This window comes from Hypanus sabinus, chromosome 12, assembly GCF_030144855.1.
Source record: "Hypanus sabinus isolate sHypSab1 chromosome 12, sHypSab1.hap1, whole genome shotgun sequence".
Taxonomy (NCBI): Eukaryota; Metazoa; Chordata; class Chondrichthyes; order Myliobatiformes; family Dasyatidae; genus Hypanus; species Hypanus sabinus.
In genome coordinates this window covers 4,462,052-4,534,140 of record NC_082717.1, presented here as the reverse complement: position 1 = coordinate 4,534,140, position 72,089 = coordinate 4,462,052, and the positions used below count along the sequence as shown (strand labels likewise).

The following is a 72,089-nucleotide window of genomic DNA, read 5'->3' as shown; positions in this document are numbered from 1 at the left end:
CCATTCACGGCCCTCAGGGGGGGACCCGGTGCCCTGCTGCGGGTGTCGTAACTCGTCGGAGGTAAAACGCTGATCTCAGCCCCAGTATCGACCAAAAACCGGCGTCCCGACCTTCTATCCCACACATACAGGAGGCTATCCCGATGGCCAGCTGCCGTAGCCATCAGCGGCGGCTGGCCCTGGCGTTTCCCGGGAACTTGCAGGGCGGGCGGCAACGGCGGGCTTCTGCGCCCCACCGCTGGTGGTAGAAGCACCAGTGGTCATTGGGCCGGGGGTTAGTGGGCTCTGCGGCCGGGCCTGGACTGGTTTGCTGCCGGGAGCGTGGCTGGGAGATCTGTGCGATGGACGCCCCGCTCACCTTTTTGGCGTTCCACAGCAAGTCCGCCCGGGCTGCCACCTTCCGGGGGTCACTGAAATCCGCGTCGGACAGCAGCAGGCGTATGTCCTCGGGCAGCTGCTCCAGGAATGCCTGCTCAAACATGAGGCCTGTGTGTCCCTCGGCCAGAGACAACATCTCATTCATTAAAGCCGATGGAGGTCTGTCGCCCAAGCCATCCAGGTGCAGTAAACGGGCAGCCCGCTCGCGCCGTGAGAGTCCGAAAGTCCTGAGGAGCAGGGCTTTGAATTCCGTGTACTTGCCGTCTGCCGGGGGTGACTGTACGAACTCCGCGACCTGGGCCGCTGTGTCCTGTAGTAGTAGCGGGTGTCTTCTGAGGTGATCCGGCGAACGTGGAATTGGGCTTCGGCTTGCTGGAACCATAGGTCCGGGCGCTGTGTCCAGAAACCCGGCAGTTTCAACGAAACCGCATGAACAGAGGCGGCGTCGGTCATTTCTGGTCCAAAAATCGTTTGGACCGTCGGGGTCACCAATTGTAGCGGTGTGCTACAAGCAGCGCTAAAATTACGACACGGAGTCGGTAACTGCAGTCGAAGGAAAAACTTTATTCGAAAACTTCAGCCTCACTTTTAAGCCTCTGTCAACCGGCCCCCCATGGCGAAGAGGCTCCAAAGCTCTGTGCTCGCAAACCCCCGTAGGCTATCTAATTGTGAGTCGGTTCGGATACGCTAGGAAATGAGGCGCTACAATAGAATGTGATCACTATCTCTAAAATGTTCTCCCACTGAGAGCTCTGACACCTGACCCGATTCATTTCCCAATACCAAATCAAGTACAGCCTCTCCTCTTGTAGGCTTATCTAGATATTGTGTCAAGAAACCTTCCTGAACATACCTATGAAACTGCACACCATCTAAACAACTTGCTCTGGGGAGATGCCAATCAATATTTGGGAAATTAAAATCTCCCATCATGCCAACCCTGTTATTATACCTTTCCAGAATCTGTCTCCCTATCTGCTCCTCGATGTCCCTGTTACTATTGGGTGGTCTATGAAAAACACCCAGTAGAGTTATTGACTCTTCCTGTTCCCAATCTCCACCAACAGAGACTCATTAGACAACCCCTCAATGACTTATATCTTTGGTGTAGCCGTGACACTATCGCGGATCAACAGTGCCACACCCCCACCTCTTTTGCCTCCCTCCCTATCCTTCCTGAAACATATAAAGCCTGGCACTTGAAGTAGCCATTCCTGCCCCTGCACCATCCAAGTCTCTGTAATGGCCACAACATCATAGCTCCAATTACTAATCCATGCTCTAAGCTCATCCGCTTTTTTCATAATACTCCTTGCAGTGAAATCGACATATCTCAAACCATCTGACTGAATACGTCCCTTCTCCATCACCTGCCTATCTTCCCTCTTGCACTTTCTACAAGTTTTCTCTATTTGTGAGCCAACCGCCTCTTCCTCCATTTTTTCTATTTGGTTCCCACCCCCCAGCAATTCCAGTTTAAACCCTCCCCAACAGCTTTTGCAAACTTCTCCATCACAATATTGGTCCCCCTGGGATGCAAGTGCAACCCGTCCTTTTTTTACAGTTCACGCCTGCCCCAAAAGAGGTCCCAATGATTCAGAAATCTCAATCCCTGCCCCCTGCTCCAATCCCTCAGCCATGCATTTATCCTCCACTTTATTCTACTCCTATACTCACTGTCATGTGGAACAGGCAGTAATCCTGAGATTACTACCTTTGTGGTCCTGCTTCTCAGGATCTCCTCCCTTTTCCTACCTATGTCATTGGTACCAATATATATCACAACCACTTGTTTTCCTTCCCACTGCAGGATATCGTAGATGCAACCTGAAACATACCGCATCCTGGCACCTGGGAGGCAAACTACCATCCTAATTTCTTTCTTGTTTCCACAGAATCACCTGTCTGACTCCCTGTCTATGGAGTGCCCTATCACTGCTGCCATCCTCTTCCTTTCCCTACCCTTCTGAGCCACAGGGCCAAACTCTGTGCCAGATGCATGGCCAATGTTGCTTCCCGCAGGTAGGCCATTCCCCCCCCCCCCCCACCAACATTACTCAAACCAAATTGATTATTGTTCAGGCTGGACAGCCACAGGTTTACTCTCAAGTATCTGAGTCTTGCCCTTCCCTCTCCTGACTGTTACCCACTTATCTGTCTCCCGAGGCCTTGGTGTGACTACTTGCTATACTATCCATCTATCAGTTCCTTTCAGTTTACCAAGAACCTTCTCTATAGTTTTAGTAACTTCACACATTCCATGCCCCCAATTTCTGGAATTTCTACCATACTGTTAGTGTCTTACACCGTGAAGACTGATGCAAAATATTTATTCAGTTCATCCTCTATTACATTGTTCCCCATTACTACCTCTCCAGCATTGTTTTCCAGTGGTCCAATATCCACTCTCATCTCTCTTTCACACCTTATGAGTAAGAATATGATACTAGTTCCAACACTCTGACATTTGATGGGAACCATTTAGCGAGGTATTAGGTCAAACAGAAGGACATTTGGACAGCTACATGGATGGGAACTGTTTACACCATAAGACCATAGGATATATGAGCAGACGTAGGGCATTCTGCCCATTGAGGCCTCTCTGCCATTCAATCGGGCTGATCTAATTCTTCCAGTCATCCCCACTCCCCACACCCCGTACCCTTTGAAGCCCTGGCTAATCAAGAACCTCTCTGTCTCTGCCTTAACTATATCCAATGACCTGGCCTCCACAGCCGCTCATGGCAACAAATTCTACAGATTTACCACTTTCTGAATGAAGTAACTTCTCCGCATCTCAGTTCTAAAAGGAAGTCTTTCAATCTTGAGGTCATGCTCTCTTGTCTTGGAGTCACCTACCATGTGAAATAACTGCTTTATCTAAACTGTTCAGGCCTTTGGATGTTCAGAATTTTCCATTAGATCCCCCCTCATTCTCCTGAACTCCAGGAAATACAGCTCAAAAGCTGCCAGATGTTCCTCAAACATGAACCCTTTCATTACTGGAATCATAACCATGAATCTTCTCTGAACCCTCTCCAATGTCATTATATCCTTTCTAAAATAAGGAGCCCAAAACTGCGCACAATACTCCAAGTGTGGTCTCACAAGTGCCTTATAGAGCCTCAACATCATGTCCATGCTCTTTTGTTCTATACCTCTAGAAATGAATGTCAATATTGCATTTGCCTTCTTCTCAACTGACTCAACCTGGAGGTTAACATTTCAGGTATCTTGCACACGGATTCCCAAGTCCCTTTACACCTCTGCATGTTGAATGCTCCACCCATCTGTATAACAGTCTGACTGTGTATTTCTTCCACCAAAGTGCATGACTATATACTTTCCAACATTGTATTTCAACATTAGTTTAGTGAGATATTAGGTCAAACACAAGGACATTTGGACAGGTGCATGGACAGGAATGGTTTTAGTGAGATATTACATCAAACACAAGGACATTTGGACAGGAAGGGTTTAATGAGATATTAGTTCAAATACAAGGACATTTGGACAGGTACTCGGACAGGAACAGTTCCATACAGTATTACGAGATTAGAAAGAATTTGTTTTGCCAGAGAGTGGTGAATCTGTGGAATTCATTGTCACAGGCAGCTGAGAAAGCCAAGTTGTTGTATTTATTTGAGGTGGAAGTTGATTAGTTCTTCATTAGTCAGGGTGTGAAAGTTTATTGGGGAGCAGACTGCTATGTAAAAGAAAAAAAGAGTCCACCTAATGAACCTCGCAAGGATTCCATTTGTTAAGGTTACCTCTTTTTCCACAAAGCCCAAGTGCATCATCCCAATTCAAGGCAGAATAGTAGCATGACGTTATTTCATTTTGGGGTGTTCTGGAGCTCGGAGTTCAATTACTGTACCATTCCATAAGGAGTTTGTAGGTTCTTCCACTGACAGTTATGGTCTCCTCCAGGTGCTCTGGTTTCATCATACATTCCAAAGAGGTACTGGTTAGAATGTTAGTTGATTATTATAAATTGTACTATTATTCAACTGGGGTTAAATAGGTGGGAAGCAGATTGCTGTGTTTCATGAGCTGAAAGGGCCTATGAAAGGAAGTAGGAATGCAGGGAGCTGAGTCTCTGTACATCTTCCCCCTGAAATGCTGGGTTCTCTCAAGGTCCTCTTATTTCCTCCCACAGTCCAAAGACGTAGTGGTAGGTTAGTTGGTCAGTGTAATAGTTGTACCGTCAGTAGGATAGGGTTAAATTGGGATTGTTGCGGTTTCTGGGTGGTGTGGTCAAGTAGCCAGAAGGACCATTCTGTGTTGTTTCTTCAAATAAATAAAAAACACACACTCCCAACAGTTTAGGAAGAGCTTCTTCATCTCTGCCATCAAATTTCTGAATGGTCCAAGATCCCGTGAACACTACCTCACTAAATGGCTCTTCTTGACATTATTGATTTATTTTGTATCTGCTATTGTAACTTACAGTCTATTTTTATGTGTATTGTACTGTATGGTTGCAGCAAAACAACAAATGTCAGTGATCATCAGCCTGATCCTCACCCACTTGTCCTGACCTATTTCCAAGGAGAAGGTCAAACTTACCTTCTGTCCAGTAAAAGGCCACGATATATTGGCTGAGGAAACATTGTTGAACAGAGTCTACCCAAACTAAGCCTTGAGCACTATGGCAATCCCAGTCTCAGTTAGGAAAGTTAAAAGCTCCACCATCACAAGCCAATACTTCTTGCAATCTCCCTGCTCTAGTTTCTGTTGGTAATTGGGGGCTTGCAGTACAGCCCCAAAAAGGTGATCATCAGATAGCTAAAGAACACTACAGCACAGGAACAGACCATTTGGCCCATATAGTTTATAATGTGACATGAGAAGAAGACACATCATACCAGACCATAATGAGAGTCTCTGAATCAGTACTGCACTTGCCCCAGTCTGTTTTATCCCTCCTGAGGCCTAAAGGCCTTGATAGAGTGGATGTGGAGAGGATACTTCCTATAGTGGGGGGGCGGCCTTGGCCCAGAGGCACAGTCTCAGAATAGAGGGACATCTATTTAGAACAGGAATGAGGAGAAATTTCTTTAGCAAGAGTGTGGTGAATCTGTGGAATTACTTGCCACAGGTGGCTGAGGAAGCCAAGTCACTGAGAACATTGAGCCTCCCCTCCATGGACTCTGTCTACACTTCTCATTGCCTCAGTAAAGCAAACAACATCATCAAAGATCCTACCCACTCTGGACAGAAGATACAAAATCCTAAAAGCACATCCCAGCAGACTCAAGGACAGCTTCTATCCTATTGCTTTCAGATTCTTGAACAGTTCTCTTGTATGATATGATGAACACTTGACCTTGCAAACTACTTTGCAATGGCCATGCATTTTATCTCTTACCTGCACCGTATTGCCTCTGTAGCTTTTATACTCTATTCTGTGTGAGACTCATTGAGTCATAGATAAGTACAGCACAGAAGCAGGCTCTTTAGCCCATCTAATCCATTCCAAAACCATTTGCCTACTTGCCTGATCCTCACCCACTTGTCCTGACCTATTTCCGAGGAGATTATTATAATGGGACCATAGGCCTCCATACCCCTTCCATCTATGCACCAAACCAAACTTTGCAAATGGTTGACATTGAGCTTGCATGCATCACTTGTGCTGGTGGCTTCTTTCCAAACTCTTACAACCCTCTGAGCGAAGAAATTTCACCTCATATTCTTCTTAAATGTCTCACCTTTTCAAGCTTAACCCATGACCTCTGGTTGTAGCACGACCCAACCTCAGTACAAAAAGCCTACTTGTATATACGCAATCTATAACACTCATAGTGTAGCAAACTCCTATCAAATCTTCTTTCAATCTTCTACATCCTGAAGAATGCTGTCCTAACCCATTTAATCTTTTCTTATTATCTCAGGTCCACCAGGCGTGACAACATCCTTGTAATTTTTCTCTGTACTCTTTCAAACTTGCTTACATCTTTCCTGTAGGCACGTAGGTAACCAAAATTGCTTACAAGACTCCAGATTAGGAGTTCATTATACAAGATTATACAAGTTGAACATAGCATTCCATTTCCTGTACTCGGTACATTGATTTATGAAGGCCAATGTGCTGAAATCTTTCTTTCCAACCCTATCTACATCTGACACTACTTTCAATGAAATATGTACCTGTATTCCCTGTTCTACTACACTCTGCAGCACCCTTCTCTTCTCTCTATAAGACCTTCCCTGGTTGGTCCTACTGATCTGCAACACCTCACACTTGTCTGCATTAAATTCCACCTGACATTTTCAGCCCATTTTTCCAGCTGATCCAGATCCCTCTGCAAGCGTTGATCGACTTAGCTCACTGTCCACTGCACTCCAATCTTTACTTCATCCATAAACATGCTGATCCAGTTGATCACATTATCATCCAGACCATCGATGTAGATGACAGAGAACATTTGACCCAACACCAGTCCCTGCGGCACACCACGAGCCACTGTCCTCCATTCAGAGAGGCAACCATCTGCTACCAGTCTCTGGCTTCTCCCACAAAACCAATGTCTAATCCAATTTACTACCTCATGCTGAATGCCGAGTCAGTGAAGTTTTTTGACCAAACTCATATCCGGGACTTCGCAAATGTCTTGCTGAAGTGGATGCAGTCAACATCCAGTGCCTCATTACACTGCGTAATGATCTGATCTATATGAACATTTTGCAAGAGAAGCTTTTCACTGTATCTACGTATATGTGTCAACCAATTTCGATACACCTCTCACTTAAACTGTGCACTCACATCATCATAACAGATTCCTTTTGTCCATACCAAACAGCCCATGCAACCATATCCAGAACTTCATTCTTTGTCACTTCCACCATCATCACAAGCACACTTTTAGTTCCTCCCTCCACCCCGCTCCCTACTTTCTGTTGGGATTGCTCTCTAGATATCTCCCTTGTCCATTATCAAGTTTTCTTCCTAAAAGTTTGCTGTGAATGCAATGGACACTACAGGGTTGAAAGTGATCTTTCTTTCATTTGTCCACAGGTATGTGTTGAAGGCTGCGTTCCCAACCCCAGTCGGAAAAGGGAATATGTGTTGGAATATTTCCTCTGAGGAAGACCACTGGATGAAGAGAAGCAAAAAAAGAAGAAAAAAAAGAAGGGGAAGAGAGGAACTGAGAACGAAATAATTGATTATGACGATTAATATGAAAACAATTTTCGGCAAGATTTTCAAATGGACCAAGCATTGGGCAGGGATATAACCTTGACAAGGGGACTGAGCTTTTTGAAAGCATAGAGACCAGCCTCCTTGTGATTGGAACTTAATCATCAAGGATAGGAAGGAAGTCAACCCTTAGCACCAGTGATGGAGCTGAGTGAAAAAGCTAGCTGGGTGTAAAAGATAGGACCTGCAAATAAAGTTTTTCTTTGCAAAAGATCACAGTGTCTGCTTACCTCTGTTAGTTCATGACCTTGGTGTGAAACATGACAGCACAAGTAGTGCAGACCACTCGGCCCCTCCAATCCTACCCACATTCACAGGCCCATGAATGATCTGTACCATAAGCTTTAAGTATACCCACCCCAGTAACCTGACCTCCACAGCTGTCTGTGGCAATGAATTCCACAGATTCACCACCCTCTGGTGCAAGAATTTCCTTATGTCCCCTCAGCCAGGTCTCAACTCAACTTCTGTGCCAGTGGCTATTTTCCTCTCCTGCAAAACACAATCACTGAACAACCTATCGCCCATCCCACAGCTGGTACTCAGCAAGAATAATTACTTTCAGGCTATCTCGTATCTTTTCCCATTGTGAAATATGCTCACCGATCTGCATCCAGTGTAGTCACCGATCCAGAGAACAGGGTCGACCCATGACATGCTGATTTAAACCAGTAGTAATCAGACACCTCACTAATCAAATCCCTTCTGGCTGCACAATGGCCCTCTCCCCTCCCCCCCAATCTCTGCACACCTGTATGACTTCTCTATGATTCTGTTAAACACCACTATTGTTAATGGGCAAGTCTCTCTCTTATTTCCCACCTCCCTCCATTTAATATCTCCCATCACATTTCATCTCGTTCAGCTCTTTGTCTCTTCCACCAATCACCTCCCAGATTTTCACATCGTTCTCCTTCTCCCCTACCCCCACCTGCCAGCTCCTTTTCTCCCCTCTTCCCATACCCTTTTGTTCTGGCTTCTGTCCTCTTCTTCTCCAGTCCTGATGAAGAGTCTCAGTTTGAAACACCGACCGTTCACTTCCACCCCCTGATGCTGCTTCCCTGCTGAGTTCCTCCAGCATCGTGTGTGTGGCTTGAAAGTTCTGCAGAACCTTGTCAGTCTCTGCATAACTTACTGACCTATGAACTCAGTGCCCTGACTAAGATGATAAGAGGCATTGATCGTGTGGATAGTCAGAGGCTATTTCCCAGGGCTGAAATGGTTGCCACAAGAGGACACAGGTTTAAGGTGCTGAGGAGCACGTACAGAGGAGTAGTCAGGGGTAAGTTTTTCACTCAGAGAGTGGTGAGTGCGTGGAATGGGCTGCCAGTAACAGCGGTGGAGGCGGATACAATAGGGACTTTTCAGAGACTTTTGGATAGGTATATAGAGCTCAGAAAAATAGAGGGCTATTGGTAAGCCCTGTAATTTCTAAAGTAGGGACATGTTCTGCACAATTTTGTGGGCCAAAGGGCCTGTATTGTGCTGTAGGTTTTCTATGTTTCTAATAAATACAAGCATGCTTTACCCTTCCTAGCCACCCTAGCAACCTGTGTAAGGAGCGATGGATTTGAACTGTCAGAACCCTCTGTATGGCAACACTGTTAATGGTTCTGGCAGTAACTGTTCACTCTCCCTTTTACATTTTGTCTCAAGAAGTGCCACACCTCACACTTCAATCCATAGTCATACAGACAGAAATGGCCCTTCAACCCAACTGTTCCAGATATTTCTTTTTTGTTTTCCTCCCTTCTTAAAGAGTGGAGTGACTTTTGCTATCTTCCAGTCCTCTGGGACCATGCCAGAATCAAGTGATTCTTGAAGGATCATGACCAATGTATCCGTTATCTCTTCAGCAACCTCGCTCAGGACTCTGGGATGTTGTCCATCTAGTCCAGGTAACTTGTCCATCTTAAGACTTTTGAGTTGGCCTAGCACTTTTTCCTTTGTAATAGCAATGGCACTCACTCCTGCTTCCTGACACTCACAGACCTCCAGCACACTGCTAGTGTCTTCCACAGTGAAGTAAAGTAAAAAGTACTCATTAAGTTCATCTGCCACTTCTATGTTTCTCATTACTACCTCACCAGCATCATTTTCCTGTGGTCCAATATCAACTCTCACCTTCCTTTTACTCTTTATATAACTGAAAAAAAATCTTTTGGTATCCTTCTTTATATTATTGGCTAGTAGGCCCTTACATTTCATCTTTTCCCATCTTATAGCTTTTTAGTTGCCTTTTGTTGGATTTAACTTCCCACTCACTTTTGCTACCTTATATGCCCTTTCCTTGACTTTTCATAGTCCTTAACTTCGTCAGCCATGGTTGACTACCTTGGCCAATTTAGAATTTTTTTCCTCTATGGGACATATCTATCCTGTGCCTCGTGGACAATTCCCAAAATTTTCAGCCATCACTGCTTTGCCATCATACACATCAGTATCCTCCTCCAATGCACCTGGGCAAGCTCCTCTCTCTCTCTCATGCCTCTGTAATTCCCTTTGTTCCATTGTGATACTGATACCTTTGACTTGTGCTTCTCCCTCTCAAACTGCAGGATGAATTCACTCATGATCACTGCGTCCTTAGGATTCCTTTATGTTAAACTCTCCAATAAGATCTGGGTTATTACACAACACCATAACAAAGATACCCTTTCCCTGAGTAGACTCATGAACAAGCTGCTTTAAAAAGCCATCTCATAGGCACTCAACATATTCTCCCTCTTGCGATTTGACACCAACCTGATTTTCCCAATCCCCTTGCATATTGAAGCCCCCCATTACAATTATGTCGTTACCCTTATTACATGCCTTTTCCAGCTTCCTTTGCAAGCTCAACCCCACATTTTGGCTACTATTGGGAGGCCTGTATATGATTTCCATTATTTTTTTTACCATTGCAATTTCTTAACTCTACCCACAAAGATTCAACATTCTCAGACTGTCTGTCACCTCTTTTTAAAGATGTAATTCCATCTCTTAACAACAGAGCCACACCACCACCTATAACTTCCTGCCTGTCCTTTTGATACAAAGTATATCCTTTGATGCTAAGTTCCCAAATATGGTCTTCTTTCAGCCATGACTCAGTGATACCCATAGTGTCATACTGACCAATCCCTAATTGCACCACGAGTTTGTCCATCTTATTTCGAATACTATGCATATTTGAATACAACACCTTCAGTCCTGCATTCTTTCCCCTTTTGAATTTTGCCTCTGTGGTACAATTTAACTCTTTGCTCTGTCTGCATTTGTACCCAGTCATTGGCTTGTCCTTCCTTACATTCATGTTACATCCATCATCTACTTGTAAACTGGTTGGCTCATCCTCAGCTCTATCAGACTGGTTCCCATCTCCCTGCCATATTATATTGAACCATATTTTATTAACGTGTTGGTGTGTGACTAAGTGGTTAAACCATTGGTCTAGTGATCTGAAGATCGCTAGTTCAAGCCTCAGCTGAGGCAGCGTGCTGTGTCCTTGATCAAGGCACTTAACCAAACATTGCTCTGCAACAACACCAATGCCAGGCTATATCAGCCTAGTGCCCTTCCCTTGGACAACATTGGAGGCGTGGAGAGGGGAGACTTGCAGTATGGGCAACTGCTGGTCTTCCATACAACCTTGCCCAGGGCTTAGTCAACATCTAAATTGATGGACAGCAGAAGAAGATGTTAAACCTTTCCCAACAGCTCCAGTAAAATTTACAGCTTTACTATCCTACCTACCCGTAATACCACTTTCAAGGAATTATAGATGTATCTGCATTCCCAGATCGCCCTGTTCTACCACACTTATCAGTACTCTACCACTCCATGCAAGTCCTACCTGGTTTGTCAATGAATTTAAATTTGAATGAATTTGGGAGTGGCTCAGTGGCTCAGTCCTGTTAATGGTTGTCTGTTATACCCAGCGAGGCTGTGTTCAAAGGAATCCCACGACGGGGTACCTCACCTGAGCCGTGTGTGGTGTTTCTGGTGTCCGCCAGCCCCAAGTGGCCACGGATGGAGTATGGTGCAGAGAAGCGGGCTCGGAATACCCGGGTGGGCCCCATCAGCTGCCGCCAGCGGGTCACTGCGTCATGCTGGGCCAGGATGTACGCTCGCATGGGTCCACTGCTAAGCAGAAGGGAGGTGAGTAAGCAGGGTTCATGGCAACTCCTGTCCATGCCTGGGGAAAGGAGAGGATGTCTCACCTGGAATGGCTTTTTTAATTAACCCAAGAATAGTAAAAAAAAAAGGTGCCACAGTCATGTAGTGGTTATCACAACGTTATTATAGTTTGGGGGATCTTTGATGACAGATTTTGCCTCACTCCATACTGGGCAAGCATTGAGGAATTTTAGATGCAGCATTGGAAGTAAATTTATTATCAAAGTACATGTATGTCAACGTATACTACTCTGAGATTCATTTTCTTGAAAAAAAGAAATGATATTCATTAATAATTGAGCAATAAGATTAAGAGTCCTTGAAAGTGAGTCAGTGAGTTTTGGGACCAGGTCTGTGTTTGGACAGGTGAAGTTGAGTAAAGTTATCCCCTCTGGCTCAGAAGTCTGCTGGCTGTGGGATAATAACTGTTTCTGAACTTTGAACCTGGTAGCATGGGTGCTGAGGCTCCTGTCCTTTTTCTTGATGTCATCAGAGAGAAGAGTGGATGTCCTCAGTGGTGGGGATCCCTGATGGTGGATGCTGCTTTCCCACAACAGCATTTCATGTAGATGTGTTCAATGGTGGAGAAGGCTTTACCTGTCATGGACTGGGCTGTATCCAGTACCTTTTTTAGGATTTCTTTATTCGAGGGCATTGGTTTTTTCATACCAGCCTGTAATGACACCAATTGATATATTCTCCACTACACACCTACAGAAGTCTGTCAAAGTTTTGGATCTAATATGGAATGTTCCCAAAGTTCTAAGGAAGCAGAGATACTGCATGCTTTCATCATAACTGCCCTTGTGTGCCTGGTCCAGGGCAGATCCTCTGATATGCTAACACTGAGGAATTTCAAGTTGCTGACCCTTTCCACCTCTGATCTCCCAGTGAGGACTGGCTCATGGACCTCCGGTTTCCTCCTGAAGCTGATATCTCCAGTTTCCGCCTCCTCTCGTTGCAGGACATGGGGCTTGAAGTTACTAACACAGTCAGACTTGCTGCCTGCAACATTTCGAAGTTTCAGGGCTTTTAACTGAGATGATTCCAATGGTAACATTGATCACTTTGCACTGCAATGGAACTTTCTTGTTTGAATTGTGTTCTTTCATGAACATACTTGTACAAATGACAATAAATTCAACTTCGACATTCAGGGGCTGAGTGTCCTGTTCCTACCAGGGATTGGCCATAAATTTTAGGACAATTTTAAGTGGGGAATGAGCTGCCAGGGGTAGATTTGTAGAAGTTTGGACAAGTATGTGGATGAGAGGGGTGTGGAGGGTTAAGGTTCAAGTGCAGGTAGATGGGTCTAGGCAGAAGAACAACCTGTTTCTGTGCTGGAGTGCTCACCAAAGATTGGCTTTATTTGTCACATGTACATCAAAACACCGAAACATACTGCTTTATAAAATGGACGAATAGGAAAAGTTAGCATCAGATCGTGGAGGTATAATTGAGCTCTGACCTGCAACCTAGCCACGTTGGGATTGATTAGCAAGAGCAAGTTAAAGGAAGGCAGGGTCAAGCACATCAGCCATCATCTGAGAAGACAGTTAGAGTGGTGATCTTGAGGTTTTAGATCTTCGAGATTCAGTCAGAGAAAGCAAGAAAAGAAAAGTTCGAGGTGAAGTTTTTTTTGTCTTCCATTTTTGTATCTGCTCAGTTAGGACAGTTGAGATGCCAGGCAGAATAGTTCAATGTTTCTCTTGAGAGGTGTGGGAAGACAGGGAGACCACCCACGTCCCTGAAGGCTACAGCTGTGGGAATTGCATCCAGCTTCTGACAATCCATGTTAAGGAGCTGGAGCTGGAGCTGGAACTGGATCATTTGTGAGGCTAAGGCAGGCTGAGAGATAGGACATAGAGAGAGGTAGTGACACCCAAGGTCCAGGACACAGGAGACTGGATGAGAGTCAGGGAGAGGAAAGGGGTTAACAGCCCTGTGGCCATGCCTCTGAACAACAGGTATGTGAAGAAAAATGACAAGTAGGATAGACTAAGGAGAATTGGTTGATGTTGTGTACATGGATTTTCAGAAGGCCTTTGACAAGGTGCCACTCATGAGGCTGTTTAACAACCTATGAGCCCATGATATTATAGGAAAGATTCTAGAATGGATAAAGCAGTGGGTTATTGGCAGGAGGCAAAGAGTGGGAATAAACTCTCTATAAAGTCTCACTCTGCCTCAGCTTTACTGGTTGGCTGCCTGTGACTAGTGGTGCTCCATAGGGGTTTGTTTTGGATCCAATTCTTTTTACATTATATGTCAATGCGTTGGATGATGGAATTGATGGTTTGTTACAAAGTTTGCAGATGATATGATGATGCATGGAGGGGCACATAGACTTGAGCAAGTACAGAAGCCACAGAAGGATTTGGACAGTTAGGAGAATGGGCAAGGATGTGGCAGCTGACATATAGTGTCGGGAACTGTATGGTCATGCACTTTGGTGGAAGAATGGACAGAAAATACAAAAAACTGAGGTGCAAAGGGACTTGGGAGTCCTTGTGCAGGGTTCTCTAAGGATTAATATGCAGATTGAGTCTGTGGTGAGGAAGGCAAATGGGATGTTAGCATTCATTTCAAGACGACTAGAATATAAGAACAAGGATGTAATGATGAGACTTTATAAAGTACTGATTGAGGCCTCATTTGGATGATTGTGAGCAGTTTTTGGCCACTTATCTTATAAAGGGTGTGCTGAAACTGGAGAGTGTTCAAAGGAGGCTCACAGAAATTATTCCAGGATTGAAAAGCTTGTCATATGAAGAACGTTAGATGTCGCTTGACCTGTTTTCATAAAAAATCTGAAAAATATGGGGTAACCTAACTGAAACCTATCAAATGGTGATAGGTCTTAATAGCAAACACAAAGAAATCTGCAGATGCTGGAAATTCAAACAACAACACACACAAAATGCTTGTGGAACACAGCAGGCCAGGCAGCATCTATAGGGAGACGACGTAGGGTCTCGGCCCGAAACGTCGACAGCGATTCTCCCTATAGATGCTGCCTGGCTTGTTGTGTTCCACCAGCATTTTGTGTGTGTTGCAGGTCTTAATCGAGTGGATGATTCCAATAGTGGGAGAGTCTAAGACCAGAGGACACAGTCTCAGAATAGAGGACTGTCCTTTTAGAATGGAGATGAGGAGGAATTTCTTTAGCCAGAGAGTTGTGAATTTGTGGAATCTTTGCCACAGGCAGCAGCGCTGGCCATCTTTATGTATATTTAAGGTAGAGGGTGATAGATTCTTGACTGGTCAGGGAGTGAAGGGATACATAGATTGAGCCTGAGAGGAAAATTAGATCAGCCATGATGAAATGGCAGAGCAGTCTGGATGAGCCAAAAGGCTGAATTCTTCTCCAATATTGTATGTTCTTATGGTCTTGTATCACTTTGGATACTGTCAGGGGGAATGACCGATCAGAACAAAGTCACAGTGATCAGCATTGACTCAGAAGGGAAGGGGAAGAAGAGGCACACTGTGGTGATAGGGGATTCATTAGTAAGGGGAACAGACAGGACATTCTGTGGAAGATTCCTGGGTGGTATGTTACCTCCTGGGTGCCAGGGTCTGGAATATCTCCAATCGAGTCCTTAGCATTCTTAAGTGGAAAGGTGACAGGCTAGAAATCAAGGTTCATATAGGTACCAGTGACATGGGTCAGACAAGTGATGAGGTTCTGCACAGGCAATTCATGGAGCTAGGTGCTAAGTTAAAGGGACCTCCAGAGTTGTTCTCAGAAATGCTACCCATGACACATGCTAGTGAGGCCAGAACTAGGAAGATTATACAGTTTAATACATGGATAAGGAGTTAGTGTAGGAAGGAGGGTGTAAGATTTTTGGATCACTAAACTCTCTTCTAGGGAAGGTGGGATCTGTACAGAAAGAAGGTTTGCACCAAAACTGGAGGGGGACAAATATCCTAGTGGGATGATTTGTTGTTGCTGCATGGTGGGATTTAAACTAGAGTTTAGCAAGAGCACATTAAAGGAAGGCAGGGGCAAGCACAGCAGCCTTCACCTGAGAAGACAGAGTTAGAGTGGTGATCTTAAGGCTTTAGCTCTTTCAGGCTTCAGTCAGAGAAATCTTACAACTTAAAGCTCGAGGTAAAGTTTTTTTTTCCCTTTCTTTTTTTGTATTTGCTCAGTTAGGAAATTTGAGATGCCAGGCAGGATTGTTGACTGTTCCTCGTGCGGGAAGTGGGAAGACAGGGAGACCACCCTGTCTTCAAATGCGAGAATTTCATTCAACTGCAGCTTCTTACAATCCGTGCTTAGGAACTGGAGCTGGAACTCGATAAACTCGGGAACAATCGGGAGGCTGAGGCAGGGTGAGAGATAGGACATACAGAGAGGTAGTTACGCCCAAGGATTGTAACCCAAGCCACATGCTGGTAAGGCCAGAGCATGGAAGATTGTACAAGTTAATACGTGGCTGAGGAGTTAGTGTAGGTTGGGAGGGAATAAGATTTTTGGATCATTGGGCTCTCCTCCAGGAACCTGTAGAGAAGGAATGGTTTGCACCAAAACTGCAGTGGGACAAATCTGGATCTGGTATTAGAGAATAAGACAAGGCATGTGACAAATTTGTGTAGGGGAACTCTTTGCATCCAGTGACCACAATGCCATAAGTTTCAAAGTAAATATGCAAAATCATAGGTCTGGCCGACAGGTTGAGATTCTAAATTGGAGAAAGGTGAATTCTGAAGTGTGGATTGGAACAGACTGTCTTCTGCAAAGTGCAAAAGTTCAAAGGACATTTATCATTAAAGACTATAAATTATGCAGCCTTGAGATTTGTCTGCTTAAATGTAGCCACAAAGCAGGAAATTTGAAAGAACCCAATTAAAGAAAGACAAATACAAGATGAACACCTGATGGACAAGAGGAAAAAGCACAAAAGATGCAAACAATTGAAGTGAACCACAGCTTTCTGAACCAAATTGAATCCTCAGATCTGAACCCTAGAGAAGGCCCAAGGCCTCGCTTACAGAAGATAAGCAAAGATATACTTGTAAAATAAAGGGGGGGGGGGTTGACCTTCAAGGATGAAATTTAGAGAGTAAAATGTTTTGTTACATCTATCATCATAAAAGGTAAAGATAACAAGTGTAGGGAGCCTTGGTTTTCAAGAGATATTGAAGTCCTGATTAAGAGAGAAAAGGAGGTAGTAGGTATAGGCAACCAGAGACAATGAGGTGCTTATGGAGGACAAGAAATGCAAGGGTAAACAAGAAAGAAATCAGGAGGACTAAAAGAAGGGTTTGAGTTGTTCTGGCAGACAAGGAAAAGGAGAATTCTAAGGGAATCTACAGGTATGTTAAGAGCAAAAGGATTGCAAGGGACAAAATTGTCCTCTGGAAGACCAGAATGGTAATCCATGGGTGGAGCCAAAACAGATGGGGGAAGATCTTAAATTATTTACATCTGTGTTTACTCAGGAGAAAGATCGCAAGTCCATAGAAGTAAGGCAAAGGGGCATCAACTTCATAGGCCCTGTACAAATTACAGAGGAGAAGGTGTTTGCTACCCTGAGGCAAATCAGGGTGGATAAATCCCCAGGGCCTGAAAAGGTGTTCCCCTGAACCCTATGAGACACAAGTACAGAAATTGCCCTGCCCTGACAGAGATATTTAAAACATTCTTAGGGATGGGAGGTACCAGAGAATTGGAGGATAGCCAATGTTGTTCCGTTGTTTAAACAAGGCTCTAAATATAAATCAGGGAATTAAAAGCCAGTGAGTCTGACATCAGTTATGGGAAAGTCTTGGAAGATATTCTAAACACTGGATATATCAGTATTTGAAAAGACATGGACTGATTAGGAATAGTCAGCATAGCTTTGTGCATGGCAGGTCATATCTAACTAATCTTAGAGTTTTTCAAGGAATTTAGCAGGAAAGTTAAGGCAAGGCTGAGGATATTGTCTACATGGACTTTAGCAAGGCATTTGACAATGTCCCACATGGGAGGTTGATAAAGAAGGTTCAGTCGCTTAGCATTAAAGGTAAGGTAGTAAATTGGATTAGTCATTGGCTCTGTTGGAAAGCCAAAGGGTGGTAGAAGAGGGTTGCCTCTCTGACAGGAGCTCTGACAAATGGACTGCAGTAAGGATTGGTGCTGGGTCCTTTGCTGTTTGTCATCTATCTGAATTTTCAGGATGATAATGTGGTTAACTGGCACCAAGATTGGTGTGTAGTGGACAGTGAGGAAGGCTATCATAGCTTGCAGATGGATATGCATCAACTGGAAAAATGGGCTGAAGAATGTCAGGTGCTGTTAAGTGTTACACTAACTGCAATGACACAATGCCTCCCAATAAAAGTCTCTCTGACTCTATGACCACGTTTCTCAAGTTCAAGTTCATTCCCACCTGCCTGCACATACATACGACCAAATGAAACATCGTTCCTCTGGAACACCGTACACCATCAATACATCTATCACATACACTAACAAAGTATTGCAACAAAGAAGTTAACAAAATATAATTCAAAATGCTTGTGAAAACACACAAACAGTTAACAGCTCAGTGTCCTAGTGATGAGATTGCGATGTTTTTAAGGTATCCATTAGACTCAGCCTAAGGAAGAAGCTGTTACCTAATCTGGCCATCCCGGTCCTAATGCTTCTGGGCCTCCTTTCTGATGGTAGTGGGTCAAAGAGATCGTGAGTTTTAAGTGGTAGGGATCCTCAACAATGGTTCAGGCCCTTTGTCCAAAATGTCCCTGTTTTGCCAGTGGGGGGAAGTTTGAAGTTCTCACTCCCGTTTGCACAATTTGTTTTTTTGCGCGTTGAGGGTATGGTTAATGTTCTTCTTTTAACACCTTTGTGATGTTCTTTGTTTTGTAGCTATCTGGAGAAGACAAATCTCAGAGTTTCATACTTTCATAATATATTAACCTTGAATCTTGAAATGTCACAAATAGGAGGGAGATCACTATCTTCTGTAGGGTCCTGTGTTGTAATGTCTTGCAGCTCTGTACCACACAATTATGCGGACAGCCAGGGCACTCTCAATGTTGTTCCTCTAGGTTTGTAGAATGGGGGTGTGGGTGTTGCACACTTCAGTCTCCTCAGTAAGTGTAGATGTTGCTGTGTCTTCATAACTAATGGGGTGTTATGAATCCAGGTTAGACTGTCCATTATGTGCACACCAAGGAACTTCGTGCTCTTCACTCTCTCTACGGCAAAGCTATTGATATGCAATGGAGTGTGGTTTACCTGCATATTTCTGAAGTACACAATGATCTCTTTTGCCTTGTCCACATTGAGACTCGGGTCTGTTGTTCTTTCACCATTTGACAAACCTTTCTCCCTTCTGTCTCTATGCTGACTCATCACTGTTGCTGATGAGACTGTTGTCCCATCAGTAAACTCGATGTGTGGATTGAACGGGATCTGGCAGTGCAGTCATGAGTGTGAACAGCGAAGGGCTGAGTGTATGTCCTGGGGGGGGGGGCAGGGAGGGGTCACTAGTGCTCAGCATGATGGAGCTTGAGATGTTGCTGCCAACTCAAACTGAATGGAGTGCCAGATCCGGTTACAGATAGGGTACTGAGTCCAATCTCAATGAACCCATCTGTGGGAATGAATTCACCACCCTCTGTCTAAAGAAATTCCTCTTCATCTCTGTTCTAAAGGGACATCCTTTGATTCTGAGGCTGTGCCCTTCAGTCTTAGAATGCCCCATTATAAGAAACATCATGTCCATTCTGTCAAGGCCCATCTAGGTTTCTGGCACCACCATAGCTTGCCCGCAACAAATTAACCCTAATCCGTGCATTTTTGGAATGCGGGAGGAAACCGGAACACCCACACGGCCACGGGCAGAATGTACAAGCTCTTTCCAGGCAGAGGTGGGAATTGAGGCGTGATTGGTGTTCACCATCATGTACGACGCCACACTACTGTACTGCCCACTTTAACTGGTTCTAGATGCAGGGACATAGGTTCTGCCTGGCCTGCTGAGTTTCTCCAGTTTTATGTGTGCTACTCACACATCCAAGTAACTGATCTGCTGTTCAGGCAATGGAAAGAGGAACGAACTGTTGTATTGTTGCTGAGACACCTGACAGGCAGCCAGAGTTCCAGGCAACTGTCTAGAGATAGTGGTTCAAATCCTAGCATAGCAGCAGTAAATTTAAATTCAGGTAATTAAGCAAATCAGCAAATGGGAGAAATCCTGTCTCGATGAGAGAAACCAGGAGGTTACCGACTTTTCGATAATGGCAGCCTGGTTGACTAATGTCCTCCAAGGAAGACACATGCCTTCCATGCCCTGTATGACTGCAGAACACTAGATGTCACCTTGTTCCAAAAATTTGAATCGGGAGGAAGTTACAGCTTGTGATTCAGCTGGGATCTCAGAGAATTCGACTGTGTAGGTAGGATTTAAGCCTACCTGGTCAATACCTGTGGAGGAGGGGGAACTGCGCAGGCGCGAGTGATGTCAGCATCGAGCGCACACTTTAAAAGGCAGGACTTGTTTTCAGAACGGGCAGCGGAGTCCGTGGAAGCAGAGTCCTGGGCTTTGGCTAAGTGGGCTTCGGCGTAAGGGGACTTCGGTAAGGCTGTGTGATTGCTCGCTGAGGGGAAGAAGGTAAGGTCGCTAGGTGCTTTTTAGACTTATTCTATCAATCCAGTTCAGGTATGGGGGAGACAGTCAGAGCAGTGGTGTGCTCCGTATGCAGTATGTGGGAAGTCAGGGTCAACACAGTTGTCCCTGATGACCACACCTGCAAGAGGTGCGTCCAGCTGCAGCTCCTATCAGCCCGAGTTAGGGAGTTGGAGCAGGAGCTGGATGAACTACGGATCATTCGGGAGGCAGAGGCAGAGATAGATAGGAGTTATCAGGAGGTAGTCACACCAAAAATCCAAGAAGTAGGCAGATGGGTGACGGTCCAGAGAGGCAGGGGGAGCAGGCAGAGAGAGCAGAGCACCCCTGCGGCCATTCCCATTAACAATAAGTATACCGTACTGGATACTGTTGATGGGGATGACCTACCAGGAATGAGTTGTAGTGGTCCTGCCTCTGGCACAGAGGTTGAACCCTCAACTAGGAAGGGGAGGAGGGAAGAGAAGAGAGCGATAGTTTTAGGGGATTCTATAGTCAGGGGGGCAGATAGAAGATTTTGTAGGGCAGATCGGGAGTCTCGGATGGTATGTTGCCTCCCTGGTGCCAGGGTCTGGGACATCTCAGATCAGGTGCAGGCTATTCTTGAGAACGAGGGCATGAACCCAGATGTAGTGGTCCATGTAGGGACCAACGATGTAGGTAAGGTGAGTGAGGGGGTCCTGCTTAGAGAGTTCAGGGAGTTAGGAGTGAAGCTGAAAGGCAGGACCTCCAGGGTGACAATCTCGGGATTGCTACCTGTGCCACGTGCGAGTGAGGCGAAGAATAGAATGATTTTGCACATCAATACGAGGCTGAGGGCATGGTGCAGGAAGGAAGGGTTCAGGTTTTTGGATAATTGGTCTTTGTTCCAGGGACGTTGGGATCTGTTTCAAAGGGACAGTCTACATCTGAACCGGAGGGGTACTAACATTCTTTCAGGAATGTTTGCCAGTGCTGCTCGGGGGGGTTTAAACTAGATGTGCAGGGGGCAGGGATCCAGAATACAAGAGAAGATGATATGATGAAGGATAAGGGACAGGTGGGGAATACACGTTTCCCAAATATTAATTGTGTAAAGGAGAAAGGTGAGACAGAACATGTGTTGGAAAAGTTACATGTACAGAGGGTTGGTCAGAAGGAGCATGGGGTTAAATGTGTAGAAGGTTTGGGTGATCTTGAGAAGGTCATCAAAATTCAAGGTGCAATTAGCCTGCTGGAATTTCAAGGAGCTGGGTTAGGTACAATAGACAGTGTTTTAAGCAAAGAGAGGAGGAATGGGCTAAGAATCCTATACTTGAATGCGCGTAGTGTCAGAAATAAGACAGATGAGTTTGAAGCTCAGATGAAAATGGGGAACTACGATATTGTTGGGATAACGGAGACATGGCTGCAAGGGGATCAGGCCTGGGAATTGAGTGTACCAGGGTATACGTGCTATCGTAGAGACAGAAATATGGGAAGAGGGGGTGGGGTGGCCCTGTTGGTGAGGAATGAGATTCAGTCCTTAGCAAGGGGTGACTTAGGAACAGGGGAAGTAGAGTCTGTGTAGATTGAGCTGAGGAACAGTAAGGGTAAAAAGACCCTAATGGGTGTTGTGTACAGGCCCCCAAACAGTAGCGTGGATATTGGGTACAAATTGATTAGGGAGTTAACATTGGCATGTGCTAAAGGTAATGCAGTCGTTATGGGAGATTTCAACATGCAGGTGAACTGGGAGAATCAGGTAGGTGCTGGACCCCAGGATAGGGAGTTTGTGGAGTGTCTAAGGGATGTATTTTTGGAACAGCTTGTGCTTGAGCCAACCAGGAACGAGGCTATTTTGGACTTGGTGATGTGTAATGAACAGGAATTGATAAGTGATCTTGAAGTAAAGGAGTCATTAGGAGGTAGTGATCATAACATGATAAGTTTTTATCTACAACTTGAGAGGGATAAGGGCAGATCAGAGGTGTCAGTGTTGCAATTAAATAAAGGAGACTACGGAGCCATGAGGGAAGAGCTGGCCAAAGTTAAATGGGCGGATGTCCTGGCAGGAAAGACAGTGGATCAGCAGTGGCAGATATTCTTGGGGATAATACAAAAGATGCAAAAGCAGTTCATTCCAATGAGAAGGAAGGATTCAAAGAGGGGGAAGGGGCCACAGTGGTTGACAAAGGAAGTCAGAGATTGTATAGCATTAAAGAAAAAGAAGTATGACAGGGCTAAGATGAGTGGGAATACAGATGATTGGGAAAGTTTTAAGGAACAGCAGATCTTAACTAAAAAAGCAATATGCAGAGAAAAAAATCAGGTATGAGCTCAGTCTTGCCAGGAATATAAAAGGGGATAGCAAAAGCTTTTTTAGCTATGTGAAGAGAAAGAAGATAGTTAAGAACAATGTTGGCCCCTTGAAGAATGAATTGGGAGAAATTGTTATGGGAAACAGGGAAATGGCAACAGAATTTAATGCGTACTTTAGATCTGTCTTCACCAGGGAGGACACAAGCAATCTCCCAGATGTATGGATGGGCCAGGGTCATAAGATATCAGAGGAATTGAAACAGATTGACATTAGGAAAGAAACTGTGATGAGTAGACTGATAGGACAGAAGGCTAATAAATCCCCGGGTCCAGATGGTCTGCATCCGAGGGTTCTAAAAGAGGTGGCTCAGGAAATTGCGGATGCATTGGCAATCATTTTCCAATGTTCCTTAGATTCATGATCAGTTCCTGAAGATTGGAGAGTGGCTAATGTTATCCCACTTTTCAAGAAGGGAGGGAAGGAGAAAACAGAGAACTATCGCCCTGTTAGCCTAATGTCAGTCGTGGGGAAGATGCTTGAGTCCATTATTAAGGACGAAATAGTGGCATATCTTAATGGCTGTAATAGGATTAGGCCGAGCTAGCATGGGTTTACCAAGGGGAAATCATGCTTGACTAATCTGTTGGAGTTTTTTGAGGGTGTAACAAAGATGTTAGACGAGGGTAAGCCAGTGGATGTTGTATACCTAGATTTTCAGAAGGCATTCGATAAGGTGCCACATAGGAGATTGGTGAGTAAAATCAGAGCTCATGGCATTGGGGGCAGGGTTTCAACATGGATAGAAAACTGGTTGGCAGATAGAAAGCAAAGGGTAGCAGTGAATGGGTGTTTCTTGGACTGGCTGGAGGTGACTAGCGGGGTACCACAGGGCTCTGTATTGGGACCACAGCTCTTTACGATTTATGTCAACGATTTAGATGAGGGCATTGAAAACTATATCAGCAAGTTCGCTGACGATATTAAACTGGGTGGCAGTGTGACATGCGAAGAGGACGTTAGGAGAATACAGGGAGACTTGGATAAGCTGGGTGAGTGGGCAGATACTTGGCAGATGTCATTCAATGTGAATAAATGTGAAGTTATCCACTTTGGAAGCAGGAACAAGAGGGCAGAGTATTGTCTGAAAGGTGTAGAGTTAGGTAAGGGAGAAATGCAAAGAGACCTAGGAGTCCTAGTTCATCAGTTAATGAAGGTGAATGAGCAAGTGCAACAGGCAGTGAAGAGGGCAAATGGAATGTTGGCCTTTATTACAAGGGAAATTGAGTACAAGAGCAAGGATGTCCTTTTGCATTTGTACAGGGCCCTGGTGAGACCACACCTGGAATATTGTGTACAGTTTTGGTCTCCAGGTTTAAGGAAGGACATTCTGGCAATTGAGGAAGTGCAGCGTAGATTCACTAAGTTGATTCCTGGGATGGCAGGGCTGTCTTATACAGAGAGATTGGAGAGATTGGGCTTGTACACACTGGAATTGAGATTAAGAGGGGATCTGATTGAAACGTTTAAGATAATTAAAGGATTTGATAGGATTGAGGCAGGAAATATGTTCCAGATGTTGTTAGAGTCCAGTACCAGAGGGCATGGATTGAGAATAAGAGGTCAGTTATTTAAAACAGAGTTGAGGAAGAACTTCTTCTCCCAGAGAGTTGTGGAGGTGTGGAATGCACTGCCTCGGAAGACGGTGGAGGCCAATTCTCTGGATGCTTTCAAGAAGGAGCTGGATAGATATCTGATGGATAGGGGAATCAAGGGATATGGGGACAAGGCAGGGACTGGGTATTGATAGTGAATGATCAGCCATGATCTCAGAATGGCGGTGCAGACTCGAGGGGCTGAATGGTCTACTTCTGCACCTATTGTCTATTGTCTACTCACTTGCCTGTGACAATTGTATCCTGTGGACAAATACATTTGAAAGAAAAGCAATTGCTGCAGCAAGGAACAGGGATATTTTTGTCCCTTCAAGCCCATACTGGCTCTCTGTAGTCAGACTCTTCATCAGTCATGTTGCCTGCAGCCCTCTATGTTTTACTCTTTCATGTATCCCTCTGTCACCATAGAGTCATCGAGCACTGCAGTGCAAAAAACAGCCCCTTTGGCCCATCTAGTCTGTGTCAAACTATTATACTGCTTCATCCCTCCATAGCCCTCCATACCATTCCCATCCGTGTACCCATCGAAACTTCTCTTAACTATGGAATTCAAACTCACACCCACTATCAGCTCATTCCACACTCTGAGTGAACAATTCCCCCTCATGTTCCCTCTCAACCTCTAGTCCTAGTCTCATCCAACCTCAGTGGAAAAAGCCAGATTGTATTTACCCCGCTCATAGTTTTGTATACCTCTATCAAATCTCACCTCATTCTCCTATGCTCCGATGAATAATATTCGAACTTATTCAACCTTTCCCTGCACTCAGATCCTCACATCCCGGAATATTCTTGTAAATGTTATCTGCATGCTTTCAATTTTATTGATAATAAATGTACCTATCTTAGACTCTCTTAAATGTCCCTAATGCAACTGCTTCTATCACTACACTGGGCAGCGCATAACCCGGTCTAACCAGTCTGTCCCTATAACTAAAGTCCTGCAATCCGGGCATCATTTTTGTGTGAGGGTCTGTGAATCAGATTCCCCTGCCCTTGTACCAAACAAACGCCACTGGGTTTGGAACAGTCTGTAGCCTGACTGGTATGTCCATGGGCTCAAAAAGTTCAATATACACTGAATTCAAGAGTGAGATTCACAACCACAAAACAAAGAAACCCGATAGAACCCTTTACAAACAAGAACTGGCAAACACCCAGTGTGCAGAGAAACCAAACAAATTGTGCAAAAGTGAAAGTGAGCAAATAACATTCAGAACGGAATGTCACGAAAGTGAATCCACGGGCATGAAACTGGTCACCGCTGCAGCCGATCCAGGAACCCGTTAGTTGCAACCACACCCTCAGTTCAGCTCAGAGAGGAGGAAACCCAAGGAGCAGCAAGATGAGCACTGGCCCATCCCTCTCCACCAACCCTATGCCTGTGACACTGCTGCTGGTAGGTTTTCTATTCCACCCGTGCATACATCGATGTCAGCCCAGGACAATCAACTCGACTTTGCTCCACTGGGTTCCTGTGCGCCTAGTCTTTCCACCAACAGGAAGAGGGCCTGACAGTGCAGGCAGAGGATACCATACCCAGTTACCGATCAAAGACATCCCGAGCACCAGGTCTCCCCTGAGCATTGCAGGAATTGGTGCAACCCCAGGACTGCACGGAGACCCAGCCCCACCCACAGGATGAACAACCGGTATGAACTCCCACTGTCGTGACTAGACAACAGGACAGTGTACCTTAAAGGTTAAAGGAAGTGTAAATTTCTGCCACAGTGCTTGGGACAAGGTGGGGAATCGCCATGATCTGACATCCCAGCAGAGAAGCATCACCCATGAGCTTCCTCAGCAGCAGAAGGGTGAAGCTGTGGTGGAGGAAGGAGAAGGGTCCATGCCCAAGACTGGACAAGGACCCAGAACCTGTGTCTTGCCTCGGGCCCAGACCCCCAAACCCAGGCGAGGATGTGATGAGGCTTGGGTCGAGGCTGGGCTCTTGGAACTTGGATATCCCAAGGCTAGAGCTAGGGGCAGACTAGGAACTGTACATCAACATGGAGCCAGGACATCCTCCAACAAGCCAGGACTCATCTTTAACAGGATACTGACATGAAACAGGACAGTACACAAACTTATCCACCGACAAGCCAGGAGTCATCTATAATTCTACACCAAGGTGGGGCAGGACCATCCATCAGGTAATGGCAGAATAGCCTGACCTACCCAACAGAGGCAAAGACAAGACAGATCCCCCCCACAGGGCAACAGCAGAATGGCCTGACTTACCCCACAGAGACAAGGGCAGGAAGAGACAAACACCAAAGAACAACAGACAGTTCCATCTCTGCATCAGGGTAGCTCCGAGTAGCCGTTACAGCCAGCAGCTTTGGCTGACTACAGAAGCATCCGGATCCCTACCTGGCTCAGAGTGGCTGACAGACACCCAGCTGGCCTGGGAAACAGCTGAATCCCTACCACAATGACCACTCCGACTACTACCAGCAAGGCTCCCAGAAGCCGTGGTTCTCCCACACAGGCCCAAGGATGGCAAGAGTCTATTCTAGCCTTCCACCGGTCTTGAGAAGACAATCCCCAACCACACTCAATGCGAGGGCCACTTGTATTCCCAGTTCCAATGTGAGCCTCAGGTGTTTCTGTTTAAGACCAAACGCAGCAAGGGACCGCTGGAAAACCCGGAGTCAAGTGCCCACGGACTTCAGACTGAACCATCACAGAAATGTATGATAATGCATTTTGGTAAAAGAAACAATAGTACAGACTATTATCTAAATGGGGAGAAGTTTCAAGCATCAGAGGTGAAGAGGGAATTGGGAGTCCTCGTGCAAGACTCCCAGAAGGTTAATTTACAGGTTGAGTCTGTGGAAAAGAAAGCAAATGCCATTTGGTTCAAGGCGAATGGAATATAAATGCAAGAAGACAATGATGAGCCTTTATAAGATACTAGTCAGGCCACACTTGGAGTATTGTCAACAGTCTTGGGTCCCATATCTCAGAAGGGATGTGTTGTCATTGGAGAGAATCCAGAGGAGGTTCACGAGGATGATGCTGGGAATGAAGGAGTTAACACATGAGGAGTGTTTGTCAGCTTTGGGCCTGTACTCACTGGAATTTAGAAGAATGCATGGATATCTCATTGAAACCTACCGGATGTTGAAAGGACTAGATAGGGTGGACATGGAGAAGATGTTTCCTATGCTGTGGGGAATCCAGAACTGGAGGGCACAGCTTCAAAAGTGAGGAGTGATCTTTTTGAACAGAGTTAAGGAGAATTTTTTTAGCCAGATTGTAGTGAATCTGTGAAGTATTCTGCCCAGTTCATGTGTATGTTTAAGGTGAGAGTTGATCATTTCCTGATCGGTTAGAGTTTCAATGGATATGGCGAGAAGGCATGTGTATTGGGTTGAGTGGGATCCAGTATCAGCCAGGACGGAATAGTGGAGATATTTGATGGGCTGAATGGACTAATTCTGCTCCTCTGACTTTCTGGCTTTCAGATGAGCATCTGATGGTGGACCAGGTCAGGCCCATCATGGACGCAGCTCTCCCCACCACTGACGGCAGCTACAGCAAATGTTGCCTGAGGAGGACGGCATCTACCCGATCCGGAACATGCCCTCGTCTCACAGCTACCAACGAAGGGAGGTAACCTAACCCTGAAATCAGGATGAGTCACGATCAGGTTCTGCCAAACCATCACCCTCCCTCGGCAACCCAACACTACGGACCAACTCTTGCACGTTTGCCCCTGAATGTGCCTTTCCTTTTGCACTCCTGTCTCATTTGCGGTTTGTTCTGCAATTCTATAATTGTGCATTTTGTGTCCTAATGTACCTGTAATACCACAGCAAACAGGTTTTTCATTGGCCGTGTATCTCAGTGTGTTTGTCCACATGACAGTAAGCATGGCTGGTTTCTAACTGACTCAGACATTCCACAGCTGCCGCTCAGCAGTTACAGGAGTGAGGTTAATGGCTGCTATATGTGGTTTCTCACATTGAGTGGAATTGTCATTACTTCCTGAGAACGACCATGACTGCACAATCGTAGACACTGTGACAGAGCATAGAAATACATTTAAAGAACAAACACAATGTGTCCTTGATGTTGTGCCAGACTTTTAACCGACTCTAAGATTCATCCAACCCTTCTCTTCTACATAGTTCTCCTTTTCCGATTATTCATGGTCCTATTTAAAAGCCTCTTAAATGTACCTAATGTATCTGCCTCTGCCACCCACCTGGCAGAGCATTCCACATGCCACCACCCCATGTAAAATAACCGACCTGTACTTTCACTGACCGCCTTAAGATTCAGCTTGTTTATAGCTGCCGTTTCCACCCCGAGGAAGTCTCTGGCTCTCCACTCGATCTACAACACTTGCCATCTTGAACACCTCTATTAAGCCATCTCTCATCCTCCTTCACTCCGAAGAAAATAACGTAGTTCACTCAACATACGACATGCTCTTTAATTGAGGTAGCATCCTTGTAATGGAGCTTCAAGAACATTAGTCCATTGCCCCAGCAAATCTAGTTTAAATTCTCACCAGTAGCCTTAGTAAACCTCCCTGCCAGGATATTGGTCCCTCTCAGATTCAAGTGCAACCTGTTTTATCGCACAGGTCACGCCTGCCCCAAAAGTGGTCCCAGTGATCCAGAAATCTGAATCACAGGGACAGGAATGGTTACTTCAACTGCCAAGCTCTAGAAGTCTCAGGAAGGACAGGGAGGAAGGCAAAAGACGTGGGGTGTGGCACTGTTGATCAGAGATAGTGTCATGGTTGCAGAAAAGGAGGAAGTCATGGAGGGGTTGTCTACAGAGGCTTTGTGGGTGGAAGTTAGAAATAAGAAAGGGTCAGTAACTCTACTGGGCATTTTTTATAGACTACCCAATAGTAACAGTGACATTGAAGAACAGATAGAGAGGAAGATTCTGGAAAGCTGTAATAATTACTAGGTTGTTGTGGAGGGAGATCTTACTTTCTCAAATATTGTTTGGCATCTCCCGAGAGCGAGGGGTTTAGATGGGGTAGAGTTTGTTAGGTGTGTTCAGGGAGGTTTCTTGACACAATATGTAGATAAGCCTTCAAGAGGAGAGGCTGTACTTGATCTGGTATTGGGAAATTAACCTGATCAGGTGTCAGATCTCTCAGTGGGAGAACATTTTGGAGGTATTGATTACAGTTCTATCTCCTTTACCATAGCATTGGAGAGGGATAGAAACAGACAAGTTAGAAAAGGGTTTAATCAGAGTAAGGGGAAATATGAGGCTATCTGGAAGGAAATTGGAAACATAAATTGGGAACATAGGGGAATGTACGGAAGAAATGGGGCAAATGTTCAAGGGATGGCATGGCATTCTGCATAGCTACGTTCCAATGAGATAGGGAAAGGATGGCAGGGTCCAGGAACCATGGTGTGCAAAGGCTGTTGTAAATCTAGTCAAGAAGAAAAAAAGAACTTATGAAAGTTCAAAAAACTAGGTAATTATAGAGATCTAGAAGGTTATAAGGTTAGCAGGAAGGATCTTAAGAATTAAATTAGGAGAGCCAGAAAGGGCCATGAGAAGGCCTTGGCAAGCAGGATTAAAGAAAACACCAAGGCATTCTACAAGTATGTTAAAAGCAAGAGGATAAGATGTGAGAGAATAGGATGAATCAAATGTGACAGTGGAAAAGTGTGTATGGAACTGGAGGAGATAACTGAGGTAATTAATGAATACTTTGCTTCAGTATTCATGACGGAAAAAGATCTTGGTGATTTTTAGCAAACACAGGCAAATCGGAAATCTGCAGATGCTGGAAATTTAAGCAACACACACAAAATGCTGCCTGGCCTGCTGTGTTCCACCAGCATTTTGTGTGTGTTGCTTGGCGATTGTTGGGATGACTTACAGTGGATTGAAAAGCTTGAGCATATAGACATTAAAGAAGAGGACAGGAGGGTTTCAGCTGTTGTTCCTTTATGGAATCTTAAGGGGACATCTCTTTGTGGATCCAGAACTGGCTTGAAGACAGAAGCCAAAAATTGGTTATAGACGGGTTATATTCTGCATGGAGGTCGATGACCAGTGATGTGCCTCAGGGATATGTTCTGGGAACACCTTCTCTTCATCATCTTTATAAATGACTTGGAGGAAGAAGTGGAGGGATGAGTTAGTAAATTATCTGATAACAAAAAAGGTTGGGGTTGTTGTGAATAGTGTGGAGGGCTGTCCGGGCTAAAGTGGGACATTGATGGGATAAAAACTAAGCTGACAAGTGGCAGATGGAGTTCAACCCAGATAAGTGTGAGTTGATTCATTTTGGTAGGTCAAATATGATGGCAGAGTATCGTATTAATGGTAAGACTCTTGGCAGTGTGGAGGATCAGAGGGATCTTCGGGTCTGAGTCACTCAAAGCTACTGCGTAGGTTGACTCTGTGGTTAAGAAGGTATACAGTGCACTGGGCTTCATCAACCAAGTAGGATTAAGTTTAAGAGCCAAGAGGTACTGTTACAGCTAAATAGGACCCTGGTAAGACCTCACTTAGAATACTTTGCTCAGTTCTGGTCACCTCACTACAGGAAGGGTGTGGAAAACATAGAAAGGGTGCAGAGGAGATTTACAAGGATGTTGCCTGGATTGGAGAACATAGAACTAGAACATAGAACATAGAATAGTACAGCACATTACAGGCCCTTCAGTCCACATTTTTGTGCCGACCCTCAAACCCTGCCTCCTACATAACCCCCCACCTTAAATTCCTTCATATGCCTGTCTAGTAGTCTCTTAAACTTCACTAGTGTATCTGCCTCCACCACTGACTCAGGCAGAGCATTTCACACACCAACCACTATCTGAGTGAAACACCTTCCTCTAATATCCCCCTTGAACTTCCCTCCCCTTACCTTAAAGCCATGTCCTCTTGTACTGAGCAGTGGTGCCCTGGGGAAGAGGTGCTGGTTGTCCACTCTGTCTATTCCTCTTAATATCTTGTACATCTCTATCATGTCTCCTCTCATCCTGCTTCTCTACAAAGAGTAAAGCCCTAGCTCCCTTAATCTCTGATCATAATCCATACTCTCTAAACCAGGCAGCATCCTGGTAAATCTCCTCTGTACCCTTTCCAATGTTTCCACATCCTTCCTATACTGAGGCGACCAGAACTGGATGCTGTACTCCAAGTGTGGCCTAACCAGAGTTATGTGGCCTAACCAGAGTTATGTGGCCTAACCAGAGTTATGTGGCCTAACTAAGTGCAGCATACCATATGAGAATAGTTTGAGTTAACTTGACCTTTTCTTCTTGGAATGACAGAGGTTGAGAGGTGACCTGACAGAGGCGTATAAGATAATGAGGGGCATTGATCGCGTGGATAGTCAGAGGCTTTTTTCCAGGGCTGAAATGGTTAACATGAGAGGGCACAGTTTCAATGTGCTTGGAAGTATGTACAGAGGAGATGTCAGGGGTAAGTTTGTTTACGCAGAGAGTGGTGACTGCGTAGAATGGGCTGCCCGTGATGGTGGTGGAGGTGGATACGATAAGGTATTTTATGAGACTCCTGGAGAGGTACCTGGAGCTTCGCAAAATAGAGGGCGATGGGTAAGCCTAGTAATTTCTGAAGTAAGTACATGTTCGGCACAGCATTGTGGGCCGAAGGGCCTGTATTATTGTGGTAAACTACATATATCTGTCTGGACACACCCCTCTGCTGACTGCTCCTGCGGCTCCTCCCACAGACCCCTGTATAAAGGTGATTGGGGCACTGCTCCTCCCTCAGTCTTCAACATGGTCGTGCTCCCTTTTTGCTGTTAATAAAAACCTATCGTTCACTTCCCGTCTCCTAGAGTTATTGATGGTGCATCAATTGTGCTGCAGGTTTTTTATGTTTCTATGGTAAGTCTCCTCTACACCCTCTCTAAGGCTTCAACATCCTGCCTAAAATGAGGCACACAATTAAACACAATAATCCAAATGTGGTCTATCTAGTGCTTTACAGAGGTGCAACATTACCTAACAGATTTTTAATTCAATCACCCAACCTATGAAGGCCAACACATCAAATGCTTTCCTTGCAACCCTATAAAATTATTTGAAAACCTAATGGTCTCTCTGTTCCTCCATACTGCTGAGATTCCTGTCTGTACTGCCTTGAAACTCAGCGATAGCCAATAGGGCAAATGAAAAGCAGAGGCTTTTAGTGTAAGAGAAAGAGAGATGCTGCGGCTTCAGTGTAACAGAGTTGAAATGTAACCCTAAATGGTTTTGAGGAACCATATTAACCAAAGCAAGCAAATTATTATAAATTGCATATTTAGATGGAGACGTAACAAAAAGATTTTTACTGCTTATGTATGTGAAGGATGTAAATAATAACGTCAATTTAATTCAATTCAATCCCTCTCTGTAGGAACGCAATAGACGGCCGATGCTGGAATCCACAGCAACAGCAAACTGCTGGAGGAACTCATCAGGTCGAGCAGCACCCGTGGGAGGAAAGACAGTGTTGGCATTTCAGATCAAACCCGTGCACGAGGTCTGAAAATGGAGAAGTGAGACAGCCAAAGAGAGGAAGTGAAGTGGTGGGAAAGGAGTCTGAGGTAATTGAAGAATGGGGAGGGAGTGCTTGCAAAATGAAGTTATGCTGGTTACGGGAGGGGAGGAGGTGGTATGAATAGGAGTCTGAAGTAATCGGTGGACTGAGGAGGCATGTAAAATGGGGTTATGCTGGTTCCGGGAAGGAGAAGATGGTGATAAAGAAGTCTGAGGAGGCGTGTAAAATGGGGTTATGCTGGTTAGGGGAAGGAAGATGGTGATAAAGGAGTCTGAGGAGGCGTGTAAAATGGGGTTATGCTGGTTAGGGGAAGGAGAAGATGGTGATAAAGGAGTCTGAGGAGGTGTGTAAAATGGGGTTATGCTGGTTACGGGAAGGAGAAGATGGTGATAAAGGAGTCTGAGGAGGTGTGTAAAATCATGTTGTATATATCAGGGGAGGAGGGGTGTGGTGTACATGGAAAGAAATCACATTGAGTCTGCAGTTCCCTTCAGAACAAACTTCCTCTTTATTAGAAGCTGACGTCAACAGAGGAGTCACAACATTTTGTAAAAAGGGATGAAAAAGCAATGCTAGCATTCACTTCAAGAAGACTAAAATATAAAAGCGATGATGTAATGCTGAGGCTTTGAAGCATAAGTTAGACTGCACTTGGAATGTGGTGACCAGTTTCAGAGTCCTCATTTAAGAAAGGATGTGCTAGCATTTCTGAGGCTCCTACAGAGTTTCCAAAAAATGATCCTGGTGATGAAAAGGTTAAGGAATGAGGAGCGTTTGATGGCTCTGGGCCTGTGTTCACTGGAGTTCAGAAGAATAAGGGGATTCTCATTGAAATCTATCAGATGTTGAGAGGCTGAAATAGAGTTGTGGGTGGCAGCGTGGACATTCAACTCTACCAAAGGAGGTGTAAGGTGCATTTGCTCTTCTGCAGGTCACCTGTTTAATACCCCCCACCCAGCGCTGTGTTGTTCTTAGTCCTATCCTAAATGACATTGAAGGGAATGGAGGGATATGGACATTGTGTGGGCAGAAATGATTAGTTTCATTGGGCATTTGATTTGGAATTTTAATTTTTTGACACATCAAGTCCAAACTGTCTGCTTCAGTGCAGTATTGTTCTGTGTCCGATGTTCAAAATGGCATTAAGGGAACGGAGGGATAGGGATGATGCACAGGAGGAGGATATTTAGTACAAATTGTCACCAAGAACAGCACAACATTGTGGGCCGAATGGCCAGACTGGAGATGTACTGTTCTATGTTCTAACAAACATGCTCCAATCACATTTCACTGCCTCCTTCCTGACATCCAACCGGGGTTGGTTTCCCCTGAAAGAAACATCCCAAATGTTGTCTCTGGTAAAATTCTTGTCTCACACGTCGAATGAGTAGAATGTCTGGGCCTTAAACTTTTCCACGTCTGATGAGTGTGTCTGTGCAGAAATCCATCCGGGGTTCCTCCCCTCCAGGTAAGGCCACACAGATGATTCCCACTGTGGTTCAGCTGGTAGACGGTGGTTTATTGTCAGCTGTAACAAAAACAAGTTGTGTGAGGTGAGCCGGTGAAGAACAGGAGAATTAAACTCAATGGCAGATACTGCCTGAGTGGTTTTCCCGAGTATCTGACCCATGGAGGGCTTGTGTCTCAGGGTTAGTTGAACTCTGCTGGTCTGACTCATAGAGATCTGGGTCACAGGGCCGAGTCGCCTCTGCTGACCCTGAGCACAGACCTGTGGCCAGAGATAATGAACTGTCCACCATGTCGGGCTCCTGCTGGATGCAGTGTGCTGAAGGCTGAAGCACCCATAGGTGGGAGTCTCTATCAGTATCACAACACTAATGTCTTGATGCTGGACCCATTCCTGGGGTCATGAACGGTCTGCACAAAGGGGAGACAGATCACTCGGCCCCTCCACTCCATTCTGTCACTTGATCAGATGGTGGCTGATGTGTCTCAGCTCCAGTCAACCTTCACTTTCCACAACCAGCAAATTCTACTCAGCTCCGACCAGGACTTCCCACCTGTTTTGGGAGAGGATTGCACATCTCCACAGTAACCAGTGTTTCTGGGCTCCAGTGATGTTGTAACCCCACTTTCTGAAATTCCCCACCAGAACAAGTAGTTTCTCTACATCCACCAGAACGAACTCCATTAACATAGACAGTCCCTCAGTAAATTCACAGTCAGTAGTACCACGTTCTGGTGTGGGATCTCTTGTGTACAGAAACACACGGTGATAGTGTGATCACACCTAGTTGTACCACGTTCTGGTGTGGGATCTCTTGTGTACAAGAACACACGGTGATAGTGTGATCACACCTAGTTGTACCACATTCTGGTGTGGGATCTCCAGTGTACAAGAACACACGGGGATAGTGTGATCACACCTAGTTGTACCACGTTCTGGTGTGGGATCTCTTGTGTACAGAAACACACGGTGATAGTGTGATCACACCTAGTTGTACCACGTTCTGGTGTGGGATCTCTTGTGTACAGAAACACACGGTGATAGTGTGATCACACCTAGTTGTACCACGTTCTGGTGTGGGATCTCTTGTGTACAGAAACACACGGTGATAGTGTGATCACACCTAGTTGTACCACGTTCTGGTGTGGGATCTCTTGTGTACAAGAACACACGGTGATAGTGTGATCACACCTAGTTGTACCACATTCTGGTGTGGGATCTCCAGTGTACAAGAACACACGGGGATAGTGTGATCACACCTAGTTGTACCACGTTCTGGTGTGGGATCTCTTGTGTACAGAAACACACGGTGATAGTGTGATCACACCTAGTTGTACCACGTTCTGGTGTGGGATCTCTTGTGTACAGAAACACACGGTGATAGTGTGATCACACCTAGTTGTACCACGTTCTGGTGTGGGATCTCTTGTGTACAGAAACACACGGTGATAGTGTGATCACACCTAGTTGTACCACGTTCTGGTGTGGGATCTCTTGTGTACAAGAACACACGGGGATAGTGTGATCACACCTAGTTGTACCACATTCTGGTGTGGGATCTCCAGTGTACAAGAACACACGGGGATAGTGTGATCACACCTAGTTGTACCACGTTCTGGTGTGGGATCTCCAGTGTACAGAAACACACGGGGATAGTGTGATCACACCTAGTTGTACCACGTTCTGGTGTGGGATCTCCAGTGTACAAGAACACACGGGGATAGTGTGATCACACCTAGTTGTACCACATTCTGGTGCGGGATCTCCAGTGTACAAGAACACGTGGGGATAGTGTGATCACACCTAGTTGTAACACATTCTGGTGCGGGATCTCCAGTGTACAAGAACACGCGGGGATAGTGTGATCACACCTAGTTGTAACACATTCTGGTGTGGGATCTCCAGTGTACAAGAACACACGGGGATAGTGTGATCACACCTAGTTGTACCACGTTCTGGTGTGGGATCTCCAGTGTACAAGAACACATGGGGATAGTGTGATCACACCTAGTTGTACCACGTTCTGGTGTGGGATCTCCAGTGTACAAGAACACGCGGGGATAGTATGATCACACCTAGTTGTACCACATTCTGGTGCGGGATCTCCAGTGTACAAGAACACGTGGGGATAGTGTGATCACACCTAGTTGTAACACATTCTGGTGCGGGATCTCCAGTGTACAAGAACACGCGGGGATAGTGTGATCACACCTAGTTGTAACACATTCTGGTGTGGGATCTCCAGTGTACAAGAACACACGGGGATAGTGTGATCACACCTAGTTGTAACACATTCTGGTGTGGGATCTCCAGTGTACAAGAACACACGGGGATAGTGTGATCACACCTAGTTGTACCACATTCTGGTGAGGGATCTCCAGTGTGCAGGGACTTGAAGTTACAGAGAATGAAAGATTCAGCCAGTTTCATCACAACTATAACTCCCTCTATTATCAAGAGCAACTAAACGAAGTGATGCCTCAGGAAGGCAACATCCACCTTCTGGGTTGTGTCCTCTGCTCAATGCTGCCTTCACACAAGAGGTACAGAACCCTCAAATGGACGTTCAACAACATCTTCTTCCCCACTGCCATCAGGATCCTGGACCCACTTGAACAACTCTTGTACTGCTTTTCTTCCCATTCTTTCAACGTGTGCTCATGTTATTTTGTTTATTTTGTTGCTGATGTATAATTTATGTTAATTTAGTTTCACATTAATGTAGATTTATTATGTTTTTAATGGATTGTGCTGGTGCTGTGAGCTGACCTTCATGGTGATTACACCCTGGGTGTGTTCATCTGTGAAAAGAAACTTGAACATGAATCTGAACTCCTCACTGTCTGAACTGAAAGCACTGCGATCCAATTGTGAAAATGGCTGAGAATGTTGAATCCTACCCCATCTCTCCAGTAGATCTGGTTCAGATGACACTGTGAGCTTGCTTAGGGATGGATGTCCCTTCCCTGAATTCATCATGAGGAATTACTGATGGGTCCAGAAGAGGATGGGGAGTGTGAGTGGGAGTTTTGCCTTGATCATCATCTTCCAAATTCCAACAACTCCGGTAACAGATCCTGTTGAAAATATCAGGGACAACACTTGCTCAGCCTTGAAACCAATGGAGATGATGAACAACACTGGGTCTTTTAGATTCTCAGCTTCGCCAGGACTGTGAGGATGTGTGTACACGGCTGAGTGACCTGATTCAGTAAAAGGTGTGAATTCACACCCTGGTCCCATTGGTCATCAGACTGAGCTCCCGCTGACCCATTACCACACTGGGCTCATTGCTCACTGGGTGTTCCATCTAAAGACTTCTCCACATTCCCAACTCTTCCACAACAGTTGATATGGTTTAGTCAACCTGTCCAAAGATGTTGCTACGCACCTTGGAGATGACCGTAGATGGACTGAGTGGGACGTTGCAGAGCCTAGTAGAGAACACAGAAATGGTGTGAACAGCAGCTTGACAGCTCATGCTGTGGGAAAAGTTTCAATGTTCCAGAGGTGACCTTCCTTACCTTGTAGGTGTTGTTTGATTTGACCTGCTGACCTCCTGAACCCTACAACAGAACAATTGAACCATTACATTGGTCTAAACATTGTCAACACTGGCTTTAGGGTGACAGTGGGACACTTTAAGGGAGATGTATGGGGCAAGTAATCTTTACACAGAGGAGTATCTTCACATAGAGAACTCACTGCCAGAGGTGATGCTGAAAACAAGCATGACTGTAGCATTTAAGAGGCACTTAGGCAGATGGATGAACATGGATGAATATGGATCATACCCAGGGAGATGTGATTAGTTCTATAAACAGAAAATTCTGCAGATGCTGGAATTCAGAGTAACACACACAAAATGCTGCATGACCTCACCAGTTCAGGCAGCATCCATGGAAAGGAAAAAGGTGACACCTGTCAGGTAACTTCCTGCCTCACCTCTGTTCAGAGCCCCAGTAGTCCTTCCAGGTGAGGCAACACTTTACCTGTAAACATGTTGTGGTTATCTACTGGATCTCCCAATCTAGTTGGGACTCTCCAATGTATCCAGTGCTCCTGATGAGGCCTCTTTTGCAATGGAGAGGCCCAGGTAGACTGGGGAACCACTTAATCAAGCATTCTCATTGTGTCTGCAACAAGGAGGATCTGCTGGTAGCAAAGTTTTAAATTCCAATCCAATTCTCACTTTGGCATGTCGATCTATAGCCCCCTCTTCTACAACAATGAGGCCACTCTCACATTGGGGACCTCATATTCCATTTGTGTGGCCTCAACCTGATGGCATGAACATTGATTTCTCTAAATTCCAGTAATTTCCCCTTCCCCTCCCCTCTTCTTCCATTCCCCACAGCGGTTCCCTTCTTATGTTCTCATCTGCTTATCAGCACCCCCAAGTGCCCATCCATTTTCTTTTTTTTTTACTTTTTCTAAGCAAGATTTACAGAGTGCAACACATAGATACATCTTGTTATGAGTGATGAACAGACCTGGTGGACAATGGGGTGCAATCCCCCCTCCCTGATAACCATGAACTATTGCTGTTGCTATGCTGCTTATGAGAGAGAGAGATGAAACACAGGCACACACATTTGCTACAGATAAGATGGGAGAGAGAGAGAGACTGTTGATTTATTGTATTTTGACTCTTCCTGGAATTATTCACTTTCACTACAAGGACTTTACTTTGCTCGTTAACATTCCTCAGGAGACAGCAGGAGTGGCCTGATTTGATGGACACAGTCATTCAGAGTTGATGGATAGCGGAGACCCCGTTAGTAGGGATAAAAGACAGGTTTGGAGAGACACCCTTCGGACACACCAGTGTGTCCGACTGACTGAGTGTTGCGAACCCACAAGAAAGGTGGGAATTTCGGAGACCGAACCAGGAGATCGGTCAGTAAAGCTCTCAGTGTAGCAGCAGGGCCGGTGGGGACTTGTGTGCATGTCCACTCATGCCAGAGTGACGAGTCCACCACAGAAGAATGGTCCAGCTGAAGGACGGAGGGATCATAGCTGAATGGCCACAATGGTGCAACGGAATCAAAAAGCCACGGAAAGGGTTTCCTGCTGCAGCTGTAACATCTCGCTCGCTCTCTCTCCAATGATTACTGCACAACAACTATTCTTACCTCAGCACGCATGAACTGAACTGAACTTTATACTTTTCTATGACAATTCATTTACCCCTAGACATCGATAGAGTTTGTTTATTATTGCTTATTATTATTCCTACACTTTTAGGTTTATTATTGCTAACTTGTGTTATATGTATATTTGCATTATTGGTATTGTTTTGCTTACTTTACTAATAAACACTTTTGAATATAGTACCACCAGACTCCAACGTATACTTCTATCTTTGCTGGTCTGACTCACAGTTACGGGGTACGTAATAATCTCAACATAAATTGTGTACATTCATGTATTGTAATAAAATTGATCAAAATGTTATAGCATAACACATAAAGGTATACCACTCTGTAATCAAAAATTTAAAGACAGGTCATACATCATAAAAAAAATTCTTTATATAAAAAAAAAGTCAACCTCCTACCAACTACCAAAGAAAAAAGCTGATGGATGATAATGCATAATTAGAAAAAAACTTATTTGCTTAAGAAGAGAAGATAGAAGTATACATAAAAGTCTGCGCACTGTTAAACCTTATAAATTGGAAAAGTAATTTAGGAAAGGTCCCCAGATATCATAAAAATATTGTTTCAAATTTAAGACTGAGCAGCGGATCTTCTCTAAATTTAAATAAGACATAATATCACGTAGCCATTGAAGATGTGTAGGAGGGGTAGACTCTTTCCATTTAAGTAAGATTGCTCTCCTTGTTAAAAGAGGGGTAAAAACTAAAATCTGTAGGTTATGAGTATTTAAAGTTATATCTTCATTTGGAATAATACCAAACAAGGCAGTAGGGGGATTTGGGTCAAATTGGACCCTAAAAAATTGTGAGAAGGTATGGAATATTTCCCGCCAAAACTTTTCAATTTTAGGGCAAAACCAAAACATATGAATTAAAGAGGCAACGGCAGAGTTGCATTTATTACAAAGTGGAGAAACGTTCAGATAAAAACGGGACAGCTTCTGTTTAGAAATGAAAGCTCTATGAACCACTTTAAATTGTAGAAGAGAATGACAAGCACAGAAAGATGATTTATTAACCTGTTTAAGAATTTTATTCCATCTTTCATCAGAAATCTGACAATTTAGGTCATCCTCCCAAGCTTTTTTTATTTTATCTAAAATGTCTTGTCTAGAATCAATCAACAAGTTATAGATACTCATGATAGAACCATTTACAAAAGGTTTTAAATTTAAAAGATCGTCCAGTAAATTTTTATCAGGACCTGTAGGAAAAGTAGTTAATTGGAAACGTAAGAAATCTCTAATTTGAAGGTATCTGTAAAAATGTGTTTTTGGCAGTGCAAATTTAGTTGACAATGGTCAAATGAAGCAAGAGATCCTGAAATAAACAGGTCCCAAAAACACTTAATACCTAATTCATCCCAATCCTTAAAGACTTTGTCAGTCATGGAAGGGACAAAAAAATAATTAAAGAGAATATGGAGATGATAATGAAAAATTCACTAAACCAAAAAATTTTCTAAATTGAGATCAGATCCTTAAAGTTTGCTTAACAATGATGTTACCTGTTGTTTTATTTGCTGAAAAAGAAGAGTGTGATCCAAGAAGAGAGACAATAGAGGAATTTTTTACAGAATTAACTTCTAAGGATGGGCATGATGGGCAATCTTTACGATAAATATAATAGGACAAAAAATAATATTCCTTATATTGGCAGCCCAATAGTAAAGCCTAAAATTGGGTAGGGCTAATCCACCCATCTCTTTATTTCTTTGTAGGTAAATTTTACTTAAATGAGCTTGTTCATTATTCCAAATATAAGATGTTAAAATTGAATCTAGAGAATCAAAGTAGGTCTTAGGAATAAAAATAGGTAAAGCCTGAAAAAGATAAAAAAATTTAGGAAGAATCTTCATTTAATCGAATTAATTCGGCCAATTAGGGATAAAAAAAAGAGGAGCCCATTTAGAAAGCATATTTTTTTTGCATAATTTAATAAGGGGTTTAAGTTTTCTTTAAATAATTCTTGAAGTTTTTAGTAATTGTTACACCTAGATATGTAAATTGACTTGTAACAACTTGGAACGGAAATTCTTTATCTCATGGTCTACTCTCCACTCTTGTCAGGTTACTTCTTCATCATACCTTTACTTTTTCTCCCTGTGACTTCCCAGGTTCATATGTCATTCTCCTCCCAAATGCACCTCGTTTCACCTGTCACCTTCTACTTTGTACACCTTCCCCTCCTCCATCTTCTCATTCTGGCTTCTGTGTCTGTCCTTTCAAGGCCTGATGAAGGTTTTTGGTCTGAAACCCCAATCTTAGTGTTGCGTGATATTAGTTTCATGTAACATTCTGGTTGACACAGTCATGATGGGCAGAAGGGCCTGTTCCTGTGCTGTAGAGCTGTACGGTCTGTGGTCAATATCCAGGAACAGTTACACCACATACAGTTGCAAATCATTCAGACATTGCAGAAATATTCAATGAACCACAATGTCACTGGGGAATATCCCTGATGTAAGAAGCAATGAACATACCAGTGCGATCCCCACACAATCCTACTTATCTGAGAAAAGCATCAGAACTCACCGGGACACCCCTGGCCACGGAAGCATTTTCATAAACTGCCCCTGGGCTCCGGTGATCAGTTGCTGTGGGTGGGTCTGTGAAATAGAGTATAAAGTATCATTAACATTGTGTCACAACACAACAACAGGCTCTTTCACAATCAGTCCCCAACCGTTACATTTTAATAACTCCACACAACAATCGGATCAGAATGAACCATTTAGTCACACGTACGGGACGGGTGGTTTCTAAACGCTCTGCGTCTGATGAGGAAAATGCCTCCAGTGACAGCGAGAACTCCCAGCACGACAGCCACAATGATCCAGACCAGGTACGATGGGGCTCGGGACATCTCTGTTTGAGGAACAGAAAGGAAATCACATCAGTGGGTAAACATCTGGGAAGCTCACTGTCAGTGTAGATGGAATCCATTCGGCCCATCCTCCTGTGCCAGCTCTTTGAAAAAGGTGATCACTGATCCCAGTCCCCTCATTCCCCAGAGTCCTGTGAAAAGTTCTTTACAAGCATTTACCCAATCCCTGAAGGAATGATGTTGTTCCAGCTGCTGCACCGACTGACCCAGTGGGTGACTGAATAGAGCACAACCCTCAGAGACATCCTGTTCCTCGTTGCCGTCTCACTGGAGACCAGAATTCCAGCAAGGCATCGTTACTCTTATACTCAAATCTATCCACAATAATCGACAAAGTTTCCTTTCCAAGTCACTAGTTGAACCTGTCTGCTGGGTTTGATCTTTGTCAACAAGGCCATCCAGATTCCCCAGGACATGAACATCCCTCAGTCTCTCTCCTTTCAGAAATACTCTTTGTTTCTATTGTTCCTACCAAGAGAATGATCTCACATTTGTCCACATGATATTCCAACTGTCTTCACCTTGCACATTCACTCCGTGTGTCTACATCCCCGAACGTCTCTGCACCCTCCTGACCAATCTCATTGCCACCACCTCTGCATCCCCGACAGGCTTGGATACACTTGGTCCCGTCATTGATACAGATTGTTTGAGCTGAGGCCCAGCCCTGATCCCAGTTACTACTGACAGTCTTCCAGCCAGACAATCACCCTCTCTTCCCATTCCTTGGTCTCTGTCCAGTGATCAATCACAAATCTGATCAATGTAATTTCCCAAATGCCAAATACTCCGAAGCTATGGAAGGATTTCTGAATCTCCAGTGTACGATACTCACTGAATGACCCTCATCATTTCAGATATGTGCAACACCAAAAAACTCAAATGCATTGTCACCAACATTTCCTTTTCATACGTCAACACTGTCTTGGTAAATTTGCCAGCTGGTGTAGTTCAGTTTCTGACCTGATCTAGACCATGTCCCACCCCAACCACTCCATCTTTTCCCCTCCTCCCAATTGTCAGAAGATACAAAAATGGAAGGCCATGTTCCACCAGGCTCTATGCCACATTTCCAATTTCTGGAATGGACATACATCTTGTTTAATGACGGTGAGCATTTGGTCTCTTACATATCATCGTCCTTACAGCTTCCGCTCCACCTGCACAGCTCTCTCTCAGTAATTTCATGGTTCTTACAGCTTCTGGTCTACCTGCACAGCTCTCTCCCTCAGTAAATTAATTGCCCTTACAACTTCTGGTCTCTCTTAATGCAGCAACATGTAATTCCCAATCTTCAATTATCTTCAATGCATCCTCAGAAAACTCAATCAAGCTAATGAGACGTGACTTTCCCCACACAACGTTGTGCTTACTATATCTAATAAATACATTCAGGAACACACTGTTGAATAAATAGAACTTGTACTCACTGGTTACAATGAGCTGGGTGCCGTTCCCATCGATGTCTCCCCACACTCTGCAGTAATAGACGGCAGAATCGCTGTGCACCATGTCTGTGACTGTCAGGGTGAAGCTGCTGTTGGACGTGTCTCTGTAGGGCAGGAACCTCCCAGTGAAACCTCGTCCCCACTCTGGGCTGCCTCCTGACCTATGTGTTAGAACCCACTCCATGTCCTGCCCAGGTAGTTTCCGATACCAGTGGACGTCGGTGTCTTCCAGTCTGGCTTTGCTCATGGTACACCATAACCACGCCATGTGACCCTCAGTGACACGCTGTATGCTCGGGGACTGGATAAGGACAGGAACATCTGCACCTGTAAGGGAGAATATCGTCAGTTCAACCCCAGCTTGAGGGGTTGCTGGACGGAGTTGCTGTGTGGGGTCCTGATCTCAAACGGTGTAACTAAGACGTTGAGGTGGATAATATACTTTTCACCATGCATTGATAAAGTTTGCTGATGATATCACTGCTGTTGGCTGATACTTGACAACAGAGAGACCAGACTGGAGGTCCATGAGTCAATACTCATTAGGGACTCAGAGGTGGAGAGTGTCAGAAACGTTAAATTCCTTGGCGTTAACATTTCATGGGATCTGTCCTCGGTCCAGCATGTAAGTACGTGCATTTTGCATAGAAAGCACAGCAGCACATCTATTTCTCAGGAGCTTGTGCAGATTCAGCATGTCATCTGGACCTGACAAACTTCTATAGATAGTAGAGAGTATCCTGATTGGTTGTGTCTTAAACTGGTATTGAAAGAACAATATCCAAGAATGGAAACCCCACAAGAAGTACTGGATATTGCCCAGTCCATCATGGGGGAAACCTTCCCCAACTTTGAGCACATCTACAAGGAACACTGCCACAAGAAAGCAGCATTGTCATTAAGGACCTCCACTATCAAGTCCATGCTCTCTGCTTACTGTTGGCATCGGGAAGAAGGTTCAGGAGCCTTGCTACACACACCATCAGGTTCAGGGTTAGTTATTACCCCTGAACTAGTGTAGATAACTTCACTCACCTCAACTCTGAACTGATTCTACAACTATGAACTCACTTTCAAGGACTCCACAACTCATACTCACAATATTTCTTATTTACAGTAAATTCTGGTTAATTGAGACGCATCAGGATCAGTATATTTTGGCTGCCCCAGTTAGCTGAAGTTTCAAGGAAATGGTTAAAAAGGTACAAAGATGACAATCCACTTTTTAACTAAGTAAAAAATAAGCATCTAAACAAAATGCGGAACGAGTTATAACACTATCGATACTATTACAGTATTCTAAACCTGTGCATTATTTCCTAACAGTTAGTGATGTAGGAATTCATCCAGTGTACACTGTTCTTTTGATTGACTGTAAATGAATTTAATCAGCACAGACACCTAGTGTAGATAATGGACTGCCTTCACACAATGGTTTCAATGATCCTCCAAATCTTCATACTCACTGTAATATTCAAGATGATTGTTGATTCCTTCAAATTTTTCATAGGTCATAACTTGTTGAAGTTGTGAAATTGTTTAATCTTCACTCCTGGCCGTTCCTGAAACCTCTAAACCTGAATGCTTGAAACTGCTGTGAGCAAAACGATTGATTTTTCTTACAGTTTAGTTCTCACCAAATATCAGTGATAAAAATAACTGCTTGACAAAAGCATACGCACAACTGATGCTATTTAAGAAATAATCTTTCAAAACACAATGTGCTATCTAACAGTTATACAATCACTGATGTCAGTTAAAAAAATTCAGCAACAGTCATAAGTAAGCGGCATACTATCCCAAATAAAGGAAGGGAATCTAGGTTATTTTGTCGATTAGATTTTATTCATTAAAGGTGTCCCAGTTAAGTGGCTGTTCTAATAGTCTGATTAACAGGAATCGACTACATTTAGAAACACAGAAACATCGAAAACCTACAGTGCAATAGAGACCCTTCAGCCCACAAAGTCGAGCCGAACATGTCCCTACCTTAGGAATTACTAGGCTTACCCATAGCCCTCTATTTTTCTAAGCTCCATGTACCTATCCAAAAGTCTCTTAAAAGACCCTATCATATCTGCCTCCACCACCATTGCAACAGCCCATTCCATGCACTCACCACTCTTCTGCATAAAAAACTTACTCCTGAATCTCCTCTGTACCTACTCCCCAGCACCTTAAACCTGTGTCCTCTTGTAGCAACCATTTCAGCCCTGGAAAAAAGCCTCTGAATATCCACACAATCAATGCCTCTCATCATCTTGTACACCTCTGTCAAGTCACCTCTCATCCTCCATTGCTCCAAGGAGAAAAGGCCGAGTTCACTCAACCTGTTTTCATAAGGCATGCTCCCCAATCAAGGCAACATCCCTGTATATCTCTTCTGCACACTTTCTATGGCTTCCACATCCTCCCTGTTGTGAGGCGACCAGACCTGAGCACAGTACTCCAAGTGTGGTCTGACCAAGGTCCTATATAGCTCCAACATTACCTTTCAGCTCCTAAAATCAGTTCCATGATTGTGAAGGCCAATACACCATATGCCTTCTTAACCACAGAGCCAACCTGCACAGCTGCTTTGAGTGTCCTATGGACTTGAACCCCAAGATCCCTCTGCTCCTCCACACTTCCAAGAGTTTTACCTTTAATACTATATTCTGCCATCATGTTTGACCTACCAAAAGGAACCACTTCACAATTATCTGGGTTGAACTCCAACTGCCACTTCTCAGCCCAGTTTTGCATCTTATCAATGTCCCGTTGTAACCTCTGACAGCCCTCCACACTATCCACAACACCTCCAACCTTTGTGTCATCAGCAAACTTACTAAATCATCCCTCCACTTCCTCATCCAGGTCATTTATAAAAATCACGAAGAGTAAGGGTCCCAGAACAGATCCCTGAGTCACCAACCTCCATGCAGAATATGAACCATCTGCAACCACTCTCTGTGTTCTGTGAGAAAGCCAGTTCTAGATCCACAAAGTAATGTCCCCTTGGATCCCATGCCTCCTTGCTTTTTCAATAAGCCTTGCATGGAGTACCTTGTCAAATGCCTTGCTGAAATCCATATACACTGCATCTACTGTTCTTCCTTCATCAATGTGTTTAGTTGCATCCTCAAAAAATTCAATCAGGTTCGTGAGGCAGGAGCTGCCCTTGACAAAGCCATGCTGACTATTCCTAACCATATTATACCTCTCCAAATGTTCATATATCCTGCCTCTCAGGATCTTCTCCATCAACTTACCGACCACTGAAGTAAGACTCTCTGGTCTGTAATTTCCTGGGCTATCTCTACTCCCTTTCTTGAATAAGGGAAAAATATCTACAATTTTCCAATCATCCAGAACCTCTCCCATCCCCATTGATGATGCAAGATCATTGCCAGAGGGTCAGCAATCCTCACCTCCTTCACATCCCACAGTAGCCTGGGGTACATCTTATCTGGTCCCGACGACTTATCCAACTTGATGCTTTCCAGCACATACCCTTTCTTAATATTTACATGTTTGTGTTTTTCAGCTTGCTGCAAGTCATCACTACAATCACCAAGATCCTTTTCCATAGTGAATACTGAAGTAAAGTATTCATTAAGTACCTCTGTTATTTCCTCCGGTTCCATACACACTTTCCCACTGTCACACTTGATAGGTCCTATTCTTTCACATCTTATCCTCTTGCTCTTCATATACTTGTAGAATGCCATGGGGTTTTCCTTAATCTTGTCCACCAAGGTCTTCTCACAGCCCCTTCTGGCTCTCCTAATTTCCTTCTTAATCTCCTTCCTGCTAGCCTTATAATCTCTAGATCTCTAACATTACCTAGCTCTCTGAACCTTTCATAAGCTTTGCTTTTCTTCTTGACTAGACTTACTACAGCCTTTGTACACTACGGGTCCTGTACCCTGCCATAACTTCCCTGTCTGATTGGAATGTACCTATGCAGAACTCCACAAAAATACCCCCTGAACATTTGCCACCTTTCTTCCATACTTTTCCCTGAGAACATCTGTTTCCAATTTAAGCTTCCAATTTCTTGCTTGATAGCCTCTTAATTCCCCTTACTCCAATTAAACACTTTTCTAACTTGTCTGTTCCTATCTCTCTCCATTGCTATTGTAAAGGAGATAGAATTATGATCACATTCTCCAAAATGCTCTCCGACTGAGAGATCTGACACCTGACCAGGTTTGTTTCCCAATACCAGATCAAGTACAGCTTCTCCTCTTGTAGGCTTATCTACATACTGTGTCAAGAAATGTTCCTTAACACATCTAACAAACTCCACCCCAACAAAACCCCTTGATCTCAGGAGATGCCAATCAATATTTGGGTAATTAAAATCTCCCATCATGACAACTCTTTTATTGTTACACCTTTCCAGGATCTGTTTCCCTATCTGCTCCTCGATATCCCTGTTACTATTGGGCGGCCTGTCAAGAACACCCAGTAAAGTTATTAACCCCTTCCTGTTCCTAACCTCCACCCACAGAGACTCTGTAGACAATCCCTCCATGACGTCCACCTTTTCCGCAGCCGTGACACTATCTCTGATCAACGGTGCCACGCCCTCACCTCTTTTGACTTCCTCCCTGTCCTTTCTGAAACATCTAAAACCCGGCACTTGAAGTAATCATTCCTGTCCCTGAGCCATCAAATTCTCTATAATGGCAACCACATCATAACTGCAAGTACTGATCTGCTTTGTTCACAATACTCCTTGCATTAAAATAGACACCTCTCAAACCGTCGGTCTGAGCACATCCTTTATCTATCACCTGCCTATCATCCCTCACGCACAGTCTCCAAGCTTTCTCTGTTTGTGAGCCAACCGCCTCTTCCTCAGTCTCCTCAGTTCGGTTGCCACCCCCCCAACAATTCTAAGGGGGTTTAAGGGGTTTATTTCTCTACTATTATGAATTAGGGATTTATTTCTTTAGTATTATGTGTTTTTTTGTTTCTGCTTGTGTATAGTTTTTCATTGATTCTATTGTATTTCTTTGTTCTTCTGTGAATGTCTGCACGAAAATGAATGTCAGAGTAGTGTATGGTGACATATGTATACTTTGATAATAAATTTATTTTGAAATTTGAGAGTACAAGTTGAGACATTATGTTGCAGTTGTAGAAGTTGTTGGTGAGGCTGCACGTGGAGAAGAGTGTCATTCTGGTCACTCAGTTATAGGGTTAAACCGGAGAGAGTACATAACATATTTTCCAGGATGTTGCCAGGACTCAAGGGTCTGAGTTATCAAAGTAGTTTTATTATCTAAGTATATATGTGACACCAAATACAAAGCTGAGAGTCATTTATGGGGAGCGGGTGACAGACTAGGTCTTTATTGCTTGAAAATGTTGGAAAAGAGAGGGTGACCTGACAGAAGTGTTTACAATTTTGAGAAGCCTTTCCCCAGGGTGAGGGAGCCTAATACTAAGGCGGATAGGTTTAGAGTGAGACGGATAAAGTTTAAAAATGACACAGATGGTGCTGAGTTATAGAGTCATGGAATACTTCAGCACAAAACAGGCCATTTGGCTCATCTAGTCTGTGTCCTACTATTAATCTGCCTAGTCCCATCAACCTGCATCTAGACCATAGCCCTCCCATCCACGTATCTATCTAAATTTCTCTGAAATGTTGAAATCAATCTTCCAGAGTCACAAACCACTACAGCACAGGAACAGGCCCTATGGTCCATCTAGCTCTGGTTTCCTGCCTCGTCCCATCTACCTGCCCTCCATACCTCTCTCATTTTACTCTTTTCATGCTCAAACTTGCTTTTGAATCACATTTCAAAGAAAGGTGTTTAAGTAAACATAAACAATGTTTCAATGTTATTAATCTGGTCAGATTGTCAGGGTGTGGGGGAAACTGAAAGGGAGTTCAGGAGCCAGAGATCTGGGTGAGTGGACGGGGAAGGTGTCAAACATCACCTCATGAACCAGATGGGGAACCAAGGGAAGATGGTGGATTATTGGGCTGTTCCTGAATATTCTGTAATTTCTTTACATTTCTCCATTCATGGGACTTTGATGTCACCGTCCATGCTGATATTTATTCTCCATCCCTACGTACCCCTCAGCTCAGCAGGCAGTGAATCTTTATCCACGTTAAGTTTGTTCCACTCTTTATAAACTTGTAATTATGCCTGTTTCTGTGAAACTGAACATACAGTATCATCGTTACTCATTGATACAGGGACGTGACTGGAAAACAGAACCAACATGAAGTACTCACTGGTCACATTCAGCTTGGTTCCATTTCCAAAGACCGAGCCCCAAATGCCACAGATGTAAAGTTTAGAGTCGGTGATCCTCACGTTGCTGATGGTCAGTGAGTAGCTGCTAGTGGTGACATTCCTGGAAAGCTGAAATCGATCGGAGAAGCCCTCTGACCTGTGAACTTTGCCAGTATTGAAAAGAATAAGTACAACTGCATCAAGTGTCAGTTCATTGTGTGAGTTGTACCAGTTTACATGGAATTTGTCCACCGTGTAATCCACATGGTCACTCTCCAGGACACACTGTATCAGGACCGTTCCACCTTCATGCACCTTCACAACTCTTGGTGATTGGATCAGGACTGTCCCTGCATTTACACCTGTTGATAGCAAACAACTGAAGGTCAGAAAGGAGCCGGACCCAGGAGATACCACGTCAGTATCAATCTCGTCCGGGACAGAAGGGGACTGGTCACAGTTGTAACCAATTGGCATGGGCTGAACCATGGGTTGGAGACAGGCCTGAAGAACAAATCAGCTGGGGTGGTCACAGATCATGGACCTATACAACAAAGAAATGGGCCGTTCTGCCCAACATGTCCCTGCTGACAAAGATGTTTACATGAGGATGTGACTAAACACATTGATGAAGAAAGAGCAGTAGATGTAGTGTATATGGATTTCAGCAAGCCATTTAATAAGGTACCTCTTGCAAAGCTTATTGAGAAAGTAAGGATGCATGGGATACAAGGGGATATTGCTTTATGCATCCAGAACTGGCTTGCCCACAGAAGGCAAAGAGTGGCTGTAGATGTGTTGTATTCTACATGGAGGTCGGTGACCAGTGGTGTGCCTCAGGGATCTGTTCTGGGACCCCCAGTCTCAAAGTGACCTGGATGAAGAAGTGGAGGGATGGGTTAGTAAGTTTGCTGATGACACAAAGATTTGGGGTGTTGTGGGTAGTGTGGAGGGCTGTACGAGGTTAGAGTGGGACATTGATAGGATGGAAAATTGGGCTGAGAAGTGGCAGATGGAATTCAACCCAAATAAGTGTGAAGTGGTTCATTTTGGTAGGTCAAATATGATGACAGAACATAGTATTAATGGTAAGACTCCTGGCAGTGTGGAAGATCGGAGGGATCTTAGGGTCCAAGTCCATAAGACACTCAAGGCTGGGTCCGGTGACACCATCATCCAGAATGGCTGCTTAAATCAATAACTCCTTCGGAAAAAAGTATATTTTGCCCCGCTAATCCATCAAATATAAGATCTTTCACAAATGTATGAATTGATAAGGGGGCAAACACGGGGAACAGAATGGAGATAAAAAATGCATCACTGTGGAGCCTATGGGTGAGAGGGGTGCACCAAACATGTGGTAGCAAGGCTGACAATGGGCCTCGTTCAGGTGAAGTGGCAAATATGATAAAAATTCTGAAAGAGATACGGGGATTCCAAACAGATATAGAAAAGCAACTAAATGATTTCAAATCAGAGCTCACCAATGTTAATCAAAAAATACTGACACGAATTGAGAAGGTGGAAGATCTTGTGCAAAACATGGAACGGATACTAAGTAAGACGATAAAAATATTAAATCAACAAGAACATAAACTGCTTGACAAGGAGGGAAGATCATGTTGGAAAAATATCAGGATATACAATGCTCCCAAAGGAGCAGAGGGTTTGTGTATAATGGAGTTTGTACGAAAGTTGCTGTGGGATGCGCTGGAGATTCCCTCGACTATGGAGCTTGAAACTGAGAGAGCTCATCCTGAGGCCTACTGGAGACAGAGAAGATAAGCCACGCTCAATAGATTCCTTCGATATAATACCAAGGCTGAGATTCTACGAAGGGCCCGGGGAAAGAAGAGAGTGTTTTTGAATGGGAAATTAGTAGGTTACCCCCGGCGGTCCTGCAGAAACATAAGAAATACTCTGAAGTAAAGCGAATATTAAAGCAAGGGAAGATTAGATTCCAAACTCCATACCCTGCTAAACTGCAAGTGTTTTATGAAGATGGGATGCCACTATATCAGACAGTGAAAGAGGCGACTACAGACATGAAGGCCAGAGGGTTGCCCGTTAGCATGGTCAAACCAAGAGAAAGCCTGGCTGAGCAGATATCCTGCTCTGCTTGGAAAATAGTGAGAGAACTGAGAAAGCAAGGGACAGGAGGTGGGTGAGAGAAGAATATCAGAAGGAGACTGTGAGTTTTCTGAAGACAGCTCTCACCCCCTCCAGAAGAGCCAAAAGGTTTGGTTAACTTTAAAAGTGTTGATAGGCTAAACAGAAGCAAAAATAGACAGTTACACCTATCTCAAGAAATACTTATTATAATGTGTATTTTATATTACTGAATTTTTTATTCTTTCATTCACTCCTTTTTCCCCACCTAAATGAGAATATATATATGGGAGGAATACACAGTGAAATCTTTTCTGTGTAATGGATATAGATTTGTTCACTTACTTTTATGGGTACTGCAATGGGGGTCCTCAACTCACAGGTAAGAGGGGCTATCCCCCACAGCTACATGTTTCCTCTCGCTCAACCCAGGGTCATCTACTAGAGACCTCAGCCTTGGAATCACACCCTTTACCTTTTTTTTTATTATTCGCATTTGTTGGTTCTTATTTGTTCAGGGAGTAGATCAATTAGGTTTTATTCTGCTAATTTCAAAGATATGTTGACAGTTAAATACACATGGCTAAGGACAAGGTAAAATTCATTTCTTTCAATGTTAATGGGCTGGTAAATCCAATCAAATGTAGTAAAATTCTATCCAAAATGAAAAAAAAACAAGCCCATGTAGTGTATTTACAGGAAATTCACTTAATTGATAATAAGCATGGAAAACTAAGGAGAATAGGCTTCATTAATTTGTTTTTCTCATATAAATCAGGACATAGGAGAGAAGTTGCTATTCTTTTCTCAAGCAAGCTAAGTTTTGAAAAAAGTATTCAAAATGGGAGATGAGGGCAGATATATTCTGGTAAGGGGGAATATTGATGGAAATTCAGTTACTTTATTGAATATATACGCATCCCCAGGAAGTGATATTAGTTTCCTTCAGAAAACTACTAATATTATGATAACAGAAACAGAAGGTCTTTCAAAATGTTGGGAAGACTTCAATTTACAATTACAATCAAAGCTGGACTCTTCCAATAGAAAAATCTATGAAACAAATTCCTTACATAAGAAAGTTGATACACTTTTTGAGGATGTTGGTCTAATTGATATATGGAGGGACCTTTTCCCTGAAGGGAAAAAGGGATTACACTCGTTATTCTGCCCCCCCCCCCCCACCATTCTGTATATACAAGAATAGATTATTCCATAACATTTGGAGAAGACAAAGACAAAATAAACACATGTAGAATTGGACAATAGATGTAAGTGACCATGCAACTATATATTTATCTGTTGATTTTGACCTATAACCAAAGAATACTATTTGGAAACTAAATTCAAGTCTACTCAATGATCCCTACTTTAAAGAACAAATTAAAAAAGAAATTGGTCTTTACTTAGAATTCAATTAAATAGAGAGGTTCCACCTCCCAATCTATGGGATACTTTGAAGGCTGTCTTAAGAGGGAAAGTTATGGCAATATCTTCATATAAGAAAAAATAAGGAATAAAACATTATAGGAATTACAAAATAGGCTGAAAGAACTAGAAAAAATACAAATTGAATTTGGCACAGGATGCATTAGTGGAAATTTAAAAAAATTAGGATTGAAATTAATAGTTTGGCTATGCAAGAAATCAGGAAAAATTTAATATATCTGAAACAGAGACATTATGAAAGTGGATCTAAGTCTATGAAAATACTGGCGTGGAAACTGAAAAAAAGATAGCCGAACATACGATTCATAGAATTAGGGATCTAAGAACAAAAATGATAAAAAAAATAAGCTAAGTGAAATTCAAGAAGCTTTTGAAATGTTTTACAAAACGCTATAATCCAAAGTTCCAGGGGGAAGCATAACCCAAACTGACACCTTCCTGAATTCTCTAGTTACTCACTTTAAGCGAAGAACAAAATAGAATGATGGCTGCTGACATAAATGAAGTTAAACTAAAAGTTGCAATTAGTAGGCTTAAATTAAGCAAGTCACCAGGATCAGATGGGTATACAGCAGAGTGATACAAAGAATTTAAAAATGAGTTAATTCCTGTTTTACTCCCCACACTGAACTGGGCTCTAAAAAAGACACAAATGCCAACCAGCTGGAAGGAAGCGTAATCTTAGCTATACCGAAAGAAGGCAAGAATAAAATGAAATCCAGGTCATTTAGACTAATATCTGTTCTTAATGTAGATTATAGATTATTTACCTCCATCATGTCCAAACGATTAGAGTTTCTACCCATACTGATACGTAACGATCAGACACATTTTATACAACAACGCCAGACACAAGACAATGAAGGACACTTCACATTATTGATCATATACAAAAAAATAAAATCGAAGCAATAGTGATAAGCGTGGATGCTGAAAAAGCATTTGATTCGGTTAATTGGAATTTTCTTTACCGAGTTTTACATAGATTTGGTTTTCAAGACATAATTATTAAAACTATACAGACACTATATGACAATCCTACTGCTAGGATTAAAATCAATGGATATTTATCAAATAGTCTTACCCTAGAAAGGGACACGAGACAGGGTTGTGCATGGTCACCGCTACTCTTCACATTATATCTAGAACCATTAGCTCAATACATCAAACAAAATAAAGATATCAAGGGAATTACTATTAAAGGGACAGAGCATAAATTGGCCTGTTATGCGGATGACATTTTGATCTATCTAGGACAACTAACATACTCTTTACCTAAATTGATGCAATCCTTTTAACAATATGATCAATTATCAGGCTACAAGATCAACATAGCTTAAACCCAATAACTTTCATATAACTATAGCCCACCAAGAGAAATTGAAAGTAGATATACCTGGGCATGGCAAACAGAAACTTTCAAATATTTGGGCATCATTATGCCAAAAGATTTGGCAAAATTATCAGAATGCAAATATCAACCTATAGTTATCAACCTAATTCCTTTCTTTAGTCTCAGTTCAAGGATTGAATCTATTAAAATGAATATACTGCCCACACTATTATATCTCTTTCACACCTTACCAATAGGGACGAATCAAAATCAATTCAAAGAATGGAACAAAACGTTATCAAGATATATATGGCAAGGTAAAAGGACTAGAGTTCATATCAAAACTTTGCAATTATCCAAGAAAAAGAGGGGAATGTGGCCTACTTTCTCTCAGAGATTATTATTTTACAGCACAGTTGAGAGCTGTAATATGTTGGTGCAACCCATCATATGACGCTCAATGGAAAAACATTGAGGAAGGGTTACTTCCTATTCCCATACAGGCAATTTTGGCTGATAACAACCTACAAAGGTACATAAATACTGATGATAACCCATGGGTGAAATGGACTCTTAAAATATGGAATACTATTTTAAAAGAATATGAACTAGAGGGAGATATTGCAATTCTTAAATGGTGTGCATATGACTCAGATTTTACACTGAATAAACTGAATGCTAGATTTAAGGACTGGACAGCTAAAGGAATTACATTTCTTTGCAACATAATGAAAGAAGGAACACTGCTCAGTTTTGAAATGCTTAAAGAGAAACACTTATTAGAAAAACAAGACTTTTGTTGGTATTTACAGATGCAACAGTATGTTAATAGGATGGTTAAAAATGTAACCAAGGCAAGTACATGTTTGATAGAGCTATTTAGAAAAACATATAATTCAGATAACAGTAGTAGAATCATTTCAAGCATGTATAAGGATTTGTCAAATTTTAAAACATATTCGACTTCATACATTAAAACAAAATGGAAGAAGGAAGGAGGGATAATTATATCTGAGTAAGAATGGACAATAATATGGAGGTATCAATGGAAGTGTACCAGTTCACAGAAATGGAGGGAGTTTGGATAGAAAAACTTGATAAGATATTTCATTACACCCTCTCAGTAATCCCATTATGATAGTAACCTTCCTGTTTGCTGAAGAAATTGTGGAAATCAAAATGCAAACTACACAATGCCCTACAAGACACCTTTAAATGTGAAATACCCTTAGAAAGTAAGACCATATATTTTGGGTATATACCTCAAGAATGGTTGAAAAGAGATAAATATTTAATGAATATACTGCTGGTAGCTGGTAAAAAGACTCTTACCAGGAGATGGTTACCACAGGAGAGCCCAAATTTAAATGCATGGATGGAACTTACAATGGACATTTACAAAATGGAGAAGGAAACAGCATCTGTTAATCATAAGTAGGAACAAGCTGATTCATACTGGGAAAAATGGTTTAACTATATAACACCTCAGAGTCCTGATGTTATTTTTACAAATCAATAATTACGTTGCAAAAAAGGATCACTCCCTACCTGTACATAGTTTTGTCCTTTTGCTTGGTCTTTCTTTCCTCTCTTTTCTATAAATGTATACCTCAGAGAAATATTACGTGGAGATTTGTGGCAAATATGACTATAATATATATACATGTGCAATATCTGAAATACATCTTATGAAAAAGTTTGTTTGATGATGAACTTCAATAAAAAATAAATTACATAAAAAAGACACGCAAGGCTGCTGTGCAGGTTGACTCTGTGGCTAAGAATGCATACGGTGCATTGATCGTCATCAATCGTGGGATTGAGTAGCGAGCTGAAAGGTAATTTTACAGCTATATAGGATCCTGATTAAACCCCACTTGGAATACAGTGCTCAGTTCTGGTCACCTCACTACAGGAAGGATGTGGAAACTATAGAAAGGGTGCAGAGGAGATTTACAAGGATGTTGCCTGGATTGGGGAGCAGGCCTTATGAGAATAGGTTGAGTGAATTCGGCCTTTTCTCCTTGAAGTGACGGAAGATGAGAGGTGACCTGATAGAGGTGTATAAGATGATGACAGCCATTGATCGTGTGGACAGTCAGAAACTTTTTCCCAGGGCTGAAATGGCTAGCAGGAGAGGGCACAGTTTTATGGTGCTTGGAAGAAGGTACAGAGGAGATTTCAGGAGCAGTATTTTATGCAGAGTGTGTTGAGTGCATGGAATGGGCTGCCAGTGACGGTGATGGAGGCAGATATGATAGGGTCTTTTAATAGACTTCTGTACAGGTACATGGAGCATAGAAAAATAGAGGGCTTTGGGTAACCCCAGGTAATTTTTAAATAAGTACATGTTCGTTGGAGCTTTGTGGGCCGAAGAGCCTGTATTGTGCTGTAGGTTTTCTATGTTTCTAAATGGTCCTATTTTCCTGCATTAAACCCATAATCCCTCTAAAGTCTACTGACCATGTTGTTGTTGTCGTATGTTTTAAATGTTGTAATTGTACCCCCTCTACTTCTTCCTCTGGCAGCCTGTTCCAAATAATTACCACCCTCTCAATAGAAAACATGGTCCTCTGGTCCCTGTTCAATCTTCCACCCTCATCTTAAACCTACACCCTTTCATTTAGACTCCCCTTCTCTGAGAAAAGGACCACCCACCATATCAAAGATTCAAAGTACATTTATTATCAAAGTGTGTATACAGAATACAACTCTGGGATTTCTCCTGCTGCAGGCAGTCACAAAACAGTGAAACACCATGGAACCCACTCGAGAAAACATCAAACACAACATGTGTTATGAGTGATGAATAGACCTGTTACGGGGTACGTAACAAACAGCAAAAAGCGACGATCAAGTTCCCAAGTTCCTCTAAGGTCACAGCTCAGACTTTTTAACTCCAGGGATAAATACCCCAGTGTATCTTGATTCTCTTTCTAATTCAAGCCCTCTGTATGAGCCCATAAATGTCTTTGATAATCACTTCTGCACCTTTTCCTGTATAAACTATAAGGCCATAAGACATATGAGCAGAATTGGACCATTCAGGCCATTATGTGTGATCTGACCTTACATGATGATATTCCATTGTCCTCTCAGCCTCATTCTCCTGACTTCTGCCCATATCCCTCCATGCCCTGACCAGTCAAGAACCTATCAACCTCTGTCATAAATACACTGAGTGATCCAGCCTTCACAGCGGTGGAAATGAATTCCGCAGACTCACCACCCACTGGCTAAAGAAATTCCTCCCCATCTCTGTTCTAAATGGACATCTCTCTATTTTCAGGCCATACCCCAGGTCATATACGGTTATATATTATATTATATTATATAAGTTTTTTTTTAGCAACCTTGTCTAAGACATTCTGAAAATCCAAGTGCAATATGGTTGTATTGGGCTGTGCAGGTAGGTGGGACTAGCTGAAAGTAAGTGTTTGGCACAGTCTAGAAGGGCCGAGATGGCCAGTTTCTGTGCTGTAATTGTTATAGGCTCCTCTATCAAAGGAAGCATCCTCCTCACAGCCATTCTATCTAGGCCTTCAGCATTCGATAGGTTTCAGTGAGTTTCACCCTCAATCTTCTGAATTCCATGTCCAGAGTGTTCACTCACTGCTCAGTTGATAACCTTTTCAACACCAGAATTATTCTTTCTGTACTCCATCTGCCACCTTTTTGCCCATTCTTCTGCTCTGTCTAAGTCATTCTGCAGTCTCCCTACTTCCTCAACTCTACCTGCCCCTCTGCCTTCCTTTATATCATTTGCAACCCTGGCTAAAATGCCATCAATTTTCATTATCTAAATCATTAACATACAACATAAAAAAGAAGGGTCTCATCATAGACCCCTGTGGAACACAACAGGTCACCAGCAACCAATTCAAAAAGGTTCCCACTCTTTGCCTTCAGCCAATCAACCAATGCTCTATCCATACTAATATCTTTCCTGTAATACCCTGGGCACTTTTTTTTTTAGCAACCTTGTCTGAGACATTCTGAAAATCCAAGTGCAATATTCACTTATTCTTCTTGGTCTATTCTGCTTGTTATTTCTTCAAAGAATTCCAGCAGATTTGTCAGGCATGATAACTCTCAAGTAAATCATGATTTGACCTCTTTGTCTCTGTTTCACTTATGAGACAAAGGTCATTGAGTTGCAGATCCAGTTCTTTAACACAATCTTTGAGGAGAAGCAGCTCAGTGTATCTGGTGCAGATGTGGTTATCCGAGAAGCTGGAGGTCTCCCGGAATACCACCATCTTACACAAAGGAACAAATGGAGGATGAGAGATGACCTAATAGAAGTGTACAAGATAATGAGAGGCAGTGATTGTGTGGATAGTCAGAGGCTTTTTCCCAGGGTTGAAATGGCTAGCATGAGAGGGCATAGTTTTAAGGTGCTTGGAAGCAGGTACAGAGAAGATGTCAGGGGTAAGTTTTTACCGCAGAGACTAGTGAGTGCGTGGAATGGGCTGCTGGCTACATTGGTGGAGGTGAGAAAGATAGGGTTTATTAAGCGACTCCTGGACAGGTACATGGAGCTTAGAAATATAGAGAGCTATGAGCAGCCGTAGGTAGTTCTAAGGTTAGGACATGTTCAGCACAGCTTTGTGAGTGGAAGGGCCTGTATTGTGCTGCAGTTTTTCTATGTTTCTATGTAACACTTCTGACTTTGGCCTTTTTCTCACGTCTCCAAGTACCCTGAAACCCCATACTCACCATTCTACTCCAAAATCTTTCCAACCACTGAGGTCAGACCAGTTGGACTACAATTTCCATTCTTCTGCCTCTCTCTCTTCCAGAAGAGTGGAGTGAAATTTACAATTTTCCCTTCCTTCAGACAAAAATCTAGTGATGCCCGAACTATCGTTGCTAACATCTCCACAATCTCTTCAGCCTCCTCTTTAACAACCCTGTGGAGCAGTCCAACTGGTTGAGCTGACTTAACTACCTTCAAACATTTCAGCTTCTCAGACACCTTCTTCCAAATAATGGCATTAACACTTACATACTCAAAGTTCTGGCAACATTGTACAAAACGAGCATACTTGTTATTGAGGGGCATGACCACAAGGGTACTATGTACCAGCTGGCATTTCCATTCCCTCTCCTGACTTTCACCCTTCAGCTGCTTTCTGCCACCTCAGGGCGACCCCCTTCCTGTAACTCTGATCGATTATCTCCAGTGTTTCACTTTTTTGCAGCAATACATAGAGGTACCAACTAGAGAAGGGACAGTGTTGGATCTCCTGTTAGGGAATGAGGTAGGTCAGGTGGCGGAGGTATGTGTTGGGGAGCACTTTGGGTCCAGTGATCACTATGACATTAGTTTTAATATAATTATGGAGAAGGATAGGTCTGGACCCAGGGTTGAGATTTCTGATTGGAGAAAGGTTAACTTTGAGGAGATGTGAAAGGATTTAGAACGAGTGGATTGGGACAATTTGTTTTATGGGAAGGATGTAATAGGGAAATGGAGGTCATTTAAAAGTGAATCTTTGAGGGTACAGAATCTTTATGTTCTTGTCCTTATGTCCTTTGGAAAGGTTAGAAGTTTGAGAGAGCCATGGTTTTCAAGGGATATTGGAAACTTGGTTCGGAAAAAGAAAGAGATCTACAATAAATAAAGGCAGCATGGAGTAAATGAGGCACTCGAGGAATATAAGGAATGTAAAAAGAATCTTAAGAAAGAAATTAGAAAAGCTAAAAAAAATGAGGTTGCTTTGGCAAGTAAGGTGAAAATAAATCCAAAGGGTTTCTACAGTTATATTAATTGCAAAAGGATAGTGTGGGATAAAATTGGTCCCTTAGAGAAGCAGAGTGGACAACTATGTGTGGAGCCAAAAGAGATGGGGGAGATTTTGAACAAATTCTTTTCTTTGTTATTCATTAAGGAGAAGGATATTGAATTGTGTAAGGTAAGGGAAACAAGTAGGGTCACCAGTGAAATGCCTCAGGGATCTGTTCTGGGACCCTTACTCTTCGTGATTTTTATAAATGACCTGGATGAGGAAGTGGAGGGATGGGTTAGTAAATTTGCTGATGACACAAAGGTTGGAGGTGTTGTGGATAGTGTGGAGGGCTGTCAGCTGTTACAGTGGGACATTGATAGGATGCAAAATGGGCTGAGAAGTGGCAGATGGAGTTCGACCCAGATAAGTGTGACATAGTTTATTTCAGTGATGACCTCTCACACACAAAGAGGGCACAGTCTTAAGGTACTCGGAAGTAGATTAAGAGGAGATATCAGAGGTAAGTTTTTTATGCAGGAGAGCGGTGAGCGCATGGAATGGGCTGCCAGTGACTGTGGTGGAGGCAGAAATGATAGGGTCTTTTAAGAGACCCCTGGATAGGTACATGGAGCTTAGAAAAATAGAGGGCTATGGGTAACCCTAGGTAATTTATAAGATAAGGACATGTTTGGCACAGCTTTGTGGGCCAAAGGGCCTGTGTTGTGCTGTAGGTTTTCAATGTTTCTATTTTCTATGTTATCATACCTATATGTGCAATGTGCTATGTGCTGTTGGTAACGTGCTAGAGTAGTTTGCTAAGCACATATCCCTGCAGTGGATTGTCAGGGAAGAGAGAATGTTATTTCTGATCCACATGATTGTGGTCTCCTGGTGAGGATGTCCAATACTCAGTTGCAGATGGATGAACAAAGACCCAGGTTTTGGAGCTTGATGTTGTTGAACACTAAGCTGTAATAAATAAACAACAGCCCGACATCGGTTTTCTCAATTGTCCAGGGGTGTAGCTGTTACTCTACAAGAGGAACTTGCCTCTCCTTTGAATGAATTTGGAGGATATTGTGGACACAGCATCTTTCCAAAGTTGCCAGACTTTTTATTCACAATTCCCTATTGTCACATGACAAGGTAGAGTGAAAATCCATGTTGTGTATGCCGCCCGTACAGATCATTGCACCACATCAGAACCTCGAGGTCGTGTGAGGGAAAAGCAATGACACAATGGAGAACACAGAGTCAGAGTGACAGAGAACGGGCAGTGCAGGCAGGTAACAAAGTGCATGGTCATGGCGAGGAAAACAGTCCATCCCACCAAACAAGCAGTGAATTCAACTGACCCACAATAGCCCTTGAGCCTGGTGGCCCATGGCATTGCCTAACACTCTGTAATTGTGCTCGGTATACCCAGCACAAAATCACCAATTTATGAAGTCAGCATCAAATTTATCAAACACACAGTCCATGTGTACACAGGGGCAATGACAAATTATTTGTAGCAGCATCTCAGGTATAGAGCATCAGATAAACAGCATTCACAAGAAACACAAACATAAATACACAGTTTTTACAAGAAAACACAATTATAACTAAACCAGTCCATTTCAGTGAGAGGTGGACAAAGTAGTCACACAATTAGAACATAGAAATTTACAGCACATCACAGGCCCTTCATCCCACAATGTTGTGTCAACCATGTTACCTACTCTAGAAACCGCCTAGAATTTCCCTACCATGTTGCCCTCTATTTTTAAGCTCCATGTACCTAGCTAAGAGTCTCTTAAAACAAACCTATTGTATCTGCCCACACCACCATCACCAGCAGTGCATTCCATGCACCTATCACTCTCTGTGTGGAAAACTTATTTCTGGCATCCCCTCTGTACCTTCTTCCAAACACCTTAATACTGTGCCCCTTCGTGTTAACCATTTCTGCTTGGGAAAAGCCTCTAGTTACCCACATGATCAATGCCTGTCATCATCTTATGCACCTCCATCAGATCACCACTCAACCTCCGTTGCTCCAAGGAGAAAAGGCCAAGGTCACTCAACCTGTTCTCATAAGGCATGCTCTCCAATCCAGGCAACATCCCTGTAAATCTCCTCTGCACTCTCTCTATATCATCAACAGCTTTTCTGGGGTGGGGTGACAAGATTGTCTAAACTGTTCTGATTAGAGTTGGAGGGAAGTAGTTGGTCTGTAATTAATTGTTACTGACAAATCACTTGCAGTGCAGGTGGAAGCAGCACACTAGACCATAGTTATATCACCATCAAGAGCCCTTACTGTGCTATCCTATGCCCAGACTTCATAAAGTCTGATCACCTGACTGTACTTCTACTCCCTGAGTATAAACGGAGACTGAAGACTGCAGCACCAGTAGTGAAGACCAGGAAGGTATGGATAAAGGAGGCACAGGAGGGCATTCAAACTGCTTTGGATTGATGGACTGGATTGTATTCTGGAATTCATCATTGAGTCTGAATGTGTACATTACAGTGGTTACTGACCTCATTTAAACCTATCTGGATGAGTGGATGAACCAGGAGGTTCATAGTTTGCTCAGGGCTAGATCGGTGGTATACATGTCTGCACAACAAAGCCAGGTACGACTTGTGGAGGGCTATTTCTAGAGCTAAAGAACAATTCTGAATGAGACTCGAAGCAAAATTGAGTGCACTTCAACTCTGGCAGTGTTTACACTTGTATCAAAGTGAAACGCAACACCACGAATGGCACTGATGCCACCTCTGTTTGCTGATGATACGACTATTGTTGGCAGAATTTCAGACAGCAATGAAAGGGCATGCAGGGGTGAGATACATCAGCTAGTTGAGTGGTGTTGAAGCAATAACCTTGCACTCAACATTAGTACGACCAAAGACCTGGTTGTGGACTCCAGAAAGGGTAAGATAAGGGAACACACACCAGTCCTTATAAGGGATCAGAAGTGAAAAGAGTGCAAAATTTTATGTTCTTTGATGTCAATATCTCTGAGGATCTAAGCTGGACACAATATATCAATACAGTTACAAAAAAAAAGGCAAAACAGCAGCTATATTTCATTCAGACAAAAGAATCTGCAGATACTGGATGTCCAAGCAACACACACAAAATGCTGGAGGACTTCAGCAGCCAGGCAGTATCTATGGAGAAGAATAAACAGTCAACATTTTGGGGCAAAATCCTTCATTGAGGAGTTTGAGAAGATTTGGTATGTTACCCACAGAAACATAAAGGTCCACATGGACAGAAACACACTGTAACTTACCGACAGAAACACACAGGAAAAGGGTCACTGCAGGAAGGCTTCTGTTGCTCATCTCAGCAGGGTCGTGTTATCCCCAGTTTACAGGATGTGCAGAAAACTTATTGTGACAAGGTGCTCTACTCTCTGGATGTCTTTCTTGCAGCAGTAATTTTCTACACAGAAACAAGAAGCAGAGAGCATAGTGCCTCTGACTCCCCTTTCCTGTGGTATAAGACTTCACAAGCTGAGTGGCTTGCTTCCTGGAAAGATTGTTTTAATAGCCAGCTGCCTCAGCCACAGAGGGAAGAACCAAGCAGAGTTCAAAACTTGTTTTAGAGGGAAGAAAAGGTGGCAGTCTCCATCAGAGAAGCCATTTTGAGAGTGGTTTTATCTGAGAAGAGGTGTGAAATCTGAGGTCAAGCTGAGGACAATAAACAATTGGCTAAAGAACTCAGTATAATGAGCAGTATCTGTGAGAGAAAGTATCAGAGACCTGACCACTCTGACCTAGCAAAGGAAAGTCACAACAATTAGTTCTCTGGTACTGAATCTGACTCTACAATTCAGAAGGGAAGGGAGAAAAGGTGATTCATTAGTTAGGGGAACAGACAGGAGGTTCAGTGGATGAGAACAAGATTCCTGGATGATATTGCCTCCCAAGTGCTGGGGTCTGGGACATCTTGGGTCAAGTCCTCAGCATTGTTAAGTGAGGGTGAAGAGTCACAATTCATGGTCTATGTAGATACAATTTACATAGGCAGAAAGAGTGACGAAATTCTGCAAAGTCAGTTCAAGGAGTTACGTAATATGTTAAAGGGTAGGGCCTCCAGGGTTATGATCTCGGGATTGCTGCCAATTCCACGTACTAGTGAGGTCAGAACTAGGAAGATTATACTGTTTAACACATGGCTTGGTATAGGAAAGACTGCATAAGACTTTTGGATCATTGGGCTCTCTTCCAGGAAAGGTGGGACCTGTACACAAGAGTAGAAGCCTAGTGTGGTAGAACCAACCATGGTAAGTGTTACACATTGAATGGTAGGGCACTGAGGAATGTGATAGAACAAAGGGTTCTGTGAATACAGGTGCATAATTAATTGAAATTAGTGTCACAGGTAGATAGGGTCATAAAGAAAGCTTTTGCAACATTGGCCACATAAATCAAAGTATCAAGTACAGAAGATACGCCTACAAGAGGAGAGACTGTATTTTATCTGGTTTTGGGAAATGAACCTCGTCAGGTATCAGGTCTCTCAATGGGAGAGCATTGTGAAGATAGTGATCTCCTTTACCATAGCATTGGAGAGTGATAGGAACAAACACGTTAGGAAAGTGTTTAATTGGAGTGCAGGGAAATATGAGGCTATCAGGCAGGAACTTGGAAGCATAAATTGAAAACAAGTGTTCTCAGGGAAATGTATGGAAGAAAGGTTGCAAATGTTCAGGGATATTTGCATGGGGTTCTGCATAGGTATGTTCCAATGAGACGGGGAAGGATCGTAGGGTACAGGAACCATAGTGTAGAAAATTTGTTGTTAAATCTAGTCAAGAAGAGAAGAAGAGCTTATTAAAGGTTCAAAAAACTAGTTAATGATATGGATCTAGAAGATTATAAGGCCAGCAGGAAAGAGCTTAAGAAGGAAATTAGGACAGCCAGAAGAGGCAATGAGGAGGCCTTGGTGGACAGGGTTTTAGGACCCCAAGGCATTCTACAAGTATGTGAAGAGCAAGAGGATAAGATGTGAGAGAATAGGACCAGTCAAGTGTGACAGTGGAAAAGTGTGTATGGAACTGGAGGAGAGAGCAGAGGTACTTAATGAATACTTTGCTTCAGTATTCACTATGGAAAAGTATTTGGTGATTGTAGGGATGATTTACCGTGGTCTGAAAAGCTTGAGCATGCAGATATTAAGGAAGAGGACGTGCTGGAGCTTTTGGAAAACCTCGAGTTGGATAAGTCACTGGGATCTGATGAGATGTACCCCACGCTACTATGGGAGGCAAGGGAGGAGATTGCTGAGCCTCTGGTGATGATCTTTGCATCATCAATGGGGATGGGAGAGGTTCTGGAGGACTGGAGGGTTGCAGATATTGTTCCCTTATTCAAGAAAAGGCATAGACAGAGCACAGAAAATTAAAGAGTCTTACTTCAGTCGTTGCTAAGTTGATGGTAAAGGTCCTGAGAATCAGGATTTATGAATATTTGGAGAGGCATAATATGATTAGGAATAGGTCATGGCAGGTCATGCGTTATGAGCCTGACTGAATTTTTTTTGAGCAAGTGACTAAACACATTGATGAAGGTAGAGCAGTAGATGTAGTGTATATGGATTTTAGCAAGGCATTTGATAAGGTACCTCATGCAGGGTTTATTGAGAAAGTAAGGAGGCATGGGATACAAGGAGACATTGCTTTGTGGATCCAAAACTGATTTTCCCACAGAAGGCAAAGAGTGGTCGTAGAAGGGTCATATTCTGCATGGAGGTCGGTGACCAGTGGTGTGCCTCAGGGATCTGTTCTGGGACCCCCTCCCTTTGTGATTTTTATAAATGACCTGGATGAAGAAGGGATGGGTTTGTAAATTTGCTGATGACAACTAGGTTGGAGATGTTATGGATAGTGTGGAGGGCTGTCAAAGGTTACAGCAGGACATTGATATAATGCAAAACTGGGCTAAGAAGTGGCAGATGGAGTTCAACCCAGATAAATATGAGGTGGTTCATTTTGGTAAGTCAAATATGATGGCAGAATATAGGATTAATGGTGAAACTCTTGGCAGTGTGGAGGATCAGAGGGGTCTTGGGGTCCAAGTCCATAGGACACTCAAAGCTGTTGCGCAAGTTGACTCTATGTTTAAGAAGGCATACAGTGCACTGGCCTTCATCAATCATGGGATTAAGTTTAAAAGCTGAGAGGTAATGTTGCAGCTATATAGAGCCCTGATCAGACCTCACTTGGAGTACTGTGCTCAGGTCTGGTTGCATCTCTGTAGGATAGATGTGGAAACCATAGAAAGGGTGTTGAGGAGATTTACAAGATTGTTGCCTGGATTAGGGAACACACTTTATGAGAATAGGTTGAGTGAACTCAGCCTTTTCTCCTTGGAGCGATGGAGGATGAGAGGTGACCTGATAGGGGTGTATAAGATGATCAGAGGCACTGATCATGTGGATAGCCAGCGGCTTTCTCCCAGGGCTGGAATGGCTAGCATGAGGGGGCATAGTTGTAAGCTGCTTGGAAGTATGTAGAGAGGAGATGTCAGAGGTAAGTTTTTTTACGCAGAGATCTGTGAGAGCTTGGAATGGGCTGCTGGTGACGGTGGTGGAGACAGTTACGATAGGGTCTTTTAAGAGACTCGAGAATAGGTACATGGAGCTTCAAAAAACAGAGTGCTATTGGTAACCCTAGGAAATTTATGAGGTAAGCATATATTTAGCACAGCTTTGTGGGCCAATAGGCATGTATTGTGCTGTAGGTTTTCTATGTTTCTATGTTACTATGATGGATGTTGTGTTAAAGTTGTACAAGATGCTGATGAGGCCTAATTTGGAGTTTTGGTCACCTACCTACAGGAAAGATGTAAATAATGTTGAAAGATTATGGTGAAAATATACAAGGATGTTGCTGGATCTGGAAAATCTGAGTTATAAGGGAAGACTGAATAAGTTAGGACTTTATTCCTTAGAACATAGGATATTGAGAGGAGATTTGGTAGAGGTATACAAAATTATGAGGGGCATAGATACAGTAAATGACATTGGGTAAGCCTACAAACAGAAGTTATAGATTAAGTGTGAAAGGTGAAAAGTTGAAAGGGAATATGAGGGGCAACTTCTTCACACAGAGAGTAGTGAGAGTGTAAAATGAACTGCCGATAAAAGTTGTTCATGCGAATTCAGTATCAACGTTTAAGCAAAGTTTGTATAGGTACATAGATGGCAGCGGAATATAGGGCTATGTTCTCAGTGAAGGTCAATGGGAGTAGGCAGTTTAAATGGTTTCAGCATGGACAGGATGGGCCTGTTTCTCTGTTACATTTCTGTGACTCTATGAAAGGAATTGTCAGCATTTCAGGTTGAAATCCTGCATCAGGACTAAGAATGGAGGGGGATGAGACCATATAACCTTAAGATACAGGAATAGAATCAGGCCATTTGGCCCATTGAGTCTACTCTGCGATTTCATCATCACTGATCCGTTTTTCCTCCTTGCCCCAATCTTCTGATTTCTCCTCCAATCCTTTCATGCACTGAGTACTCAAGAATTTATCATCTTCTGCCTTAAATATATCCAATGTTTTGGCCTACACAGCCATCTGTGGCAACAAATTCCACAGACTCGCCACTCTCTTGCTAAAGAAATTCCTCCTTCTATCCATTCTAAAAGATTGCTACTCTATTCTGAGGCTGTGCACTCCTGTCCTAGACTTCCCCACCGTAGGAAACATCTCCACATCCATTCTATCAAGGTGTTTCAACATTCAGTAGGTTTCAATGAGGTTATGAGGTCACCCCTCATTCCTCTGAATTTCAGTGAGTAGAGGTCCAGAGCAATAAAATGGTCTTCATATGATAAGCCTTTCAATCCCGGATTCATTTTCTTGAATCTCCTTTGATCCCTCTCCAATGTTAGCACATCCTTTCTTTGATAAGGGGCCCAAAACTACTAACAGTGCTCCTTGTGAAGCCTCAGTATTACATCCTTTCTATTATGTTCTAGTCTAGGGGTTCCCAACCTGGGGTGCCTGCACCTCCAGGGGGTGCAAGATGGGATTTTAGGGGTGCAACAAAGAGTGGCTTGTGTCTTTGAGTGACGAGTCATGAGTCAACACTCAGCCAGCTGCCAGTGTGCCTTGTGAAGTGGTAGTAACGTTTGTCCCAAATTCACTCCAGTTTCCCACTGCTCGAGTCAGTGTTGAGGATTCTCATCAGTGTTACCTGGGAAGTTACACCTCAGAGTTAAGAATCATCTCATAATACCAAAATCTTTATATGTTCCGAATCAACCATTGAGTAACGACTTTGCGTTAAAACTAAACCGGCAGTAGGAAAATTATTCAATTATAAAATTTTAAAAAGCTGTATTTTGTTAAAAAGCAGCTGAAGTCATTCATTCATATTTGTTTCAATGCATTAAAGAAGTTTTTGAATTTCATCCCTGACTTAGTCAGATAGTTTTTCTCAGATTAGCTCATATTTTTCTATTTACCCTTAACCCTTCATCATGCTAAAAAGAAGGAAATGGAATGATGACTGTGTACTTTGGTTTCACTTGCACAACAGGAAATGATGGCTTTTAAAAACCCCAGTGCATTCTTTGTAGCGTTGTGTTTTCCAACCCAAATCTGAAGCCATCCAAGCTTCAAGAGCACTTCAAAAACAAGCATGACAGAGCTGATGTTGAAGGACATGATGTTGGGTCATTGAAAATCAAAACAGCTTGTTTTGATTCACATGGAACTCTTCCAGAATTAAGTTTCATTTCTGTTGAAGAACCACTACTTCTTGCTTCATACTAAGTGGCATATGAAGTGGCCAAATCCAAGAAGCCCCATACAATTGCGGAAGATCTCATCAAGCCATGTGCACTGGAAATGGCAACAATTAACCTGGGCAAAGAAGTAAGAAAAAAATTTGAACAGATGCCCCTATCAAATAATGTCATTCACAACCAAATCAGTGATTTGAGTGAAGATATTTTGAACCAAGTCATCTCTGATGTCAGAGCTAGTCTTCTTAAAATCTCTATTCAGTTGGATGAGTCATCTGATGTCTCCAGTTGTAGTCAACTCATCACATTAGTGAGGTATGTCAATGATGGTGCTGTGAAGGAAGATTTCCTGTTTTGTAAAGATCTGAAAACAAACACAACTGCAAAGGATGTGATGCAGCTGGTGAAAGACTTCTTTGCCAAACATTATTTAGATATCAAAGTCATTGGTTCTGTGTGCACTGATGGGGCACCTGCAATGCTTAGAAATAAATCTGGCTTTTCTGCATTGATGAAAAAGGAGAGTCCAGACTTGCATGTTACCCATTGTTTTCTTCATCGGTATGCTTTGGCATCAAAAACATTGCCTCCTGTTACGTACCTGTGGATATCTTGTACTTGTCACCTTGACAGTGGTGTTGAAGCTATACTGGACTTAAGATAGTGGTCTTGTGATGGTGGAGTGACGTCATTTTCCCGCCAGTAGAGGTCATGTGACAGGTTTTTTTTTACAGGGTATAAAAGAAGGACCCCTCCCTGTGATGAGCGGCAGTTTGTGGCTGGATTTGCCATTTTGACTCCATGCCATTACGTGGTCCAATATTATTACGCAGTTTGGTTGAAAGGTGGAGTTTTATTTAATGCCTAAAGTTGAAAAGGTCATTGCCGGCAGTTTCTTTATAATACTGCCAGTTAAAAATCAGTGGAGAGTGAAGATCAGAGTTCAGGAGCTAAAAGATCAAGGAAAGTCGATTTTGACGGTGAAATAGGTTCGACCTTGTTTGATCCTCATTTGGAAGGAATTCGTTGGCTGTCCCCATGTTAATCCCTGTGAAATATAGCAGAAAGGATTGGGTACAGTTTTGTAAAGGAAAGGTCAGTGCCTTTAAGCCGTTTCATTTTCATCTTCGTAAATTCTCCAGGAAAAGTATAGTTCGACTGGGAACTGCAACAACGTGACTTGAAAGAGTATTTAAATCACCTAAAAAGTCTCTCCTTTAATGGACTGTAAGCATTTTGAACTTTTGCAGTACTACTTTGAAGAACTGTTTTTGCAACATTGCTTTAAGAACTGTTTAAGCTACCGCATAGCAGCTGATTTCCAGTTACGTTAGTGGTTTGTTTACTTTTGGGGGTTTGTTTTTCAGTGTTTAATAAATGTTTTATTTGTTATAAAAACCCCTGCCTCACTTATAGATTTATTGTTGCTGAATCAGTAACACTCCAAATTTGAATAAAGTCCTTGATACTTGTGTGAAGATCATCAACTGGATCAAGAGGCATCGCATCTTCAAATCATTTTGTGAGGATCTGGGAAGTGAGCATTCAGTTTTACTTTTCCACACAGAAGTCCGTTGGTTGTCACGAGGACAAGCTTTAACCTGCTTATTTGAACTGCGGGAAGAAATCAAAGTTTTTCTGGAGGAACGTGAATGTGATCTGGTTGGGGCAATGGAAACACAGGAATTCTCCCAAATGCTGGCTTACTTAGCTGATATTTTCACTCGTATGAATGACCTGAGTGTTTCTCTTCAAGGAAAAGGGATAACCATATTGAAGGCTTGTGAAAGGTTGAATGCTTTCAAAGAAAAGTTACGTCTTTGGCGTCAAAGGATGGAAAGAGGCAGTCTCTCAAATTTTCCTTCACTAGAAGAGATGGTTGATGATGCTGGATCCATAACTCCTACTGTGCGTGAAGAAATTGTGGCTCATTTGGAAATGCTGTCAGAATTGTTTGATGGATATTTTGCTGCTGGAGACCTGAAGATTTCAGAAGAATGGATCATGAATCCATATTCCTACAATTTGGAGAAAATGTCAGATGATAAAGAGTTGAAGGAAGATCTTATTGATTTGCAGCCAAATTGAGCTCTTGAAATGCAATTTCAAAGCAAGACTTTGGAGGAGTTTTGGTGTGCAGCACTGGATATGTTCCCAAGGCTTGGTGAAAAAGCACTCCGTGTCCTCATTCCATTTGCAACAACATACTTGTGTGAATCTGGATTCAGTTCTCTTTTGTCAATCAAGACAAAATCCAGGAATCACCTGAATCCACAGGCAGACCTGTGGATCACAGTCAGCAAGAAAGTTCCACATTTTGACAAAATCATGAATGAGAAACAGGAGCAAAGAAGTCATTGAATTTTATGTTCACAATTGGGATTGATTTTACTGTTCACAATTTTTTCTGAATAAATTAGAATCTAATTGCTCAATTTATATTTGCATTTTATGCACTGAGTTAAAAGCTTATTTTTTTAAGATCAATTTGTTCACCCGTAGTATTGTATGTGGTTCAAAAATTAGAAATTAGACTTCTTCATCTTCAAATGTGATATTACTTTTGTAGGGCATGTGAACATTAATCAAACATTTCCTAGGGGTGTGGGGCATAGAAAATGTTGGGAACCACTGTTCTATTCCTCTTGAAATGAATGCTAACATCGTATTTGCCTT

General features: G+C 43.1%; 2 long non-coding RNA genes and 1 gene segment (V, D, J or C); 2 read left to right on the top strand and 1 right to left on the bottom strand.

Moving 5' to 3' along the window:
* Positions 1-7,783, top strand: part of LOC132402436 (uncharacterized) — a 20,955-nt gene extending 13,172 nt beyond the window's left edge. For both annotated transcript variants that reach the window (XR_009514897.1, XR_009514896.1), the window contains exon 3: positions 7,400-7,783. This is a non-coding gene — a long non-coding RNA (uncharacterized LOC132402436). The remainder of the gene's footprint in view (positions 1-7,399) is intronic.
* Positions 7,784-20,190: 12,407 nt separating this feature from the next.
* Positions 20,191-32,870, top strand: LOC132402435 (uncharacterized). Its single transcript, XR_009514895.1, has 3 exons — positions 20,191-20,352; positions 27,789-27,936; positions 32,686-32,870. It is a non-coding gene; the product is annotated as an uncharacterized LOC132402435 (long non-coding RNA).
* A 484-nt stretch (positions 32,871-33,354) lies between these two features.
* LOC132402434 (Ig kappa chain V-IV region S107B-like) lies at positions 33,355-64,045 on the bottom strand. The segment is given in 7 exon segments: positions 33,355-34,357; positions 37,689-37,731; positions 37,822-37,863; positions 41,993-42,066; positions 42,206-42,325; positions 43,775-44,119; positions 63,945-64,045. Coding segments are annotated over 7 exon segments (705 nt in total).
* Between the last annotated feature and the right edge of the window lie 8,044 nt (positions 64,046-72,089).